General features: G+C 34.6%; 1 protein-coding gene across 6 annotated transcripts; it reads right to left on the bottom strand.

Annotated features, from left to right (window-relative positions):
• Positions 1–28,291: 28,291 nt before the first annotated feature.
• LOC143226138 (uncharacterized) lies at positions 28,292–69,009 on the bottom strand. 6 transcript variants are annotated; one of them, XM_076456709.1, is made up of 3 exons: positions 68,867–69,009; positions 41,814–41,958; positions 28,292–30,424 (listed from the first exon to the last, which is right to left on the bottom strand). In XM_076456709.1, exon 3 carries the CDS (start codon positions 29,984–29,986, stop codon positions 29,075–29,077), a length of 912 nt encoding a protein of 303 aa, XP_076312824.1. In that variant the 5' UTR covers positions 29,987–30,424; positions 41,814–41,958; positions 68,867–69,009; the 3' UTR covers positions 28,292–29,074. The 6 variants fall into 6 exon arrangements, with proteins under 6 accessions (XP_076312824.1, XP_076312826.1, XP_076312825.1 ...); XM_076456711.1 differs by lacking the exon at positions 68,867–69,009 and adding an exon at positions 51,936–52,069; XM_076456710.1 differs by lacking the exon at positions 68,867–69,009 and adding an exon at positions 50,642–50,725.
• Positions 69,010–72,089: the final 3,080 nt, after the last annotated feature.

Genomic DNA, 72,089 nt, shown 5'->3' with positions numbered 1-72,089 from the left:
CCCCTTGCACAAATATCTGAATAAATTAACTGTGACATTCTAAGTGTCATTACACTAATACGTATGTGTGTGGCCTAAACTATTCCTTAAAGTGTTTCGTGTTTGCATTTATGACAAAACTACTAAGTCTATTTATCGACGATCCCTAATTTTGAGCTACTGGACAGAGGATATCAGTCAGTCAGCAGCGCCCTTACACCCACTAACACTCTTATAATGCATCCTAAACCTAGAGCTCTACTATAGGGCCAAACAATGCACTTTCTATGAATACATTAAATAAACTAATTAACACTCTGAAGTTTCATTCTTTTTGAAATCCCTAGAAATGAAAAGATAAAATTTCCGTAACTTCTGTAATATTTAATGAACAAACAAAACTTGACTGATCTCCCAACCCTCTGAAAAATTAACAATTAATTTTATTTTAATAAACAGGTATAATCCACGAAACTTTTTTTTTTTTTTTTTTTTTTGTTTATGGTACCGTCTAACAATTAGCATTGTTCTGTTTTTATCAGTATCAGCACTTTTGTACAATTGAAAAAAAATGCTTCTAATTGCTTAATTTGCATAAGAACAGAGGGCATATAAATAGTTATTCGACCAATGAGGCTCAACAGACTGCTACTCAGTACATCTGCACTTTTCACGAGTAAAAACTAAATAAAATTCGAATTCACATTCTATATTATCTTTACCCCCAAAAAATGTTATATCATGTACGAAAGACACCGCGTGTCAAATGTCTGCTGTTTCCAAATTGCTTATTCCTTCATATTCAAGATTCGTCATCCTATACTTACAAGCCTTAGTATTCAAGCCTCCACCGCTGACTTTATCATTTCACAGGCCTTCCACGGCCAACCAACCCAAGATAAAACACAATAAAAAACGAAAGAAATTGTCGCTTGATTCATATCAGCATTATTGTACGATTCTTCTCCCCGGTTCCCTTACACTTGAGGTCATTCACGGTTTTATGCCACTTTGAATTTCATTTTATGACGGCCAGAAGATAGAGAACAAGCTAAATGATCCGTACGACTCGGTAATAACATTAAGGGTGACGACCAGCAGTTTCACCTCCTATGTTTAGTCACGGATATGAAGTTATGATTTATCCGTCTATGTTATCACCTTTCATATGTACATAAACACGGGACAACATTAGAATGAGTAATACTTACTTCTTAAATCCGCGAAACGTAGAATACTTTTTTTTTTCTCTAATGTTAACTGAGAAAATTATCAAACACGTATTTCTTTGTGATTTTTTTTTTTTATATATATGATGTTTTGTTTATTTGAAGTTAAGCTCAAAGCTAAACAACGAGCCATCCTTTGTACCCGCCACAGTTATCGAAACCTCGATTTTAGCGTTGTAAGTCCGCAGACTGCTGTGCCACTGGGAGGGAAAACGTTTTTATATGAATATTCAGATATTGATTTACTGGCGTTGCAATAAAGAAACAGCGTCATCGTTTAGACAGCTTTGTTAAAATAAAACCCCCATCCACAATCGGATTCCATAGTAGCTGAAAAAAAATCAATACTTCATGTTTTAAAGCAATACACTTTGTTTTTTTCAGTTATTGGATGATTGATGAAAACATAAAACGAACTGAGTTATCAAGAAAATTCTGATTTGTGCAAATAAAATAATTTTAAATAATTAAAAAGGACGAAACTGTTCAAAATATTTATTTCGTTTGCATAAGATCAGTACAAAGTAGTTATAACTTACAAGAAATGGAACGGACCTAGATGTTAACGTGGTGGTCTGTATTTTGAATGGTCCAAGACTCGAGACGTGATGCACTTGAACACGTTCTGCTCTTTCATTAGTGGCAATAAATTGTGTTATTCGGTTCAAAGAACCGTGGGAAGCCCTATAACGGCAAGTACTGTTAGCTGCCCATCCTATGTTCAGTATTTCAAGAGTAAAAACGGTTATTCTTGAACCATAGAGGTCTCTGACGTAGCTGTTTAACCTAAGTTCACACAAGGTGCTGTCCAGGTTAAAAAATCAATTTCCATTTTCTACAGTTCACAAAATCATAGGAAATGTTCATTCAAAACATCCTAAAAATAAAGGAAAAAATTTACAATGAATAAAAACAGCACCGTCGATATAAAGTTAGATTATTCTTTACTTGTCTACATGAAATACTGTACAATAAGCACATTCATAACAAGAAGAAAAATATCGCATTTCCTTAGATCCTTTAAAGAGATACGTTTTTACAGCTCACGTATACAGACATTTGAAGTTTAAACTCTACAGTAAAGCAACGTTTCTATAAGTATTTACAAATATCAATCAGTTCTATACATTGAAATATATAGCAAGCACTAGCAGTTGGAAGAAAGGTTTGTTCCAGTTACTCTGTTAGAATAATTTTCAAACGTTTGCGGTCAAAGCAAGTTAATCATATAGAATAAAACTTAAGAACTTTTACTAATTCTTGTATTGATCATTTTTAATTAGTGGAAATACTGTTAAAAATTGTTATTCTTATATTGTTGAGAGTTTTTTGACCGATCATTTTCCAATTGTTTTATGTATAGACATTTTATCGGATCTACAACATGTCTCAAATGTTCAAAAGATTAAGTTTAATGAATTGAGTTCTTGTTTGAATTTTTCAGATTGGTCCTGTGTTATGAATTGTTCTGATGTTAATGTTGCTTATGATAATTTTGCTGAAGTGTTAACTGATTGTATTCAAAGTTGTACTACTACTGTTTCTGTGTCACGAAAGTTTAGAAAAATTAAGCCATGGATTACCAGTGAATTGGTTTTGTTAATGATTAAAAGAGATAAGTTAAAAAAGAAAGTACATCAATTTCCTGATGATATTTATCTAAAGATTAGATTTAAGTGTTTAAGGAATTATGTTGTTAGCTTGACCCGTAAGACTAAATGGACTTATTATCATAACCTGTTTAAGAATGCTAAAACTATTAAACAGAATTGGAATATTGTTAACTCTATTATTGATGGAAAAAAAAAATAAGAAATTTTGTAATTTTGGTACTACTGATTTATCTGATTTGAATTATTTTTTTGTTAATGTTGCTAAATCTACTTGCTCCAATCCTAAATTTTGTTCTCAGGGCATGCCTCCTGCTCCTTCTTCTTCTTGTTACCTATATCCTGTTACTGTATCTGAAACTATGAATAATATTTTCTCCTTATCAAATTCAGCTTCTAATGGTGTAGATGGTGTTTCGGTTAAGATTTTGAAAGCTAATGCTAATCTTTTTTGCACCAATTTTGACTTTTTTTAATTAATTTATCTTTTACTCAAGGGAAGTTTCCTAATGCTTTAAAGTTATCATTGGTCATTCCTATTTATAAATCTGGTAATATTTCTGATTTTACGAATTATAGACCTATTTCCTTATTAATACATTTCTCTAAACTATTTGAAAAATCTATGAAGATTAGAATTTTATCATTTCTTGATAGACATTCAGTTTTGTCTCCTTCTCAATTTGGCTTTCGGCCTGGGCTTGGAACGGAGGTTGCTGTTGCTAAACTTGTGGGAAGTATTACAGAAGCTTTGGATTCTGATCTTCATCCAATTGCTGTTTTTCTTGACTTAGCCAAAGCTTTTGATTCTGTTAATCATAAAATATTGTTAAATAAATTATCTTATTATGGTTTTAGAGGCATTGTTTTTGATTGGTTTTTTTCTTACTTTCACAATAGAAAGCAATCAGTTTGTATCCATAATAATTATAGTGATTGGCTTACAATTAATGTTGGAGTACCACAAGGTTCTGTTCTGGGCCCTTTATTATTTCTCATTTATATAAATGATATTCTTTACCAACAGTTTTTGGAGATATCCAAGCCTATGCCGATGATATTGCTGTTGTTTATAGTAAGCCAAATCTAATTAATGAAGCCATTATTTCTAGTGATCTTAATAAAATTAAAAATTGGCTTTTCTGTAATGACTTATCCTTAAATATATCTAAATCTTTTCTTCTTCAGTTTAACCTTTATGGTGTCATTCCAGCTTTTCCTTCTATTTTTATCATTCTAGTGATTGTTATACTTACCCTAATTGTAAGTGTCCCAAATTGACTCAAGTTTCCTCTGTTAAATATTTAGGAATTATTTTAGATCGAAAATTAAATTGGCAATTTCATATTAATTCTTTAGTTAATAAATTAAAATATAGTTCTATGCTAATTTTTGAACTTAGTCATTGTGCTCCTTATCATATTTTGTTAAGTGTATATTATGCTCTCTTTCAATCTTTCTTACAATATTGTATTTCAATTTGGGGTGGCACATATAAGACTTTTTTAATTCCTATTCACAAGTTGCAAAAAAGTGTTTTCTCTCTTATTTTTACTCATAGGCTTGATACCGATTTCAGTAAATTTAACTCCCTCTTTCATATGATAAACTTTATTTATATTTTTTAGCTTTATCTACATTGCATGTTTCTTTTAATAGGCCTTTTAAAGTCACTTCATATTTTACACGACTTCAATCTTTTTCCAATTAATGTACCCACACCACGTAAAACAGTTACACTTCATCAATATCTTTATTTGGCACCTCGTATTCATAATTTTATTCCTTATAGTATAAGATCTTCTATTAATCGTGTTAATCAAAAGAAATACTTAAAACAATGGATCTTAAATACTGATGATAATATTCTGGGAACTTTATATTGATTTTGTAAGTTTTGATTTTACATTATTATGTGTTTAACCATCACAGGACGAGTTAACTCTTTGTTGATGGTTTTATATTGATATTTGATTTTTTGTGTCTAATTTATTGCTTAATAAATTTATTATTATTATTATATTATTTATTATTTATAAGTGGTGTAGCTATCTTTATACGATGGACAAGTTAATCATATAGAATAAAACTTAAGAAGTGGTGTAGCTATCTTTATACGATGGACAAGTTATAAGCGTGTAATGCCGTAAAATAATTCATGTAAAATTTAAAATTAAAATGATTAGAATCCATCGATTCATCACAAGAGTATCTTTTATCTTCTCAAAATTCTCGACCTGATGTTGATTATAATAATACACGGACTTCTTGACCTGACAATAACGACAGATTTAAATCCTGTTTTTAGTCAGCCCTTTCTCACGATCACGACATCGTTAAAGAACTTGTTGTTCTTGTAGGGTCAATATGACATAGTATAAAGTAGAGACAGAGGGTCGGAACAGGTGACATTTGTTTGTTTCTTTAATCTCCCGCTGGTTTCTCACAGTCTAGCTTTAGAAGCAGCACACGAAGTCATGTGACTGTCTTTTTTGTTCTTTAAGCCAATTAGTAATCGACCTGCTACAGGTTATACAAGTATGTCACTTGAGTGTATCTTCTTTGTCAGCTTGTAACAAGCTGGTTTTTAAAACAACAATACAACACTACACAAATTACTTTATCCTTTCTTTATCATGATGGACACCAGTAATAATTTCAGAGATTTAAGAATTAACAAAATAAGTGTTTGCTGTCAATCTTGATCAAAATGTTTATCAGTGTTTAATTCCAATGAACTAAAACTAACTTTTTTATTCTATTTGACAAGAAACCTCTAATTTAGCCTGACGTTCATCAAAGGCCAGCTTAACTAACTTGTTATCCAGAGCATTTGCATCTTTAAAAGTTGCTGTTTTCTCTTCTCTACACAATTTTTGTAGATCAACATGAGTTTTTCAGGAAAACCTCTATGCAGTATCGTCTTATTAAACAAACGTGAGCCCACTTGTAGAAGACGCTAGGCCTTCATGGTTTGTTTGTTTTTCAACAACTTACTCAACTTCTTTAATATATTTATTTTTATTTAATATTCTGAGCTTATACAACATGATAGCGTAACTTTTGACTTAACTCTCTAACCAACAGATCGCTTTCCTTCTTAAACGTTGTTTCTAATCAACCAAAGCAATGAAATGTTCATATCAAATGCTCCTGATGATATCATAAGGAAGTATTCAAACCAGAATCTCACCCTTCCCCCTACAGAAAAACTAATAAAATCACTACAACGTGATATAAATAATATGAAAACGATACAAGTAGCATGGAAACACACAGTAAAATATGTAGTTGTTTATTTTAAAATTAGAGCTAGAGTTTTAGGTTTCAATGATATATCTATTTCGGCTCAAGCGCAGCCTTTACGATAGACGTATCGAAAAACGTAACGAAGGTTCGAGATGAAAAATTGTTAAAAATACTTCATATTTTCAGTTATGGATTTGTTATAAAAACAAGAGTAAATCCATTTATTCTTAATAGCAGCTCACGCTGCCAACTATTATTTCTTACCCTCTAGTATACAATTAAAAATTACGAACCGTTATGACTGAACTAGTGAGAAGGAGTCTCAGACGTGGCTCTTTAGCAACATGTATGTATAAGATGTCTTACCGATGAATCTCAGTCCTAAAAATCTCAACTACGTAAAGGATGACACATGAAGTGAAAAACTAAAAACGTAATTTTTCGGTAATTAGCACAATAAAACAGCCATAATAAATACTCTTATATATGCCACGTCTTTTAGACATTGATAAATGGTATCTAACGGTTTAAGCATTATGATCTCTGATGACGAGATTAGTCTGTCACACATTTGAAAGGATGTGGGTAATTTTGTATAAGACGACACTTTACCTTTAACTGCGCTTTTCTTTTTATTTGCTGCTTCTACCAATTAGTTTCAGACCGGTCTCAGCTCAGCATTTAACAATAAAGAAGTTTCGAAAGGAAAAAAAAGAAAAAGACAATTTTTACCTTTTTTTGTATCTTTGTTCTATGTGAATATCTTAATAACACAAAGCCTGTAAATGAGCTACTGAATTTATAAATCTCGCATATTTAAAGTAAAACAGAAAAAAAGAAAGAAACATATGGAAGAAAAACAAATGCTAGGCTTAGCTGCTTGACCTTCCAAAGATTTCGTGTATGTGTACGTTGTGTAGTTTAGAAGCAAACATTGAAGCACAGCATGTCTGGCAAAATAATCACAGAAATAAATCTGACAGAATGAAAAAAGACACATCGGGCGATGTGTAAACATGGATCGCTAAAGTTAGGGGAAAGCCCAGTAAGCCCTAAAACTATGAATTTTATTCCCTGCTCATCAAGTTCTACCAGTGCGGATTAGCTCACCTTACGCATGCACTTTAAGGCCATTCCAGTAAACCTTTTTTACTGACAGCTGTCATTTCACGGATGTAAAAGTCATCATTCTTCTCATGATAGTCACGTGACTTACAAGGTTCTTCTAGTATTACGCAGTCATTTCCTTTCTGTTTGTTAAACTTCATTTTTCCGTCTTTTTTTAGAGTGTTTGGAAAAGTATATTAAAGAGAAAAAAACGTCTGATGCAGTTAAAGTTAAGTCCTTTAAGTTTCTATTTTTATTGTCGATTTGTAAATCACACCTAAATTTTACCAAACTTATATTTTTCTTGAGCAGCTCCTTCAAAGACGTGGTAGTATTCTGTAATTACTCACTGAATATCGTATGAGTAAATTCCAAAATAAAAATGCAGCTTTAACATATTCAAACTTTGAAAATAATAAACTACAAGTTTCGACCAAAAGACTCTCAATGTATTCACTAGTTTTACACCCGTACAGTTTTATTTTCAACAGTCTGTTTGTACCAACAAAACTGTAACATCTTAAATATGAATATTTATAAGTTGATTATCAGCAAATGTTTATTGACACATATACAAGCTTGGTGGAGGTTAATGGTACGGAACTGCATCATTCAAAGTTTATTGACAAGGAACTAAGACGAATGATGTCTTTATTGACATGAGACACCACTTGACGTTTTATTGACATGAAATCAATCACATAAATTCTAATTAATAGAGAGCCACGCCGTATAATATTTTACTGACATAGAACCATGAAATACAAAATGTTATGTGTGAGAGCCACGTTATAAGAAGCTCTAATAAGAAGTCTTTGGAATGTTTCAGAAATCTTTGCACAGCTAATTAAACTTGTGAACAATATCAGCATAATACTATTTTGGTGTTAACATCAAATCCAGAAGTTCAAGAACTGTTATAGCCCGTGGAAGCTATCGACGTTTGCTTGTTACCTAATTTTAGACAAACCTGTACAAAGGGCTAATTGTGCACCTTAGTTCGTAATTCCGTTTCTTTTATCTCATTGAGTAGTGGTAGCTAACCGTCACTCTTACAGCACACGCCCGGAATGGCTGGGTGGTAAGGGCACTCCACTCGCAATTTGAGGGTCGTGGGTTCGATCCCCACACCAAACATGCTCGCCCTTTCACCCGTGAGGACGTTATAATGTGACGGTGAATCCCACTATTCGTTGGTAAAGGAGTAGCCCAAGAGTTGGAGGTGGATGGTGATGACTAGCTGCATTCCCTCTAGTTTTACACTGCTAATTAAGGGATGATTATCGCAGATAGACCTCGTGCAGCTTTGCGTGAAATTGAAAAACAAACTTATAGTACATACTATAAATGTAAAGCGCGTTTTTGCAGCAGTGAGCTGAGAACCATGAACTCTCGGATTCACAGTCCGAGCATCCTAACTACTACGTCACTCCCGGTCACTTTTGATCGAAAATCAAAATATTGACAATATTTCGGGTCTTTCTTGATAAATTAGCGAAGGCCCAAAGATCATATTTTCTATCTGGGTTAATCTCTGAGAATGTTAATAAAACTCGTTGGTTTGTCTCTCGTTTACATCGCGTGGAGCTAAAATACTAGACATAAAAGTAAAGCAAACACTTATCTTTGTGTGTCCTGGGGATAGTGTCGCTTGTTAGCAGTTTCAACTTTAAGATTTCGTTCTGTCACGAACACTTTTACGGTTCAGTGCGCACTGTTGACAAGCAAGGTTATGTGGCTGCACTTTTAACATGAACGTTCATCTAGACAGGTCGTTACTGTTAAAAAAAATGAATGATATCAGTCAGTAGTTTTATCATTAGGAACTATAAAATAATGAGCAGTGATGTACACATGTATATATATATAGATATTATTGAAATTCGTTGTAGAAGAAACTACTACGTTGTGAATAATTACAAATAGTATCGTACTCGTATAAGTTTAATTTTACATTGTTACTTCCTTAAACTAGGCCCGGTATGGCCAGATGGTTAAGGCACTCGACTCATAACCCAAGATTCGAGGGTTCGAATCCCTTTCACACCAAACATGCTCACCCTTTCAGCCGTGGGGGCGTTGTAATGTGACGGCCAATCTCATTATTCGTTGGTAAAAGAATAGCCCAAGAGGTGGCGGTGGGTGGTGATGACTAGCTGCCTTACCTCTAGTTTTACACTGCTAAATTAAGAACGGCTTGTGTAGCTTTGCGCGAAATTCCAAACAAACCAAACACTTCCTAAAAATATAATGACCAAATGTAACGTTTCATGAATTTTAAGAAATATGTATGTGTATATACGATGAGTGCACTTGAATTGACAGCAAACGTCTATTCTAAAATATATAGGATAACATTTCAAAAACCTTCTCCTTCCTCTCCCGTAGAGCAGCGGTATGTCTGCGGATTTATAACGAAAAATGTGGGTTTCGATACCAATAACGGGCAGCGCATAGATAGTCCATTATAGAGCTTTGTGCTTAATTACAAACAACAATTCTAAAGGCTTTCAAACAATTTATCAAAGAAAACGTATGCATATCATACGACGGATGTGTCAGATAAATGGGAATATATTTAAAATAGTTACATTATAATTTGATATCAAATATCATGGCGGAACTTTATTCCTAGGTTCCATTGTTCACGCCTCATTATCGCAACAAGAAAATCGCACTGTTATATCATGAGAGAGCCGGTCAAAACCTATTGGTCGAATATAATAGCCCATAAACTGGAAGCAGGTGGTGATGACCGGCTGCTTTTGGTCTAGTTTATCACTTCAAAATTAAGTTGGGCTAGCGCAGACATCTCTCGAGTAGCTTTGTGCAAAATATAACAGGCAATCAAATATTATGGATCACGTATTATCTTACGTCTTTATTAAATCATTTTTATTTCTAAATATTTGTTTTTTACACTAATTCAAGGCAGAAGTTCAATGTAAAAGTAGTATCATGGTTAAATATGCAACTTAATTAGGATTTTTGGTTGTTACAAAATTCTCGCGCAAACCTATACAAAATTACGAGCTATGAACTCATGGCTGTCTTAATTCTGAGCTGATAGACTAAAAACAAAACAGCCAGAAAACAGTACCCCCAGGTCCATTGGGGGGGGAACAGTGGTAAGTATTCCAATTTACAATGCTAAAATCAAGAGTTCGATTCCCCTCGGTGGACAAATAGCTTGATGTGGCTTTGCTATAAGAAAAACACACGCACACATACAGCACTCACAGCCAATTACTGGGTTGTTATTGTTAAACTGAGTATGATATTGGGATTTCTTAGTCACTACTATATCGCACTCACGGCTCGAAATTGCGGAGCATGTTTTCGGGGCAACGAAACAAAAACCACGACTAATCGAATTTATGGTTCAGGCATCCTAGCACCATGCCACGCTCAATCCATCTTAAAAGAAATAACAAAAATAACGCTGTACCATCGCTGTTCGGAAATCCCAAAGGTTTGCTTAACAGAACTGATTTCCATATACATTTAGTTGTTGTTAATTATTTCGATGTACCAGTTTTATCATTCTTAAAGTCACGAGATCTGATTGTTGCAGTCTTGTTAATTAAATCCCATACTGTCGGACGAAAACCTTTAAAGACATCAAAAACCACTGGTAATTTAGCATCTGTATTATCTTCTACATAAAAACAAGTTGTTTTTTTTTTACGGCCCTACAATCGATTTTGAATTTCAAATGATATCTATAAACTACACCAGGGTTCATAGCTTCCCTTTAATTAAGAACCCCCTGACGAGAACTGTTCCCCGTTTCTGTGGGAATTTGTGAAATGAGAACGAATAATGAGACTGCACAATTAATTTATCTGTAAAATGGTGAGAAAAAGATGTATTTGGATATATATAATGATACTCCAGAGTTATTGCTTTCGGTAATAGTGAGCTGCATAATAACATGACACTATTATCTACTGATTTATCTTTCTTTTTTTCTCAACCATGGAGATTATCATGTAGACACCTCAACTTCTTCGTTGTGTTCCAGATTTAAGATCGGAATTTTTTTCTATAGCTGATTTATCGAAATTGTGGTTTACTGTTAAGTATTAGATTTATTTCAGAAAAAAACAAAACAAAAACTATAGACAAAACATAGACCGATGATAACAAAACATCCGCAAAAACTCGGAGTAAATTAGATAATGGTTTTTAATTAGAGTGCCAAAACTACCTTAAGCCTCGTTCTTCTTGTAGTTTAATTCAGCCACACAATGGAAATTGTGTTTTATATTGCAGTTTTCTCGTACCTGAAAGCATTAAATATGTCTGAATTTACCAGTTCTCGACACCATAAAATTTTTAAAAAAAAACAAGACGTAAAAAAGAATCCGAGGTCATCAAATGTAAATGATGAGACAAACAAAGGTTTCGTGATTTTCGTGCATGTAATTTTAACATAGGTTTTTACATATATTTAGCAGACCTTGAGGCACAGGGGGCGTTTGGCACAACTGTACAGCAGTGCCACCTATCACGCCTTCATTGCACTTTCTATGTACACATGTAACTATGGAATGTCGAGTTATTCCGTCTTCATACGTTATAATAACGGGTGTGTTTGTGTATGTGAAAAACACCCTCATTACACACAAGTTTGTCAATGAAACTTCCAGTCGGTAGGTGGAAATCCTGGTTCCGCCACTATAGGTTACACTGCTCATTTTTTTCATTTCTATATTTGTTTCACTGTGCCTTTCATTATCATGACCCCGCTTGTCCTTTACATATAAATAAGAAACCTCACTGATGAAAGTAAGAGTTTATTTTGTTTTTAAAATTTTCACGCAACACTACACAAGTGATACCTGTGCATAGCTGTCCCTTCTATAAAACAGATTGACCAAACGGAAGGAAGACAGTTAGTATCACGCACCGTCAATCATTTGACTATTCTTATTTGGCTGTCACTCTTATAGCGCACCCACGGCCCCAGAAAGAGAAGTGTGCTTCTTCGACAATGGGACGCAAGCCACGAATCCCAGGATTAATATTCCAAACATGTTATTCACTAGGCCACGTCTTAAGCAAAAGATAAACACGATGAATCGTTAATTGTTTGGAATAAAAAAGAAAAATAGAAAACAATTCTATCCTCGCTATTAAGAATCACTCTTCACCATCACATTACCAACGTTACCATATTTGAGCACTCTGATCCAGATTCTTCTCTTTGAGTGTGTTTTCTCATAACAAAGCCAAATCGAGCTATCTATTTACTGTATTCACCGAGGGGGATTGAGCCTCTAATTTTAACATTTAAGATGGAATACTTACCGCTGTCCCATCGAGAGACTACAAATTCTTGAGCTCGTTTAAATGTTTTCGGAAATTGTTCATTTTTAATCGCAGTAGTTGTTAAAACAGGAAAATTAACATAACCAATTATTATTCTCTGCCCAAAAATTTCAAACCAAATTCGGGAGCTATCTTTATGGCTGCATATAACGAAGCTTTGTTTGGTTGATTTGTTTTGAATTTCGGTACACTATGGCTATCTTCGCTAGCCATCCCTAATTTAGCAATGAAATTTTAGAGGAAAAATAGCTAGTCGTCATCATCTCTTGGGCTACTCTCTTACTAACGAATAGTGGGATTAACCGTAGAGTAATAACACCCTCACGACTGAAGAAGCGAGTATATTTGTTAGGACGGGGATTCGAATCCATTACCCGCACGCAGATTTCGAGTGAAGCGCCCAAACCAACTGTCCATGTTAGGTCACGCGACGATGCATCCACGTAACATCCATGTTCCAGAAAAACAAAGCAGGTTATTCATAATTTTGACAAAGGATTGTATTGTGAGAAACATGAACTAATATTTTTATGAAAAAAATCTCTTTCAAAATAAGTATAGTTATTCAAATAAATATATAAACGCTGAAATTAATATCTAGTTGCAATTAATGTTAGCATTAATTTGCATGTTATTAATATGTATTTTACTTCAGACACGTCTGGTAAACATCTGTTTCGGGAATTGTTTATCGGACGAAAATGTCGTTGTTTAAGCTTGTATCAGTCGTCTCATATTTTACCTCTTTTTGTATAATTAACATTCACACATGTAACAAAAACATAAGTGGTGCTAATATCTGGCTACAATTCATCATAACGATGGAGCTTTATATTTATTACAAGAGTCTTGTACAGAAAGCACCTGTTGGACAAAACAACCTGCACAGTAATTTAACAGTATTTCAGTCTATTTCATGATGTCTTTTAAGCTTTCACTTCGCCATAGACAAAGTAGCATCGAGGCTACTTTCAATTTACGCTAACTTTGTCTTTCAGGTGCCATAATTGTTTGTTTTATCTTGTGCCATGACAAGATATCGTAATTCAAGATAAACCAGTCCATATACGTGTATGTGATATTTCCGGTGTATATGCAAGATTTCGCCCTTGTTGCTGTGTTTTATGAAACATACTCATTTAACAAGTTCAACAACGCCTGTTTAAAAAGCTAACACAGGATGGGTGTACTTCAAAGTATACAAATATCCATATCGAACACACCCGAAATAACAATTGTACATGATAAAATCTCGTTATGGCAAAACGTACTAGGTTTTATACAAAGTTCTTGTTACTTAAACTTTGTCATATCGAACACACCCGAGATAACAATTGTGCATGATAAAATCTGGTTATGGAAAAACGTACTAGGTTCTATAAAGTGTTCTTGTTACTTAAACTTTGTCATATCGAACACACCCGAGATAACAATTGTGCATGATAAAATCTGGTTATGGAAAAACGTACTAGGTTCTATATAAAGTGTTCTTGTTACTTAAACTTTTCATATCGAACACACCCGAGATAACAATTGTGCATGATAAAATCTGGTTATGGAAAAACGTACTAGGTTCTATAAAGTGTTCTTGTTACTTAAACTTTTCATATCGAACACACCCGATACACGATAAAATCTGGTTATGGAAAAACGTACTAGGTTCTATACAAAGTGTTCGTGTTACTTATACTTATCAACTTAGTATGGCATTGTGTAGTTCGAACAGTGGGTTTACAATGTTCTGTAACGGTAAGTTTAAAGAAATGAGCAATTGCTGTATTTTTTTGTGAATGAATGGAACATAGTTTTTGCTAAGTTTTTATTTCCATTGTTAATTTCGTATAGAGTACAGAGTTACAAAACAAGCTAGCTGTGCTATCCTTACCAACGGTATCGAAACCCGATTTTTAGAATTAAAGCCTCGATAAACCACTGTCCTATTGTGGAGCTGTTGATTTCACCTTTGAGTACATTATTTAAAGTTCTGTGTGTTTTAAACCTTTTTATAACATTGTTTGATTAGTGAAACTGACAGATATTCTTTGATAGATTGTTTAGGAAGAGCTTAAGTGTTAGGAGTCGTTCTTCTACTTTTCAGTTTTTATAAATATAAACACCAGTAGAACTCAATAATCGTGAAACATAATCTTAGTAAAGTATTCAGTTAAGACAACATAATCCTTCCCGTTGTACTGTACTAACTTTTATTGTTAACACCAAAGACACACAACCGACCGTCTGTGCTTCTTCCACCGCGATTATCGAAACCCGATTTGTCTACCGTCGTAAACCCTCAGACTTACTGCTGCGATGCCCGGGGTAGGGAGCAGAAAGCATAGTACTAACACCATAGATGTGTTGAGCAGGATAATAACAAAGTAGTTGTCATGGTAACATAAATACTGGTGTGTCCTAAGGGTTTAGTATTCATTATTTAGTAGCATCATAGTTACCGAAAGATATTTCTGAAAGATCATTGTTATAAGACTAGCTAGAACCAGGATTCGTTTGTCTTGTAATCTACTTGAAAAAAGTTCTATGAACTTAACGTTTCTTATCTTTTGAACTAGTATAGCGGGTCAAATAGGTCAGAAATTATTGATTTCATCTGAGCGCACCATAGACATTTTTTTTTGTTGTTTCTGTTACCTCAATAATTATTTGTTCAGTTGGCTACTTTCTATGTTCTTCATTGTTCGCTTCAAACGAACGCCTTGAAGCAGTATGTTAATCCTATTTCAACATTGCCCCCAGGGAACCATTCTTGAATGAAACTTTTTTGATTCGTATGAACCTCTAGGTTGTACATTGTTCATGTCAGTAGGCACCCAAGCCTGTGTGGGGGGGGGACTCACTTTTATTGCAGTTGGAGAATATTGATGCCCTCTGGTGGAGTAAATATAAGTATACGTTTCAAACAAATGGGTACATTTTTTACACATTCGCCGATTAGTTGTGGCTACTGTAGAGCCAAGCACATAAATCACAAATATATTTATATATATACTTTTCTATTGAACATAGCTGCTATGTTGACAACTTAAAAGCGTTCAATTGTTCCACGTGAAATGGATCTTGTTAAGAAACAAAAATATATTCTTTTCAACTTCTTTGTGTTCATTTCTTAGCCTTATATTTATTGCAGTGCAGTCCTTAAACATATTCACAACACTTATTACCTCTTTCTATTACGTCGTCTTTTATTTCACCCCAGGCGTCTAGAACGTCACATGCAGGAATAAAACCTTCAGGTGTCGTTGGCTTTGGATAGAGTTCATCACCAGTAATGATATACAGCCACATGTTGGTGAACTTCCAGCTCTGAGAAGAATTTAATCAGGGTTTATTTATTTGTTATCAAGCAAGAAGTCGAATTAACACAATAGACCCTCCGTGCACTCTCAGCCGCGTGTATCGAAGCCTGAGTTGTAATGTTATAAGCAGTCAGAATTATTGCATCACCTTTAATTAAGAAGGAAGAACGCAATTCTTCATATCTTTATTTTTGTCTTCAAAAACAAATAACTAACATTATGTACAGCAAATTTTAAAAGTAAGTAGCCAAAAAAGAACCTTAAAATTTCAGTCTTCTCAGAAATAAAGAGAGGTTTTTATATTATGTGTTACTTAAATTTGTCCAAAGCTTCACGAGGGCTGTCTGTGCTAGTTGCCCCTAATTTAGTGGTGTAAGACTAGATAGAAGGCAACTATTATCTCCACCCATTGCCAATTCTTGGGCTACTCTTTTACCAATGAATAGTGGGATTGTCACATTATAACGCCTCTATGGCTGATAGACCGAGCATGTATGGTATGACATGGATTCAAACCCGCGACCTTAAGATTGCGCGTCAAGCGCCATAATTAGCTGGCCATGAGATTTACATGCAAAGCTGTTAAAAGTCCATATATATACCATAATTTTGAACTGATAGAGTAGAGATAAGGTAACTGGTCAACAATATCAACTCTTGGGCTACTTTTGTCTGAGCAAATATTGAACCTTGACCGGCATTCTTATATTGTACACACTGCCTAAAGTGCGGAGTAAGTTTCTGTGGCAAAAGGTCACGAATCATGTAACATCGGAATCATACTCTGGATATGTTAATTATTTGGCCCAAGACAAAAGAAAATATTTTTTTATTGTGACACATTGGAAAAATTATATAGAAATGTTTCTTATTACAATTCTGTAATCAATTTCTGAAATATTCCATACTTATAACTTAATCGATTTTAGATAAACTCGTTTATAAAAAAAAAAAATAAAAAAAAAATCAGTTGTGCAGAACATCTGACAACAATTTGGGCTCTTCATATGTTTGTTTTGAAGTGAAAAACTGTAGTATGGAGCATTTATGCTATTTACAGCAAGAATCGATCCCTGGACGTTAGCGTTACAACACTAACGTTTACTTATAAACCATTACATGATTAGAAAGCTGTAAATCTTGGTATCTTTAGCATTCCGTTAAAGATGATAAAGTATGACGTCATAACAGTTTTATACGAAAACTCAGTAAGAGATCGAAATGATTTCGTCCATTTTCTCTAAAAGACTTGCTAAGACATTGTCTGTTATCGCCATGAGTTTGATTTTGCTTTGGTCTTAGCTAAGTAAGCATGGCCTTAATTGCAACAACATTAATGAATGTTTTTTCTGAGTGGAACTGTATGTCAGTTTCAGCAACAAAAACTCTCAATGTTGAAGTCAAACTGCATATCTGGATAATATAATATATAGGATTTAAAAACTTTAGGAATATTTTACTTAAAATATACAAATTGAAACAGAACGTCTCTATACTAAAAAATGTCAGAATGTAACTTTCAATTATGTTTTATCATCAACTGCTATTTCTTTCCTCTTAGCTGTTAGTAAAGAAGTCAGAAATACAAATTCTCTCAGCTAAACGTTATATTCAGCATAAGGTTAAGGTGCCCTTTGTTAAATTGGAAGAGGGAATGACGATTTTTCCTTTTCGATATTTTTACAATGGAGTATATTGTGGTTCTGGCTAAGATAATTTTATTTTTCGAATAGGATGGTTGGCCTACGGAATAGGTCGCCTTTGTAGAGGCAGTAAATTTTAGTGAGTTAAAAAGAAAAGCTTGACAGATATATGAATAATAAGGGTTGGCTTTAACTGTTGTTGTTTTTCATTTGGTTTAGAGAATGGGACAGCTGAGATCAACCAACAGGTCCCTTATATACATTATAAATAAGTTTGCTTATTAGTTAAATATTCTTAACTCTTATCTGATAACTTGAAAGCTAGGATAAGCTTATTGCCTTGAGTTACTGACAATATTACCTGAAACTCAAAGAGCAATAAATATTCAATTTTGAGTGGAGAAAATTTCTTTGATGTTTATATTTTTAATTGAAGAGTAACTATAAAATCAAAGTAAGCAAAATATTAATTAGTGAAAATAAATACTGAGACACTAAATTGGGACTACAGCTGGTTGTTTGTGCTTTTAGATGTTGTTTGGGAATTACCACATTTCATCACCTCCCCCGTCAAACACACACTTGCTTAGATATATCTGAATACAGTTTAGAATCACTAATCAATATTTGGTAAAACAACTCAGACAATCTGTACGTCATAATACTGAAGAATATTTTGGTCATGAATAAGTATCGTTGTTGAATATTATTGAGTATATACCAATGTTGAAATCAAAGCGATTTTAAAATGGCATTATTATACAGATCGCTGATGCATGTTAAAAGGACAATAGATCAATGGAATTCTCTAGGAGGGTTTGCGTAAGACGAAATAATTTGTTTGCTAACAGCATGAATATCCAAATATTTAGCGAATAGGAAACTTAGTTGATATCTCACGTGATTTCATTCCCTCAAGCAACAATGATTTAACATAACAATGCAGTAAATTTATTCTATTATTGCTAAAGTAAAAATAATAATTACATGAACTCGTCCTTTTTTTTAAACCCTCTGGTGCTTAAACCGAGGAACCAAACAGATAGATGACTGTAAAACCACAAGAGAGCAACAATAACGAGCTAATATATGTCTGGCTGACTAATTCGCAATAATTTAGTTCACGCTGTTTGTGTTCTATGCATTTATGCAGTTCGAAATTTTCATTTACAGAACTTAAAAATATTAACGAAACGACCATGATCGGCCCACGGTGACTGTATGTTAGGTTTGCTATTAAGCACAAAGCTATACAAAGGGCTATCTGTGTTCTGCCCACCAAGGGTGTCGAAACGTTGTCTCTTGCAGCATAAGTCCGCAGATATACCCCTGTGCCACCAACGGTGGGAGAGCAACCTTACAGAATTCTATCTCTTGTATTTGTGTGAGAGACACTCAAATGTAATACGTATATAACACTAACTATATGATCGCTAATAAGAATATTATATATTTTGCTTTTAAAAATTTATCATGGTTTTAAATAAGTAGGCCCGGAATAGCCAGGTATGTTAAGGCGTTCGACTCGTAATCTGATTATCGCGGGTTCGAATCTCCATCGCACCAAACATGCTCGCCCTTTCAGCCGTGGGGACGTTATAATGTGACGGTCAGTCCCACTATTCATTGATAAAAGAGTAATCCAAGAGTTGGCGGTGGGTGGTGATGACTAGCTACCTTCCCTCTAGTCTTACACTGCTAAATTAAGTACAGCTAGCACAGATAGGCCTCGTGTAGCATTACGTGAAATTCAAAAATAAAACTTGGTTATTTCATCATCAACACACTGATGTTTCACAATACGAAAACAACAATCGTTTAATGTTGAATCATATGTTCGAAATAAGATTCATAATTTTAATAATCGATTATTTATTTGGTAAGGTGCAAATATTGAATGTCTGCGTTGTGCCTATCGCAGGAATCAAACGCTAATTCTTAGCGTTACAAGATCTTAAGCTGGGCCAACCAGGGGTTGTTTATTTGAAATACAAAGGTAAAGAACAGTATAAATTAACCTATACTTTGTTTTTAATAGCAGGATAGTTTTAATCATACAATAATACCTCACAAATAATACACTAGAAAGCACAGACCATTGAAGTAAGTGTTGTTTTGTTTGGTTTTTCGTGTTCGTTAATTAAAGTTAATAATACATTAATTTTAACTGTCATGTTTTTATTTAACTGTAACTAGACAACAACGGCTATTCTCTCATTAAAGATGACAACTTTTATTTGCTGTTTCTCGTTTGGTTGATGAAAGGCCTCCACTTTGGCTTTTTCGTTTCTAACTAAGGCTCTCAACACATTCTTCATTTTTCCGGTGAACTACACTTTCAAAAATACTCAGATAAAACAACTTTCAATACTCACTTTATCCATTTAAACAGAGGTTAAAACTGTTCGAGGTGTCCGCAGTCTATTATATATGTATTTTATGTGTCTCTTAGTTTAATTCCCAATAAAATATTGATGTTTCTCAGCGAAACATTTGTGTTCATTTTTTGTTACAAGTCGTGTGAGATTTATACTTTCCAACCAAACTACTTAAAATGTCAGGTTTTAATATTAAAACTCCCTGTGCTGTCCAGCCTACTTAAAATTACCAGAGACTTAGTTACGGGGAGCAATTTCGGTGCAACAACCAAAAAGTTGTTTCTAAAGAGTATAAGTCTATAAACTTTCTGTGATTTTTGTACTATCGAAAATATTAAGTCCAAGACGGTAGTTATTTCCAAGACAACGAAGATTTTACGTTGGAGTGGAGGAAACTGATTTTGGAACCAGGTTATAACTGGAAGATTTGTAATGAGTTTAGGGTACGTCTTCTTCTGGATGTAGACTTCTCACCACTAATTTTTGAGAATTTGGTTTGATTTGAATTTCGCGCAAAGCTATTTGTGGACTTTTAGCACTATTCGTTCTTAATTTAGCTGTAATATACAAGAGAGAAGGCAGCTAGTGAACATCACACACCGCCAACTGTAGAATTACTTCTTTACCAATGAAAGTACGATTAACTGTTATATTGTAACGTACTCATTGTTGGAAGGGCGACCATGTTCGGTGAAGGGGATTTCAACCGAGGATCCGCAAATTGCGAGTCAAACATCCTAGCTACCAGCCCATATCAGGCTCATCTGTAAGTGATTAAAGAAATTTTGATGGAACAGGTAGTGAGTGACAGATGAGCTGGACAGCCCGATATTGAATGGAAATTGTTTGTTTGTTTGTTTGTTTTGGGAACTTTGCACAAAGCTGTTCAAAAGCTACTTGCGTTAGTCATCCATAATTTTAGAAGCGATAGATTAGAAAGAAAGAAGCTAGTCAACACCATTTACCGCCAACTCTTGGATTACTCTTTTATTAATGAAAAATAAGATTGACTGTAATATTTTAATGCTTCCACAACTGAAACCGTGAGTATGTTCGATAAAAGGATTCGAATTCACGGCCTGCAAACTACAAACTAATTACCATAACCACTAAGCCGTGTCAGGCTGACCCTGAGTGTGTAGCAAGAAGAGCCAAGTATTTGATTGCATTGGTATGTCTACTACTGGTTGATTGAGAAACCAAATGACTGCCTCCGTATTCCTTTACCATCCAGTGATGGCAGTGTCAAGCACATTTTCCTAAGAAATGTCTAAAGTACTATAAAGGGAGGTCTGAACCATTTCTTAAAATCTTCCAGGTAGTAATTACTTTTGTGATTGAACTCAAGGATGGGTAATGCAATGTATGAGGTTGAGTTTGAATGATTGAACAATTAATGTTACTGAACATTCAGACAAGGTAAACAAAAGAACTGCAGCAGACATCGTTATTAGTAGAAATATATGGTTTTACAGATATTAACATAACTGTATGATCACAGTAACTTTACATTCTTACAGATTGTGCTTTGAGCCTGAGGGTGTGTCTGGTTCGACTGAAGTTTGATTAGTTGGAAACAAGAAGAGAAACTGCTTATATCATTTTACACAACAAGAAGAAAACATATTTTATGGACAATAGCCAAGCAACAACATGAAGATAAATAAACAAAGAAATCGTTTCCACTATTCTGACTAGTTTGAAAAGATGGGGCTTGAATAGAATCTGGCTATCACAGGCAAATATTAACATGCTTTCGTCCAAAAGTCAATTCACTTTGGTAGGTACTCTGAGCAAAGCCATCACTTCAACAGTTAATGCTAAATTTTGTTGTGGTAATGAAGTTAGATTTAAAACAACGGGAAAAGATCAAGACTGTAAATTGCCAAACAAGATTACTGTCTCTAATTTTGGTTTGGTTATTCGTATCTTGATAATAGACCTGCTACGGAAGTTGGTCAAGCAGAATGACCCATAGTACAGATAAACTGCATGTTTATTTTGTACAACCATTCATTGTCAGCTACGCAGAATTCAGAAACAATGAAATACATGAGCATATGTTTAAAAGAAAGATACAATACCTCAAAATATCTTATCGTTATTTTTGATTTACTACAAATGAAGTTTAATCGGTTGCCACCATCTGCTGCAATAATGAAGCCGAGGTTTAAGGCACATTGTTATTTGTCCAAAAATCAAGCTGCAGCTACACAAGCAGTTGTTTATCTGAATTAAAGGTTTGTTTCAAATATGTTTTGCAACTATGTACTTAATAGTTACACGTATTACTAGTGAAAAAAGGATCTGAGAATAGACATAAAGCTGATATTACATCAGCTACACTACATTTATTTGCACAAGAATTGTTGGCTAAATATTTGGTATCAATGATAAAATATTTATTATTGCGTAGGAAATTTCAATGTAAGAAATGAACATAAACTCAATAGACTAGTGGCTGTTAAAATTTGCTGATTTGCTTAAATAAGCTGGGTGAATAAGCTACCATAATAGTATGCTTTGGAGAATTAAAAAAAAAATGGTATTCAAGCTGGTGTTTGAAACTGAAGTCAATAAAATGTATTTATATAAGATTTTTCATCCATGTTATTGACTAAGACAGAGCGTCTCCTGATCCTATAATGATCTTACCTGTAACTAAAATGTAAATCTACAGATTTCCCGGCTTTACTCTCTTCTATCAATGTTTTGTGGGTAACGTCTCCAAGATGTCCACACTCTTGTCTGCTTTCATTAAAGTCGATGTCATTGCTTTGTTGGAGCCCTAGTGCTAGCATATCCCAAGCAAGGTTTCTATTCATCTCAGATACAGACGATTAGTGGAATTGAAAAAAGAATTGTCATATGTACAGAATATTATGAAAAATGTAATTGCGTATAAAAGTTGTACTCAGAAGATTAATGAACATAGATACTGTTGACACTGAAAGAATTGCTTGCATTTATGTTACTTATCAGACATCTCTGCTACTATTTGTATGGTAGGAGATTCACTGAAGGTCAATTATAAAGGTCAATAACGAGGAAAATATTATCAAATTAGAAGATTGCAGAAACACATTTTTGTTTCACAGAATTGCAAGAGCACAACTTTCCTGTATCAAATTATCTAGGAGGCAAAATAATAACAAATATGAATAGTCTAACTGTTAATGTTCAGCTTCTGCAAATTACGCAGCCATAAAAGTAATTGTAGTGGTAAACCATACAGGTAGTGATTAATTTTAATAGTTTATGGTTTCCATATATAACAACTGAAGAGGTCATATCCAGAATGGGTAGTGTCCTTTGTAAAGTAAAGTAATCTATTGCATCCTAGTCATAGCTACACAGCTACACACACTTGAAGTTCAATCTGTGATGGGATTAGTGGTCCAAAGGTGTATAACATGGAATACATTTTGGAATTTACATGATGCATAAACAGAATACACCATGTTTATCTTACATTACAGCCAACAAAAAAGGGAAATTTTCAGGTTATCTTGTCATTAAGATAGTGAGATACTGTGTGAACTCCGTATACTTCTTAAAAGAAAACTCAGACAAAGAGTTCTAGTTTCTTCATTGCTGAAAATAACTTTGAAAATTTCAAGTCCTATCTCAGAGATTGATTATGATAATTGATATGTGCTGGCCATTACTAACTGCTTCATCAAGTCTGATAAAGTTTGCCTCTTGGTTAGAACTTCACAGTGGTTATCTGAACATTGGAATGTCCAATCTGAAGAACTCGACGTGGATTATGAACTAAACTTTAACAGTCAGTTGCTTTTAGAGCTAAGTAGAGATTTATGTGAAGTGAAGATGCAAAGACCATTATATTATTCTGAGTCTAATGACTTGGTTAAAAAGATTATATACGAATACACAATAAGTATATGTTTGTACAATTTGTAAATTACGTCTAAAATAACTGGGATGAGATTCTTCCATACATCATAATGGTGTACTGGGCAACAAATCAAAGTCGACTGGCTGTTCACTAAACATACTAGCGTCCTAATAAGTATTTGAGTTCACTGGGATGCCCAAAAAGTCCATTAACTTATTATCACTCAACCCATAATATATACGTTTCACATTTGTAGGCTATTTTCAGTCCATGTTAAATAAGTATACGGCTTTAAGACATGATAAAAGGCCTTTTATACGTATTCATTCATTTACAGGGTATTCATAGAAAATTATTAAGAAAAACTTTGTTATCTTTAGAAAACATATAATGTAATCTAGAAGCATTCAATAAAGTTTCCATAGTCCGAAACACAGTTTAAAGTAGTCCACTCACTTTGTGCAGATAGTATGCCTCGTGACAAGCATAAAGACGATTCTTCCAGTTGCTGCACAATCTGAAACTTCACCCCATACACAAGGGATTTCATATAAACCTTCTTTTCTACGCACCAAAGTTGTGTTTATTTGTTTTAGAATTTCGCGCAAAAATACACGAGGGTTACCTGCGCTAGCTGTCCCTAATTTAGCAGTGTAAGACTAGAAAGGAAGGCAGCTAATCATCACCCCCTACCGCCAACTCTTGGGCTACTCTTTTACTAACGAATAGTGGGATTGATCGTCACATTATAACTCCCCCACGGCTAAAAGGTCGAGCATGTTTGGTGTGAGGGTGATTCGAACCCGCGACACTCAGATTATGAGTCGAGTGCCTTAACCACCTAGCCATGCTGGGCCATCGCACTAAAGTGATGTTAACTGATTCTTCTAATGTGACGACAAGGCTGATATTTTAACTTATTTTGCATCTGTGAGAAGCTTAGTAGAATTCGATGCATATATATTTCAAGCCATACATACCACACATATTTAAACTTTTGCTCGGACAGAAATACTAAAGATTTTGATAAATGTTTGTACCTATAATCAAAAAAAGATTTGTATGGCAGATCGCTTCTGGGTCATCACGTGTTTCAAATATTGATATGTTGAATATACATATGTATAGCGAAAGTAATTTTCGGACACTGAATAAATAAATGTTTGATAGTAGTAATGAAGTGTACAAAGATAAAACAATTATGACTTCTTTCACACAATTGGAAAAATTAGCTGGAACCTGAATTATTTAATGTAGAATGGGATTTTCTAGTGATTTAAATCTAAATCATCATGAATAATCTGGTTTTATGTTGGTTTAGGTGATGCTGCTCATATAGCTTCTGAAACAAAGGAAACTAGCATAATGAACTCATTGTTTTTCAAAATTAGGAATGGGTGTTTCCAGTTCGTTGAAATACAAATATTTGTAAACTGTCAGTTTTTATGAACCTTTTATATCTGATTACAGAAAAAAAATGTGTTTATAATAATGACCTCTTTAATGCTACCTAGTGATAAGCTCAGTTTACCATATCTTTAAAAATTCGGGGGTTAACAAAATGTTATTATTTTTAGTATTTCTGTCCGAGTTAAAGTTTAAATATGTGTGGTATGTATGGCTTAAAATATATATGCACCGTGTTCTACTAAGCTTCTCACATATGCAAAATAAGTTAAAATATCGGTCTTGTACTATTGCCTCTAACCTACCAAAGGATCATAATACAACACTCGTACAGTGCATTGTAATTCTGCTTGCCCAATGTTTTAGATATCATACTAGTTACTGTCAATAGATGATATCTGTCGGAGACCGGCAAGCAGGAATAGTAATCTTTTCTTATGAAGTTTTAGTTGATCAGTACTAAGGAACATTTACTTCGACACAAGGTACGTTCTTGTGTCTTATGTTATATTTTCTAATGCACAAAATTTATGACAGGGTTCAATTCTTCAGTCAAAACCATGAAGGTCACAAAGATAACTTCGAAAGACTTTGGGATTTGCGAGATTAAAAGAAAATGTGGGGCACTCAACACTTCCAAATGTACCATCAATCAGTTAACCTAATTTCTATTGCATGAATACCATTCAACTAAAATTAAATTGTGAAGCATAGGTGGTTTTATATATATATACAGAGGCCTGCGCCCTAGTCCACTCGGAAAAGGATCACAGTTCCAGTTACCGTTATGACTAATGAAGTACATACGCTAAAGGAACTCTAAAAAAAAATAGAACAGAGATTTCAGCAGTTCAAAATACTTCTGAAAAAAGTGGGTAAGAAGTCTTCAGAATGTTGCTGTCCTTCCTGTAAAAATATTTTTTCATGCTTCTGACTGAATAAAAGTCAAACTGGGACAATAGCTTCAAACCTATCTTTTACTATAAAAGGCTTTCTATTAAACTTTCTGGTTATCTGCATTTTTCAACTGAGAATGAAAGTGACCTAGAAACAAGGAAACTATTATGACCCCAGGGAAGACAAACTAGCAAACTCCTGGATATTACAAAATTTTGTATAATATTGACGTAGAAAGATTTTCTGATCTCCCGAAAGGGTTGACTACATTAAATTAAAATGATTTTAAATATACAAATCAGTGAGTCAAATGACTACCACAGCCAGTATATAAACTCACGATGGACTACCATATATTGACGTTACGCCACCGAAAATTGATTGCTTTTGGTAATGACAAGTACCAACCTTTTAGGCCCGGCATGGCCAAGTGTGTTAAGGCGTTCGACTATAATGTAACGGTCAATCCCACTATTCGTTGGTAAAAGAGTAGCCCAAGAATTGGCGGTAGGTGATGACTAGCTACCTTCCCTCTAGTCTTATATTACTAAATTAGGGACGGCTAGCGCAGATAGCCCTCAAGTAGCTTTGCGCGAAACTAAAAACAAACAAACAAACCTTTTACAATGCGAAATTCTCATAAACTCAGAACAAAAAGGTGTGTTCATATCAGTGATTCACTATTTCCGCAATAGTATTTAATAGTATTGTAACACAAAGGAGTGTAAATCAACTTGAGACACGTAACACAAATCATACCCCAACTGTGGTAAGCAAAGTGTGACATCTTGTAATAGGCGAGAATCTTCGAACTCAAAAATCGTCCACGTATCCCAGACAATAGTACATAATATAATAACGAAAAATTAAATCTGGTAAATCAAGTCACGTGTACATAAACTGTTTCCACGGTATCATTTCAACTGTTGCATACCTCAAGCAGCAAGAAAACAAAATGGGTATTCCTACTATTTGATATGAAAACATATTAATCAGTTTCTTGGACGTAATCCATGTGAGTTTCAGACTTTTTAAATGAGTGCTGGTCAAGTCAGATGTAGTTAATATTTTGCTTAGAAATTCTTGCGGATCTCCAGTTTTACAGTATTTTGTATTCCTGCTCACCTGATACTACCAGATGAATGAAACACCAAAATAAATTACATTATAATCTTATATGATATGTAAACCGACTTACCAGTATTCGACGTGTTTAGCAAATAATGTGCTAATTCATTGTCATTACATTCTAAATTGTTCTCACACGTGATGAGGTCTATAATCACTAGTGGAATTGTACATATCCTGACTCTTACCATCAGTTTAAATTAACAAGTAAACTTTTTTAAAGGAATTTGAACTCTTAACCTGGAAAACACCTTATGTGACACACTGACTACAAATCAGGACATATAAATCTAGGGTTCAGATATAGCCATCTCTTATTATGAACTACTCATCAAAGGGAAGGAAACACCTGCCGCCACAAGGGCTTTAACCGGCCCTTTAAACTGAATACTAAGAGTATATAGCATGTTTTGTTTAATAGCATCATGGTTCAAATCCTAGCCCTTTTGATCAGGTATCTCATCACCGTAACCAGTAAGTAGGCCATGGCCTAACTTATTAATGTATAATTGCAATAAATTTAAACATAACTGTCATTTAATAAATAAAACACTTTTAACTATCAACAATGACAAATTATTTGAAATGTAGTTCGAAACCTTTCTTTTTTCGGATGGTAGAGTCCTGTCAAACATTGGCTCATTAAATGTCATGACTTCTTTTAAACTTAAAAAACACTGACGAAAACTTTTAAAACATTAAAAGCCATTTTAAAACTCAGTTTATACATTAGTTTCAATGTCATGATTTCCTGCTTATTCAACTCTTGTTAATACTCTATTTCTTTCTGTTTGTTCTTACCTTGTTTTATCATTCAATCAAATATTCGATATCACTCAGTTAGTTCACAAAATAATGTTAATAATGTAATTATGTAAATCACGCCTTGTAATTCCCCACATCTAAAAACCAAAACTGTGTATAATGGTATGAGACAAAAACAATGTTTGTAAAATACAATACGTTACGAATTTGGAAATCAAAATTTTACCAAGAACTTTTCGATTGAAGCATGCTCTAGATTTGCCGTAAAACGTGTCTTCTGCATGTGACGTAGGCAAATCACATTTGTGCTTTAATAACCATTAGAAACCAGCATTCACAATAACAATGGTGTTATAATTACAGTTAGTTTTATTACCCATAAACTACAGTAAATAATTGTTTTCATTTTATTTGTTTTGATGGTGAGCTGTACAATATATATAAATACACAATAAAAGTGTTTCCAATTTTTTTCACATCTTTTAATCTTTTCCAACAAAGGAAAGCCACCTTTTCAAAAAATACAATAACAACAAGGGAATGAATTTCAAAATCATGTTGCTAGTGATTTAGGTTTTGATTCCGGTAATTCTATTATTACGAGTTGCTGGGGCGGAAAAGCCACTGTTGTCTCATATAATGCTAAGATCCATAAGGGGCCAGTTACTATATGCACATTCAATGTTCTGTAGTAATTCGAAATTAAATATTTATTTGGATCCATGTAGTTCACTATCTGATCTTCCCTCAGTTGCAAGCTTTAAGGGTTGTTTTATTGACAACCACTACGTTGAAGTTCCTACAGACTAAAGATGTACCGCAGTCTTGTATAGCAGTGCTTACAACACTATATTCAATTAAAAGAACTGCATATTTACAATAGTAGCATGACGTCACATAGTCTGTGCCACACCCTTCCATGTAAGATAGAGTGCTTTCAACTTATCGACCTGTTTCGGTTTAAAGAAAAATGGTAAGTATATAAAAATATTACTTTCTTTCTTTCTTTCTCTAGTAAAATTGTTTATGTATGTATTATACACAATAACATTATTACCAGATTTGATCTACTTTTTTCTCCACATCAGTGAAAAATTAACCGATTCATATATTAACAAAAGCATTTGATTGAAGTCGTAGGCGTGATTAGTTAACTCCCATAAACTTAGTTTGTCCTATAAAAAAGATTCATCACTTAACTGCATGCTATCACCTTCCGAGTCCAAGCTTTCATTCGTTAAACCATGTAGGGAGTGTCCCATCTCTGCAAGAGAACCTGCTTCAGAAGAACCGTCAGGAGAAAGTTCGTCGTTGCCCGTTTTACGGAGAACTTCTGCAAGAGCAGATATATAGTTGATGGCCAACCGCAACGTAGTAATTTTAGTTAGTTTTGCGTTTTCTGTTTTATTTTCAACAGGAAAAGCAGGTACAGCGTTACGCAACTTTTCAAAGGCCTCGTTAATTTCTTTCATTCTAGATCGTTCGCGCTCATTGGCAGTTTTCCTGCGGTATTTACTCAGTGGAGGGGGTTTCTGTTTCGGAACACGTTTCTTCTTCGTCTGTCGTCTAATCTCTGTTTCAATACGATTTCGAATCGACCTTGGTCGCAGGTTATATTCCAAACAAGGTAACTCAACACTTGCGTAGCTGGAACTATCACCTGATGACGAGCAAGATTTTCTATTTTCAACTTCACTTTTATTGCTTGTAGTCAAATGAGATTTCAATGTAGATGGCGCACATCGTTCGTCAGTTGTATCTTCTAGTGGTGAAGCGTTGAATGCAACAACGTTCTTCTCATCAGTATCACGCGAAAACACTGTTGTACTTACAGCATCTATGTGATTCTCAAATATAGATGGAGTCGTTGTAAATGGAAACAGGTGATCTTGGACAGGTGTCATTGAAACAGCATCTGCGGGGGGGTCTCCCTTGACTATTGTTGTCTGGAAGGAACTGTTTCTTCCACCTTGTTCATGTTGATCCTGTTCAGTACAGGAACGTTGTGTAAACTCTTCTGTTGACGAGCAGAGTCCCAACAACGAATCAATGGATTCGAAGTCAAAATCTATCATATGGAGAGCCATGTTTTGTTAACAGCACTTAAACTACCAAGAAATGAAACTGAAAGAAACAGAATATTGCATTTGTATACTGCTCAGAACAAATTGCTATCTGAAAACTTGTGTTAAATTTCCAACTAATCTAATGAGGGCAGTCAATAGTTCATCTTTGAAAGAGATACTGGTTTACCGATCCTCTAAGACTCGCTCAACTAAAAGCGAAACAATCACTTTACAGACTACTATCACAACACAGTTTCCGACAGTAACAAAGGGTGAGATTCAGTCTCTTCCCAACTTGATGGACCTCCGGACAGCAGATGATGTAGGAGATTACGAGCGACACAGGAAACTACTACTACTTTTTTCCTGGTTGAAGAATTAAAGGAGGATTGCTTGTCTGGAGCTGAGGTAACTTCTCTCCTATAAATTATGTGGTCTCCACTATAGCAGAGCGTGTCTCTATTGGAAAATAATTCAAAGTGTTATAAATATACCGTTGTTGAAAGTGTTTTCAGTGCATCATTTTTTACTACACACATTCTTGTAATAAATAATAACCAGAGAGTGGTTTCAACGTAAATTCTCAAATGGTCCCTAATTGGCACTACTGCTTTGACTGAGACAGATAAGATAGAAGAATGTGTCCCACTTGTGCAATCGTTCTACAATAAATGAACAAAGATCTACAGTTCCTGATATTTTATAATTAACAATTTCAGGTAGAATTAAATGATATTCATCGATAAAAATGAAGAACTTTAAAGCTGTATCGGAAAAAATAAAGCAATGTTTGTTGTAATTAAAAAATCGCACAAGAAATATGAACACAAAAGTAAAAACACTTTAAAAACTGATACTAATACTTCATAAAATAGACGACAATGGTTAGCATACTTGTATATAAAGCAGCAATAAATTATACATTTAACACTCACGTGTAGATCAACTTCGCTCTTTATCATGACAATTAATTTATGAAAATTAAGCTATTCGATTCCATATTCCAATTTGATATTTTCTTGATAATCACAGCTGTCAAACCAAACGTCAATGACTAAAATAAAGCTGAATAGTTAAAACAGGTAGTTCTAATAAAAAACACTTCACTAAAGCTGCCCAGGTTAGGCCTGGCATGGCCAGGTGGTTAAGGCACTCGATTCGTAATCTGAGAGTCACGGGTTCGAATCCCCACCACACCAAACATTCTCGCCCTTTTAGCCGTGGGGACATTATAAAGTGACGGTCAATCCCAGTATTCATTGGTAAAAGAGTAGCCTAAGAGTTGGTGGTGGGTGGTGATGACTAACTGCCCTCCCTGTAGTCTTACACTGCTAAATTATGGATGGCAAGCGCACATAGCCCTCGTGTAGCTTTGCTCGAAATTCAAAAACAAACAATTAAAATCAAGAATAAAAGTTGTATATTTTTAGCTCACCTTGAAAACAAATTATCTGGAACTTTTATTTTGGGAGCATAGATATATGTATAATCTTTGGTTTTATCAAGAAAAGTATGAAACGTTATTTTAAGTCACTGTTTTTACAGCTATCATTTAATTAGCTTATTCAAAATTTACACTGTACTCTTTTTCACAACTGTAAATAAAATGAAATTCAGTTTTAGAATAACTGTATGCATTAAATCAGCGGTCCCCAACATTTTCCTCTTCGCTGAACCCTCACGTAATAATAGTTTTCGCACCGAACCCCTTTTAACCAGTAATAAATTTTGTAAAATAACTTTTGAACGTGTTGAATTTATTGAAAACAAAAAATTTCTGCAACGCATGGCATTTAACACGTTTACATTGAAACCTGAATCTATAAAATGGTTCTTATTTCCTTTCGTAAATATTCTAATACTTTAGAAGGAAATTAAATTACGATAAGAACTGTAGACTGGGAAAGTGAAAAAGACGCCATTGTTAAATTTACCGATTGTGAAATGCTGGATCACATCAAGATAAACTAGCTACCCTAACCTACGTACAACCACATATCCATATCATACATTCATTTTCCTAATACTCCATGCTAGTAAACCGGGTTCTTCACCAACTCTTAGCTTTAAATAAAATTCTTACAAGTGAAGTTTTTATGCTGCTTATTTAAATTACTTTTTGCTGGAACTTTTGGTGGTTCTTGTCCAGTCTATGTGGTCAGTCCGGTTGTGGAACAAAAGGTGTCTTGCGCAGTGACTTGGGACAAATAAAATATTTATCTAAAATAATTAATATAATATACCTATGGCTTGAAATCTCTGGTGAACACGTTAAAACGAATGTGTTATGTGTGGACAAAACATCCACAGCCAAACACGATTTATATCTTGAATAATTATTTAAATTTCCAATGCTGGCTTCCAATGTTTTGTCAGCTTTCCGAGTTTCAACACCATAACAATTAATTAAAATTAAACAAACAACTTGGATAACGTTTTTTTTTTTTTCAATTACAGTTAACCACAATCCAATCTAATGGTTAGCCTAACCGGACTGTGAATCTGAAGGTCCATTTTTCGCAACCAGTTGCCTCAAAAACACGGTCTACACTTTGGACAAGATCCTACTTTTTAATCAAACAAGAGTAATCCAAGAGTTAACGGTGGGTGTCGTTTAATAGCTGCCTATCTTCTTGACTATCCGTTAAAAACAAGGAACAACTGTATGTACAGATAGACCTTGTGCAATTTTGCTTTAAAACATTTAAATCAAGCAAACAATACTTTCAATTAAAATAAAAATTATCAATAAATACAGACACTTTTGTTTGTTATTTATCTGAAATTAAGCACAAAACTACACAATAGGTTATCTGTACTTTGCCCACCATGGATATCATAACCCTGTTTCTAGAGTTTAAAACTCGCAGACACACAGTTGTGCCAATGGGGAGGCCAAAATACACCCAGTCGCAAAGCTTAAATATTTATTTGAAAAACAATATTGATCAAATGTTTAATCTATTTTAGCCACCATACGATAGTTCTTTCTTCTTCTACATACCAAAATACTTTTCCCGGTACATTCCAAGATGGATAAACATCTGGTTTCACAAAAACATTTAATAACTGTCATCTGTCTTCAATTATCAAAGTATGTCCATCTCATACACTTTTATACTTTTCTAACTCATGATATTAGGTTGTTAAATATACCTATTTTATTTCACCTATCAGTTTGTTAATAACTTTCTAAACTATTGGTTCGGAATTGTAAAATGGAACACAGCCTAACGTTTCTGCGGGTGAGAAAGAGTTCCGGGATAAATTTAATAAAGATCTAATGTGTGATCATTATTATTACCACTACAGCATTAATCTCGCATAATGCTACTGTTCACTTGTTCTCGTTCGTTTTGGCCATTCTTTATTACTATATTTATACCTTGGAGACATCAATTACCAATCTCTAAAGGGGATTGACTTTTTGGAGACTAAACTTAAATCTGCCTCCTGGCGGTGGATTCTATTGAACGTAATATAATAATGTAAAGTGGATGACTATCTTAAGAGTGCGTGCCTTTCTTGTAATGTTAAAAAACGTTAGAGCTCTACCTAACGTTCCTGTTCTTCCTAGTCAGATTGTGTGTGTATAGTGTAGCCTGGTTATTGAGGAGTAAAGTGCTAGGCCTAAGGTACGAAGTATTATTACTTACAAAACAACTTGTAAATGATCTTCGATACTTCGGTGCCAACATCACGCACACCACAAACATTTATTAAGAACAAATATAGGTTATAGCTCAGGCGGCGGCTTAGATTTATGTCAAATCAACTTTTTATGGATTTCAGCGCTGCCAATCAGTTTTAACGAGCACCCTATATCCCTCCAGGGGGTGCGAAGTTGATAAGAGTGTGCTAGTGATTTTTTTTTTTTTCTTTTGTAATTTGATTTCCTACATCAGTGAAACTAGTCATTAAAATAAAAATATTTCACTATTGCCACATGTTCTAGAGTAGACTCGTGAAAACGGTATTGCATAAAAACTGAATAATTTTGTACGACAAATAAGTCAGACCCAAAAATATTGGCAGCCCTAATGCCATGGCGATTAATAATATATTATACAAAGTATGTCTGCTCGTGGCAATAGCTCTGGGTTATTACATAATCTTTTTTTTCAGCTTACGTCTCACTTTTCACAGCTGTCACACAATATTTAATTATTTTAGATGATAATTTTCAATAGAATAGAATATTATCATTAAAAAAGTGTTACCTTTATGAAAGAGTACAGCATTAATACGTTACACACAGCTTAACAGTATATTACTTGAATAAAATAATTCCTATTTAACAAATAATAATGATCGCAAATAGAGTTGTTCATTTTGCTGCACCCGGCATGGCCAGGTGGTTAGGGCGCTCGACTTGTAATCCGAAGGTCGCGGGTTCGAATCCCCGTCACACCAAATTATACTCGCTCTTTCAGCCGTGGGGGCGTTATAATGTGACGGTCAATCCCAGTATTCATTGGTAAAAGAGTTGCTCAAAAATTGGCGGTGGGTGGTGATGACTAGCTGCCTTCCCTCTGGTCTTACACTGAAAAATTAGGGACGGCTAGTGCAGATAAGCCTCGTATAGCTTTGCGTGAAAAATTCAAAACAAACAAACAAAATGGTTTTGCTGACAAAACTACTAATTAACGTTCGCAACAAGTATTTCACGATTAAAGAACGTGCACAATAAAAATCATAGCAGGAAGAAGTCTTCTTTAACACTGAACATAATGGAATTATCGTCACTACATGAATATCCCAAATAATATATACTTTTAAAAACAGCTAAGACAAGACATAGCCATTGGGCAGTTGCTAACATCGATTAAAAAGTACCTGCGTAGCAGATATTACCTTAAAGAAACGAATTTGAGGGAAGAAGCGTCTCAAAAACAAGGGATGTTATTTTATTACTTTTCTGTAATTTATTTCAAATGCTTAGAATTAAAAAAGAGTAAATAGGTGTTCGTAGTTTTATTCCATTTAATAAAGTTACTTTCCACTTATACTTTAAAATTACTAATCTAATGTAATGTATACAACAATAACGTGAAAGTAATTCGAATACAAATATTAACATCAGAAATATAAAGTTTCGTTTGCAGCACTGCAGAAAACTACTGAAGCGTTTCGTTCATCATACGAGCTTGGCATGGCCTGGTGGTTAAGGCATTCGACTTGCAATCTTCGGGTTCGAATCCTGTTACCAAACACGCTTGCTCTTTCAGCCATCTGGGCATAAGGTTACGGTTAATTCCACTTTCGTTTATAAAAGAGCAGCCCAAGAGTGTGCGATAGGTGGTATTCACCATCTGCCTCAGCTCTAGCCTCTTGTTTATAAATTAAGGATGGTTAGTCTGATAGCTCTAGAGTACTTTAGCGCGAAATTCAAACAAACAAACAAGAAACTTATCATGATTGAAAAAACTGTTTGTTTGTTTGTTTATGTGATCAAATAAAGAGAGAAATTAAAATTACACTAAATGCTACTAGCATTGTACTCAAGGTTTGGTTTGAATTTCGCGCAAAACTACTAGAGGGCTATCTGCGCTAGCTATCCCTAATTTTGCAGTGTAAGACTAGAGGGAAGGCAGCTAGTCATCACCAGCCACCGCCAACCCTTGGGCTACTTTTTACCAACGAATAGTGAGATTGACCGTCACATTATAACGCCCTCACGGCTGAAAGGGCGAGCATGTGTGACGGGGATTCGAACCCACGACCCTCAGATTACGAGTCGAGAGTCTTAATCACCTGGCCATGCCGGGCCTGTACTCAAGACAACGGCCCTGAAAAGGCTAACAAGATCAACTAGTGTTATGTGACTGGAATACCACCAGTACCACTTGTTTGTTTTTATCAATTGCTAAAGAAGAGGTCAAAAATGTACCTGACCCTCCCAGGTCCTCAACGACCTAAAACCCGGTTTCGAATATACGGCGAACGAAGATCGTGTTTCAGTTTTACCGAGTTAGCAACTGTAACAACTATGTAACCTTGCACTGAAGAAACTTAGACAACTACGCGTTTTACCTATAGAATTGTTATACGTATATTTGTTCTCTCACTCTGAATCGTTGCATGAAGAGCATCCGGTTGACCTTGATGGGCTCTTCATAAATATATTTCCACCAATATTTGAGGCCAAGACCAGCGTTGGACTGTCTAATTTGCACATACGAAAGTTTGGAGTATGTTGAACGATATGTGATTCTAACTTTATATCTATCAATTCGCAGTTCGACAAGTTAACCATTTGGCCACGCCCAACCCAGTAATACGTATAGTATACTAATGTAGCAACATACGTTTCAATCACTACTAAGTAGCTACAATCTTTCTTGATTTACTTATGTGAAAGTGAAAAATATCTCCAATAACAAGCACATGCCAACTTCTAGTTATTTTTTAATCAAAGAAAACAAGTTCCGTATGATAAAAATAATAATTCATACAACATTATATAGATTATTTCTAAATTTGTTTTGTTTCTTTGCTTAAACATATAACTGCACCATGAAGTATTTGCTCTCCATGTGTCCATAACTGGAACCGAACCCTAAATTTTAACATCATAAGCCCCCAGGCTCTCCGCTGAGCCGCTAAGGAACAGTTAATTTGCAATGTTAAGGTAAACCAAATTATAGATTAATATCCGTTTTTTGGTAATAGCACATTACTAATAATATCAAAACACTCTCCAGTATTTGAAAGTTCGGCAACTTGTCTTTAACAATTCTTTGTTCCTTTTTTATTTTTTAAACATTTAGACCGCTAAAAGTAAGTAAATCAACGTGACGTTCCTATTAAAATTAAATTGAAAAACATGTAAATAATTGTATCCAAACAACCAAAGGTTCATAAATTGGGCATGTAATTTCAAATTTAACTTTGTCGGTGCTTATGTTTTTCTTTATTGTTATTATCAGCTGGGTTCAATTTATTTTTTCTTTCAAATTTCTAGTGTCATTACACGCGATAGTAATTCAAATTTCACGTTGTTGATTTAATTATACGTCAAAAAGAAAATCTTTACGAGGTTACAGTTCGAAGTTCTTTCTTGTAATATTGTGAATACATCATTGACTATCCATATTAATATCCGAAAGCACGTGAACAACAAAACCATCACAAAATAAATATTATATCGTTAAAAAAAATTCACTTTTTGTGTCCCATAATTACATTTCAACGTTTATTTAGTAATCAAATAATGGTATAGGATAATTTATTTTTCCGTGAATGATACAAATGATATTCCAACTGTTCTTTTTGTTTAAAAACAAACAAAAATCTGCCTTCAATATTGTTGCCTTTGTTATTTTAAAGGGAGAAAATAATAGTATATGTAATTTCAATAATTTATTTCTGTAAATCCACCATTTGTAATTCTTGGATTTTAACCCAAATAGCAAATGAACTGGAGTGGAGTAGGGTGAGATTAAACTTTAAAGACGCTAACACATGCGTTTCATTTGATGAAGTTTACCTACTGTAAATAGTCATACAGTTAAAATCATCAAAGATACCGTTGTTAAAATTGGCATGATATTCTCATGTTAACACTCCCTAGAAACTTTATTAGTTCACACGGCATGCGTTCGCGTCAGTAGACCAATAACTACTTAAACTATTTCGAATTTGAGTACCTATATTTCAATTTTAGTGTTTTGTATTGTTTAAAATAAGAAAGGCTGGTTGCTATGGAAATACGAAAACGTTAAAGTGTTAAAATTAGGACAACTGCAATTTTATTTTTGTTTATAATCACCTGCATTAAAACCTGGACAATAAGGGGGCAGTACATAAACACCAATATCTTCCATAAATAATACCCTCGTAAACACTGTTCAAAGTGGTGTGTCAGAGTAACATGACGAACGTCACGATTTAATCTGCTAAATAATAGCATTGAATCACTTTTTTACTACAAGAGAAACATGCATATAATTATAAATGCCGTGTATCAGCTAAACTAGGACTCGTGTAATGTTAACGATCTTATTAAGTGTTTAATTTTTTCATATGCATTACAGATAATGTACCGAAACAGAGATCACCCAAACCATGAGTAAAGGTGCGAACAATACTCAGTTATTAACTCACTTCTGGCACAGCAAGCAGTGCCTATGTAATGGTTTCTATCAGTGGAATGATGTGTAATTTGCATATTCCCCAATGACACACACACACACGTTTACACGCAATTGATATTTCTTAGCGCTCGTGTCTTTGTTAATAGAATAAGAGGTCGTATCATTCCTTAAACGATAAAATATGCTTATTCAACTTCTACGTAACTTTGAAAGGGGCGGAACCTTATCACTGCGTGAGAAGAGGGTTCGGGCTAAATATACGTGAGGAACAGAGAAAACTGTGTCGAAATCAGATACGTCTTTCTGCGTTAGTAAAGAATACTCGCAAAAACCAAAGATATTAGCCATTTATTACACCGCTGACCAGAAGCACAAATTAAAAAATATTCTATCAAATACGCTGCAAAATGCACATTTTTCTCTTATTCTACACCACACATTACGTATTCATTAAAATTGCTCATATAATTTCTGTAATCTTAAACCATACCTTTCATATATATATACACACACACACACACACACACACATATGAAAATCACCCAGTGATTTGTTTTTAACCAACAAGCATAAAATATCTATATTTGTATACGATTTGTTTTGAATTTCGTACAAAGCTACACAATGGTTATCTGCACTAACCGTCCCTAATTTAATAGTGTAAGACTAAAGGGAATGCATCACCACCCGCTGCCAACTCTTGGGCTACTCTTTTACCAACGAACAGTGGGATTGAGCATCACATTACAACGCCGCCACGGCTGAAAGGATGAGCATGTTTGGTGTGACGGGGATTCGAACATGCGACCCTCGGATTACGAGTCGGGTGCCTTAAGAACCTGGCCATGCCGGTCCTATTGTATAGAAAATGAGACGAAGAGAAACATCGTCACCAATGCCTCTTATCCCCTTTTATACACAGGCTTAAAACTAAAACTATTTAAATCTATTAATGAACAACATTTTATGGAATGTTTCTCTTTACTCTGCATAAATACCAATAAACATTTTCTTCTCAATTGATGAATAAGACAGGTACGACCTCTAGCAAGCATGTATATTTCATAAGATGAATTTGGTACGCAAAGTTCCTGCAGTTCTTTGAAATATCATTCACAGAATTGTCGTTGTTTGTTGTTCATATTACTCCGACTAAGCACATCGCGTGTTTGTTCGTTAGTTTGAAGTAACAAACCAAACGACGTGTTAAAAATATGAAATAAATTTCAAGAGCGGTATAATTAATCTGTATGTGTTTAATTTGTCAATATTTTAAACACCGACTTTGACAGTATTCTTAAAATGGCTCAAAATTGTGCATTAGTATGATTAATAGCCGTATTTAGCATACACCGAAAACTGACGAAAGAAAAAGCCAAGTTATTTTTCACTCATTTTATGGACAGCAAATACTACATACCTTAACACAGAAATATTACACAAACATTAATTTGAAGCTTTATAAAGAGGAAAAGCTTGTCTATGTTTCCTTCCTCAAAGTTTCTGATAACAGAATAATTCTTTTAACTTTTCAAGCATAAATTGAGTAATAGGAGTAATATTAAGCTATTTAAACACAAAGGAGTAATACGAGTAATTATTAGGCCTTTTATAGATTAAAGAATAATAGGAGTAATTATTCTAAGTTTTCAAGCATAAAATGAGCAATACTTAAAACCGGTAAACGTAAATAAGTAATGTGTAACTCTTCTTTTAACTTTTAAGCATAAAGTGAAAAATAGGAGTAATTATTAATATTTTAAAACAAAGGAGTAATACTATTACTTTGAAACTTATAACACATAAAGTAAATTAAACATTTTTTTTTAAAATATCTTAGACATGAATAAAACTAGTCTAACAGTAATTCATACTTTCAAAATAGAGAGCTATATGCCTCTTTTCACAAAACGTTTAAATATAGAATTGGAAAGTTGACTTCCTTTAAAATTTATATAGCAAGACCTACCACTAAGAATTGTCAAATAAAATATTTTGAATAAAATGAAGAGTTGTAAAAATAAACTTTCATGAGATAGAAACACAAGACTACATAAAATATAAATTAAAATAAGACAGACTTCTGTTTTATTTCTAAGCGCAGAAATGCACAATGGGCTGTTGCATTGGGTCCACCGTAACGATAGAAACCCAAATTTTACGTTATAATACGTCTATCTTAGATTAAGACAGTATGAAAATACTGAGGGCGTATAACAAGATAATCGGTATTTTGGAAAGAAAGTTTTTGGCAGGTCGTTAAACGTTACGATATCAGTGTTATCAATAATATTTGTTAAAACCCATGAAATATTAAAACACGAGATAAAATGTTAATTTGAAACTACTGAAATCGGAAACGTAAGACTATTAATTTAAAACATCAGAATAAATATAACATAAATATGTGAAGTAAAGTGTATAAATCTTTCAAAATACACCATCGAAGCTGGTGTACTATACAGTTTTTGATGTCTGAAATTTTCAAATAAAATATTAAAAAAGGAGATTTTTACATATCACCTCCATCGAGTTGATAGTACACGTAATAGATTTCCACGCTTAATTTTTATACTTACCTTTCTTAAGAAAGTCGGTCTAGAAAGAACTGGCAAAAAAAAATCAATCAACGATTTTAACGTACTGCTCATCCAGTACCTCTGTGTTACGTCTAACTAGCTAGCGCCACCATTTGCTCCAGAAACAAGACACCAAAATCTTTAAAACCTGTCTGCAGCTTGGGTGCCCTCTTCGAAACAGCAACCAATCATTTTCTGATTATTATCAACGTCATCATACTGTATGACGTTTACTTGTCAGCTGACGATATTTTCACCTACTTTCCAAATACACTCATTAATTGTATCTTTTTGTCTTCCAAGCGATTTTAGCTTTAAAATGGCAGACCTGACCAGTAGGAGATATAAACAACATTACTAATGCTCGGGACGATAATAGTGTACGTTAGATGTTAGTATATACATGTACGCATAGATCCCGTACACAAAGAAAAAGTATATTATTTTGTTGGTATAGCAAATGCAATACTCTGTAAACTATGGTTTCTGTTGTGTAATTATTTACAAAGTCCACCTTAAAAAGTATACTAATATTAATGCATTAAAATATTATAGTTTGAAAGATCTTACTTTATAGTTTTAATATCAGTGTTGGTGTTCATATTTCTTATGAAATATACTTCGACTAATTTAGCATGTATGTTTAAAAGGTATTATTTTTATTTTATTAATTAACGTATAAAAACAAAACCTGTAAAAGCTACCAGTTTGTGTGGTGTTTTATCACTTGTTTCAGATGAAACGTCATACCTGTTGACTACACTCAAGGAATCACTAGGACTATATCATTTCGTAATTGTAGAGATAACGCCTTATGTTTTATTGTAATCCAGAGAACCGGTTATTTTAACCCAAGATTTTGAAATATGCCAAAATTCATCCAATCCTAGATTCCGAAGTTTGCACGGATTATTTAAATTTGAAACAAATTGCGTCTTCATTTACGTCCTTCGGAATGGCATGTCTTATAAAGTTTAAGTGTTGGCAAATTATATCTACTGTGCTTATTAGTAATTATACGTTAAACAACTACAGGTATAACGTACAAATATAATAATACATTTAAATTGAGCAAGAGATTCAAGTGATAAATTCAACAATAACCCTAAAAACTAATTATCTACTTGAAAAAAAGCAAAACACAAAAAGATATACACTTTACGTTTTATTTACCATTTATGGTCTATTCGTCTGGAACTTTTGCGATGACTAACTATTCAAAAACGAGAAACTTCATCTAGGCAGTCTCCTAATAGGTGTGCCTCGTGAACTGACCACAAACTCGCAGTACTGGATATCACTCTGGTGAGAAAACGCCCTGTATAAGAGGACAGAATGTTAGGAAAAAAAATTAGCGATTCGTGGGAGGTATCGGAGAATTGAGGTCTATTCCAGTCTTCCCTACATATGAGTTTGCATGTATGAAGTCACCTGCTTCACCTGGCCTCCAGGGCTAACCTTTAACCTCAACGCAGATCATTGGTTAAGTTGCCGCACAATTTGTACATACACTTCCTTGCGCTCGTGCTCTCTCTTCTTTCGTCCCAAGTGTTCTGATTGCTGGCCTGCTATACCTGCCCATTTGTAGGGTTGGGATTAGCTAGTCTGATGCTCTAGGGCGGATCAGAAAAAGCGACCCACGCCATCATTACTTTCATGTTCTTCCTCACACCCGCCAAATCTCTTGAATCCCCTGCTTAGCCCTCTATTTTTTAAGACTGTGACCTTTGAAACAAGATCATGAAATGAAAGAGAGCGTTTATATTTTCCCTCTAATATTAAGTATATTGCCTCTACGTGCATGTATACTATATGCCGTTAAATTATATGATAACTGGTTGGTATTGTTAGTTTCTTAAAGCGCAATTTACCATAAGGCCAATTATAACAAATACCAATAGGTGGCCTCTCGGATATATTACCCGACAACTAGCCGAAAATATTCCGTAAATCAAAAAAATGTCAGGTAATATTTTTAAGAGACCACCTGGTGATACAAAGTGGCAAATATAGTGTTTTTACCTTCAAAAATAACATTTTGTAACTTGCAATAATTCAGTCTGTACATGTTTGTCATAAGTGAATGTGTAGTCACGGGAATTATGCCTAAATACGTTTCGACCCACAGCTAAATCCACATACCAGTTCTGTTATTTAAAACGACGATCTTTACTCTTTCCTTTTCCAATTTAAAAGATAAAACCACATACGTTTTCTTAACATCAAGAAATAGAAATCAGTGTTCAGTGATTTGTTTCTGATTCTACCTGAAGTTGAGAAACGCATCAGTAAACTACCCATATAAAAATATCAGAAAAAAAAGTATTATGTTTCTTACGTTTTGTTTATCTGTTTTAGAGCAAAACTACATTGTGCTATGACCACCGCGGGGAATCAAGAGTTATACGTTCCCTAGTGGGACATTACGTTTTGAAACAGACACCTCATAACGGACGCATAAACCTATTTAAAATGTATTTTATGGGGCTTGTGAAATTGTACGAGGTTTTTTTTTCTTTTCGTCTCATGAGTGTTTATTGCAATTTATACTAGTTTTAAAAATGGTTCCCGGTAAGACACCAGTAAGTCTTCGGATTTCCAACACTAAAATCAGAGGTTCGATTCCCTGTAATAGACACAGCAGCTAGCTTAAAGTGGCTTTACTGTAAGTAAGTACACACACACACACACAGACTTCAAAAATCGGTATGAAGAACAACTATTCTCCGGTTAATTGTTGTGGTATGAAATATTTTACAAACAAACTGTTTTTAAACAAATGGAAAAGTTCGCTACTTAAATTGTGCAAGTTGCGAATATGGATGAAATCTTATCTCTGGACTTAAACACTTATTTTATTATCTTCTGAAAGAAATGAATGAAACACGAACACATGAAAGGTTTTACCGCTGTGAATCGTAATTTACATTTTTTACACTTTCTAAGGATTACACCCTGTATTAACATACACAAGTTTAATAAAACAGGTACTTCAGTGCATGAATGTAACACTTTCAAACTTTCTGCTTTAAAAGTCACAAGGCGTACGACCTTCGACCTTAGGTGTGTAATTCACTTTTAGCGCCAAGCTCAAGTCCTTCTAGTGAATACGTAATACATTTTGTGTAATATGGGTGGTTACATTTAATACTTGGTATAAACTGTCTGTCAACAGGTAAAATTTGTGTAGCGTTTACAAAAAGTTTGTTCGTTTGTTATTAAGCACAACACCACACATTTGGTAGTCTTTGTTGTGCTTATCACGAGTATCGAAACCCAACTTTAAAGGTTATAAGTTTTCCGACTCACAGCTGAACTTGACTAAGTGTTTCGCTAGCAGTTAAAATGAATCACAACATTGGAAAACCTCTGTAGTTTTAACAAACACAGATGGTTAACTCTTCTAATGCCCAATCCGGTGGTGTTTTATGTACATACACGTTAATTCCATCCAAGCCTAATTGTTAGGACAACTTAATTTTCAATTTTTCGGGTCGTGGGTTCGAATCCCGTTACCAAACAAATTCGTTCCTTCAGTAGCGAGAACTTTTTAACTTGATGGCTAATCTCACCGTTCGTTGGTAAAGAGTAGCCTAAAAGTTGGCGGTGGGTAGTGTTGAGTAGCTGTCTTCCCTCTAGTCTCTTACTTCTAAGTTAGAAACCGCTGGCACGGATAGCTCTCAAGTAGCTTTGCGCGAAATTCGAAAAATAAAATTTCATACATCGTATACTTCTACAGCAGGTGTATAATTCTTTTAATTAAAATTATTAAAGCAAGTGCCATGTTTATTAAACACCGCGAAAAGTTGCTTATGGTCTCGAACTTTTCTTAAGTCTCCCAAAACAAAACATTTTGTGTCAGTGGCAGTTTTAATATCACACCCGTTTTTGTTTCCTTGTTCATGTTTGACAATTTCCTAAACATCATTAACACGTATCTTGATGTACGCGACTTTCAACTTAAGGATATTAAAACGTAATTATTTTCTTTACGAATTTCGAAACCAGCTTTAATATGCTTCAAAATAATATCGATTTTACTCAGCAATAAACGACAAAAATGGGTATCATGGTATCCATTCGAACAAAATTAATATTCCTCACATTTCGCAATACCCTAAACCGAAGGAAAACTAAGAGTCAAGTAGGAATATTTCTGTGATAATTACAAATTAGAATTATTAAATTCTATAACCAATATAAATACATGGAGCCGTGACTTGAATGAACGCAGGAATCCTTAGCTAGTAACATCACTGGTTTGTGATGGTCTTGTTACGAAACGATAAGTTTGATTTGTTTTGAATTTGGCGTAAAGCTACACGTGGGCTATCTGTGCTAGCCATCCCTAATTTAGCAGTGTAAGACTATAGGGAAGGCAGCTAGTCATCACCACCCACCGCCAACTCTTGGGCTACTCTTTTACTAACGAATAGTGTGATTCGCCGTCACATTATAACGCCATCACGGCTGAAATGGCGAGCATGTTTGGTGTGACGGTGATTCAAACCCGTGACCCCCTAATTAATTACGAGTCGAATGCCTTAACCACCTGGCCATACCGGGTCCGAAACGGTAAGCAGCAAGCCAGTTGACAATAGTAGTTGTTTCCCCTTAACTTTTAGAATGAGATCTCGAATCCCAGGGATGGTATTTATAATGATTGTTGAGATATTATTTAGCTAAAACACAATGCGATAAACTTATGACAATCATATTCTGGGATTATAAAACCATTGAATCGATCAGTTTAATTACTAACACGGCATACAGTGCAGACTACAACTTTTGAACAAATTTTCCACTTTCCATTACCACTAAAGTAAGAAATATTAATATCCATCCACTACATGAATATATGTATCAAATACAAAGGGGTCGTCTACTTGTCCTCATTCTTGACAGTATTTAGGCAGGCTATTAATTCCTGACCCTCTGAACATTTATGCAGCATATTATCAGACACTCGGTCGACTCTGAAGACTGTGATGACTTCGAGTGGAAAGTTGAAGTGAATTAACCTTTAGGCCTGTGTTAGTATATCTAAGCGGTTCCAACATCAACCTTTACTGGCTCTTTCCTCATATCACGTCAAGGCTTCTTCACGGTCTTCTCATAACTATGTGAAAGAAATAATTTTTAAACTTAACTGGCAGCCAGTCTGCAATGTTCTTAAAGTTTATCCGCATGCTTCTCGTGCCGTAAATCTTTTTAACAAACAGCTAGGCTTAACGGGGTCGAAGCCATACACCTGCAGAGCCACGGACCGTCGCAGATTCGTAAAATTTACACATTATATATGGACGCCAGAATAAGGAATTTCAAGCCATATAATATACATAAAAGAAACACACGAGACAAGGGTGACCCCTGCTTAGTAGGTTCCTTAGCTACGTCGACTGCAGATAAAGCCATAAATACTATAAGCCGTCTACACCAAGGAACGTAAAACAACCAGCTTGACGTGTGGTTCAGGCCTTCCACACTTTGGTGCTGCTGCTTCAGCAATTGAAGGACAGTATTCCAAGGGCGACTAGTAGTTTATTAGAGAAACGAAGACTGAATGACGCTTAACAAACAATATATGCACCAGTTTATTAAAATATGAAGAACGTATGAAACACAAAATGGGCCTAGCTGATTTCACAGTAATATGTTAAACGCTTTTTCGAGTCTCACGTTCTCTACGGATGTTTCAAGGCTGATTTTCTATATTCAAAACAAACACGTAATCTAATATCTATATACACGCATCTAAATTACTTTTACCAACTGTAACTTAAAAGCACTCACCATTTTGTTCTGCCCCTATTTTGCTTCCAATATATTTATTTTCCTGGTTGTGTATAGCCCCCCCCCCCCAGTGGCTCAACGGTATGTGTGCGGACTTACAACGCTAAAAACCGGGTTTCACTACCCGTGTTGGGCAGAGCGCAGATAGCCCATTGTGTAGCCTTGTGCTTAATTCAAAACAACAACAACTCGTTGTCTATATGATTTTGACTGATATAAAGCCAAATATAGTTATAACGTTATTCCATTACTCTTGCGGATTCTTTTGGATTATCTGCTAAAAATAATGAAATATAAAGTCCATGTAACAATAATATATTAATTTATATTTCCTTTAACATTGGCTACTGCTGCGTTCATCTATAGGCCTAACTTCAAATACAAACATTTCAATAAAAACTGTAACTACCGTAGGCCTAATTCATTAATAACACTAAACATAAATTTACTTGATTTATAATAAATATTTAATAACTTGCTGATTAGCTCACAGAAGCATTAATTCATTTAGTTGATCAACATATACTCCATGATCAAACACTCAAAATTCTTACGCGATCATTTGGTTATTGTATTTATAAGGAAATCTCACTTCTACCAAATGAACTTTCCGGATTCTATGACTGCTGTCAAGAAAGTTCTCGATCTTAACGCCAAATATTCCCGAGCAAACATTGGAATTATAGCTTACAACAGTATATGCAAATTATTTTGTGAATCACTTATAACCCTTCAGTTCCATCCTACACAACGCACGTAAGTTAGGTTAATAATAAATTTCTTGTATTTGTTATTTCTTTTATTTTACTTCTATTTTTTATTTACTGTTGAAAAAAAAAGGTATTCTTAAGGTTGAAAAGTTATACGTTGTATGGTAAACGTCAAAGTGAAGAATGAGGGATCTTTGAACGACATTTTAATTCTTTAATCATTTCAGTAGGCTTGCAACTGTGGTTTTAAAATTGAGAACTATTAGGGGTGGTGATAGATTTTTCTCGAGGACAGGGTCGAAATAGGCTGGACAAAAAGTTAAAATATTTCTTAATATTTGTTTCACAAGTGTATGTAATAGTGTTAAATATTTTTAGCGTTACTTGTTTGTTTGTTGGTTGATTTATTGAATTTCGCACAAAGCTACTCACGGTTTTTGTTTGTTTTAGCGCAAAACAACATAACAGTATATCTGCATTCTGTCCACCAGGAGGAATCAAACCCCAAATATTGGCGCTGTAGCTACTCAGAAGATATCTTCCTTAGACGCACTAACTTTCAAGTAACAAATCGAAAGGAAGACAACTAGTCAACACCACTTGCAGCCAGTTTTTGGGACACTTTTATTCAACATATAGTGAGATTAAACGCCACATTATGACGTTCATACGACTGAAAGGGAAAATATGTTCGGCGAATAGTTCAGATGCTGCGATTCACAAATTACGAGTCGAGCACACCAGGTCTTTGTATGTAAAATGACAAAAGCATCGATTTCACTGAAAACTAGAGTTTCGTTTGTCAGAAAGGAATTGTGTTTTTCTCATAGCAAAGCCACATGGGCTATCTGCCGAGTCCACCAAGGGGAATCGAACCCCATGATTTTAGCGTTGTAAATCCGTAGACTTATTGCTGTACCAATGGGTAACCTATTAGAAATGAATGATAAAGGATAAATCATTTATTTTGACACCAATGACTGATTTTAGTTACAATAAAGTTTGTATAGTGATAACAAAAATTTTGAAAATTCTTTGTAGAAAGCGTAAATTTAGTTTTTTCTGTTAACAGAACAAAAATGTTTACGGAGTTTGCTACTATATTTTTTTCATGTATTCTGACAACTATGTCCAAGTTCTTGACGTTTTGTACAACGTACACTGCAAGTAAGTATGTTTTATTCCTCGTTTTTAAAATTCATAATGGTATATCCTTGAAAAAAAATAGATAGCCTTCTAGTAGCTTTGTGCGAAATTCAAAAACAAACAAATCCTTGAAAATAAAACATGAAAAATACTGTTGTTTACGAATGTTTTCCGTTTCAGTACACAAATGCTTACTGAACGTTTGATTTGTTTATTTGTTTGTCATTTTGCGCTAAGTTACTCGAAGCCTTCTGTGTTTGCTGAATGTAAATAACAAATTAAACAGTTTGATTTTACTAGTCTAAAATATAAATTTTATTGTTTAATTTGTATTTAATCTCATAGCTACAGAAGAGGCAGTATGCACTGTGTCCATTTCTAATATCTAAACCCTATGTTCAGAGTTATTCGCCTTCAAGCTTACTATTAATACACCAGTAGATATTTATTTTACACGCTTTTAATTACAAAAATTAGATATATTTGTGACAATTAGTGTCAGCTAACTCTGAAACTTATCGTTAGGGTTTACTTACAAGATAACGAAACAACTTCGGTATGGCTTGAAATCTAGACATACAACTCAACGATAGGAGAGTTTTCTTACGACATTTTCATGAATATCAAATTATCATTATTATTAATAGTTCAATACTCAACAACATATTCATAGCGTAAATAAAGAAGTAGATTTATTGATCCATTTTACTTAATTCATTCGGCACAGTCCTTACCTTTACAAAATCTCAAAAACTTCTGATAATCAAACAAAATTGATGTAGTTTTGTAAGCGCCATCTATCTGTTGGTATATAAAATATGCGATGTACTTCTTGTCAGTATTACAGGATATACAAAAGGTGTTAGTTGTTTATGAAAATTCACACAAAACTACTCAAGAGATACCTGGTCACTTGTTTCAAAGTAATAAACTAAAGGGTGGCAGTTATACCATACGACCCATAGCCAACTCTTTGGGTATTCTTCAACAACGAATAATGTGATTGACTGTCATTTTACAGCGCCCCCACAAATGAAAGATCTAGCATGTTTGATACTTGTTTTAAACAGAATACTGCGTCCCGGCATAGCCAGGTGGGTTAAGGCGTTCGACTCGCAAGCTGAGGGTCGCGGGTTCGAATCCCCGTCGCACCAAACATGCTCGCCCTTTCAACGTTATAATGTGCGGTCAAACTCATTATTCTTTAGTACAAAAGTAGCCCAAGAGTTGGTGAAGGGTGGTGATGACTAGCCGCCTTCCCTCTAGTCTTATACTGTTAAATTAGAGATGGCTAGCGCAGATAGGCCTTGATTCGCTTTGCGCGAAAAACAAACAAACAGACAGGGTACTGCATCATGCTTTAAACTACTCAAGCCGAAAAGCTGGACAATATGGAAGTCCATAGTTCACAACCGTTATCCCACTTTAAAGAAAAAAAATCGCTTTCTGCACTTTGAGGAACTATAAAAAAATTAGGGTAAAATTCCACTATTCAGTTTGACAATAATACCTTAAGAGGTTGCGGAGTATGAAATTGGCTAGCTGTTATATCACTTCAAAATTAGAAACGAGTAGCTTTGCGACAAAAATTGAAAAAAAAAACAAAAACATTTACTCTATCATAAATTAACTAATGCACGATTATGAAATATCGTTCCAATGGCCTTCCTCACAATTTAGCCAAGTCAGCTGTAAATTTTGCGCTTTACCTTTTCAGTTTGACGCCAATACAGTCTTAACATTCGTACTGGGGACATTGCGCAAGCTAAGACATGATTACAAGTGTTCCACCGACCTCTCTCTTTCAATTACACTCGCTGCACAATTAGAATCACGATCATTCTTCTAGATTAAACCATGTTCTACAGTCCTTGTTGCCGAGAGAAGGACATTTTAAATAATATTCTACTCATATCTTTCAACAGTCATGGGCCCATCAATTCCCAATAAATCTCAAACACCACTGATTCCCCCGACCTCCCAACCAGTGCTTCAAATTAGTTGTATGATAATCGGAAAACTATTATGCCCTCAACCATTTAATAAATTACTCTTGTTAAATAATTTGAATTTATGTAAAAGCACGTTCCTCTAGCTTTGGTCAGCCCATTATTTGAAGCCTGATGCTCATTTGTGCTCCTTCGGTTTATTCACTTTTGCAGAGAGGCCTCTAATATGGACCTTACTGTTCCAGATGGAACATTCGCACGTATACTTACAGCCGAGCAACTAGATAAATTGTTGTATATCATATAAGAACCATACCAAAAGTTACGTTGAATTATTATTTAAAATTTTTACTTTCTTCATCGACAACTTCTGTTATCTGTTTAGAATTTCTAAACTACTTACACCCCCTGCACATTAAAATTTTCTTCCATTTGTTTAAAGAGAACCAAAACTTTCAACACGTGTGTAGCCTAAAAGACACTCATTCATCACCATATTACTGATAGGAATAGCATCATTGTATGTACTTTTATTGGCATTATGTTGGGCTGCCACTGTCTGATAGGTTGGAAGACAGCCAATCAAAATATAAACTATCAGCACGTGACTGTACTCTGGTGCAGTTCAATTTCAAAAATAGAGAAGTCATTGCATTCACACTTCCTATAACAATTTCCAGTTTTCTGTATGTGTTAGAAAGTTACGAATTAAAGCAATTTTTAGATTTAAAGGTAATTTAAAAACTAGCTTTATTTTCACCATCTTGGTCATTCTTTTGTGAGACATTTTAAGGATAATGTAATTAGGAATTATTTAATACTTATAAATATGTACTTACCAGACATCTAAGCTTTAAAAAAGCACTTTTACCAAACATCGCCACCCACCACTACAGTTACTATTTTCCCACTTTTTATATCAGAAAGTTTCCTTGGAAAAGCATCAAGCACTCATAGCGTACTCTGCATGCACAATAACTAGAGATGTATTAATATAAAAGAATTATTTAAAATGTTAATTTTTAAGAGCACCTCTGTGTAGTCTTCAGGTATGATCCTGTGATTCGATCATGAAGCATTACTAGTTAAATAACGGGTATAAAGTATTGGCAAAATGGCCTAACCTCTTGCCTGTAGAGGAAAGGGTTTACAAAGAAAGGAAATATTAAAAAAGACGTAACATTTTAATTACATAGATTGCTAAAATTGGATTTTCCTGTTAAATTCATCCGTAAATCACAACATTTAATGCAAAATCTCATGATTTTAAATACGATTAATTATTAATGTGCTGGGCAGATAAAATTAGTCGTGGATCGACTGCAGCCCGCAATCTGCCCGCCAAACAGACAACCTGGCTTGTACATCTGGACTAACTTGCGTAAAAAAATTCTATTTATTTATTTTTCCAACTGTTTCGATCTTCTGAAAACAATAATATTCAGGTGAAAATATGCAATTCTTGTCAAGATACTTTTGCAGTTCATAACTTAGTTACTAAAACCAAACTAGTATTTATAATATTGTTAAACATCCAGGAAAGAAAAACAAAAAAGAGAGGGAAAATGTTACATAGACATTTCACTCTCTATTCGGAATTTTCGTTAACAAAATACTCTGAACTTAATTTTACGACCTCGGCATCACTAAAGCCGAGCTGTAATTAAGCTGAAAAGTGTTATTTCTCGCACACTTACACTGGATCATACACTACCCTCCAGAAATAACCTTCTGACATCCCGTCTACACAATAAACATAGAAGTCCCAGGCAGCCCAATGACCCGGACGCCTGGTGGCGAAAACGGTAATCCCCAAGCAAAAAGAAACAAAAAACATCGTTCGGCTTTATAATAAACCCCTCATTAATCTGTCGCTTTTGCTTCTCTTTTTATCCTCTCTTATCTATCGCTCTTATGTCTTTAGATACTCGGGCGGCTAACCCATTGCGTAGAGGGAGTGTAGGGAATTTTGAACGCTATGAATACCAAATGAAACCTAATTTCTTAAGTTTGACCTCAGATTTTACGTTTTGTAAATTAAAGTACATATTCCTTCGAAAAAATGGTATGTCATGTAGGACAACCTATTATGTGACTTTCGTAATTGAAATATATATCGTAATTTATGTTTTGAACAGATGTTAAACTTGCGTAATTAAAAAAATGAGTACGAAACAGTCAAACTTTGTAACAAGAAAGTGCCCTGGTGGGTTACTATAAGTTTGTTTGTTTGTTTTTTGGATTTCGCACAAAGCTACGCGAGGGCTATCTAAGCTAACCGTCCCTAATTTAGCAGTGTAAGACTAGAGGGAAAGCAGCTAGTCACCACCACCCTTCGCCAACTCTTGGGCTACTTTTGTACTAAAGAATAGTGGGATTGACCGTAACATTATAACGCTCCCACGGCTGAAAGAGCGAGCATGTTTGGTGCGACGGGGATTCGAACCCGCGACCCTCAGCTTGCGAGTCGAACGCCTTAACCCACATGGTCATGCCGGGCCCTACTATAAGGTTATAGAAATACAATAATAAAATACGGAGTTCAGTTCCCTGCGGTGGAAATAGCACAATTACGTCACTGTGTGTTCTTCTTTCCCCTGGTGGGATAGCAGTACGTTTGGATTTACAACGGTAAAATCAGGTGTTCGATTCCTCTCGGTGAACACAACAAATAGCCCGATGTAGCTTTGCTATAAGATTGTTGTTGTTGTTGTTTGTTATTAAACACAGAGCAACACAAAAGGCTATCTGTGCTCTGTCCACCATAGGTATCGAAACCCAGTTTATAGCAGTGCAAATAGGTAGACATACTACTGTGTCACTGGGGGGCTTACTATAAGAAAACACAAACACAGTGTAGCCTTGCACCAAAAACATTTATCAAGAAAAACAAAATAACTAATGACTTACTGGGCTTGATACAACCTTAAGATACAGACGAGTGATGACAAGTTCTCATAAAAAAAAACATCATAATGATCATAACCATATTATGAAGAGATAATCTCTCTTATTCCATCTCCGTTTGTTTCTTCTAGGTATCCTCGAACTATTTCAATCCTTTGGAGCTTCAGAATATCTGTTTGGTTCAGTATATTTGTAAAAACCTACACCAACTGTCATCCCGAATTTCTAACCGATTGACTAGAGCAGCGGTTCTCAATCTGTGGTTCGACAGCTCCCTGCAGGTGGTATGTTAAAAGTTGCATGATTACAAAAAATAAGCAGCAGTATAGTGTATACATCCTCTTATGGTGTAAAAAATAAGTAAAAATAAGATGCTGTTCTTGAATAAAAAAAGATTTAGAACCATTGGACGAGAGGAAAGGCAGCTAGTCAACAACACCCACTGCCCTCTCTTTCGTTTCTCTCACATGACAGAATAATAGGTTTTGACCACTCTTTGGCATACCTACAGCCTCAAAGTGAAAAATGTGTTTTTGTGGCAACGGGATAAGAGCCAAAAATCATTGGATTCAAAATCCGAGCACACCAACCTCTTATCTACAAAACTGTAGTGAAAGTGTTTAAAGCATGAATGCTGTAATTACAGCTATTTTACTACATCTTGTAATAGTAACTTCCATCTCTCGAACCAACTAGTTCCCACATACAAAAACTAGTGTGAAGATTTTTATATACATTATTTACAGGAATTGTCAATGTATATCTGTTGGAAATTAATTGTTGTTTTTGTGTTGCAATTTTTTTTTCAACTCCCACGACTACGATTGAAAGGGGCCATCCTCACTCACATCTTAAGTGACCTGGTTTGGTCAGGTGGTTAAGGCATTCGTTTCGTAATCTGAGGGTTGCGGGTTCGAATCCTCCTCAAACCAAACATCCTCACCCTTTCAGTTGTGGGGTTATTATAAGGTGACGGTCAATCCTACTATTCGTTGGTGAAAGAAGAACCTAAGAGTTGACTCGCGCAGATAGCCCTCGTGTAGCTTTACGTGAAATTCACAAAACAAGCAAACACATCTCAGGTTAGTATTTCAGAATAAAAACTCAAATTACTACATTTTTACTCTCTCGCAAAAAAAAAAAAATACTTAACAGGTCTTATCTCTTAATCTTAGGATGACCACTAGCTGGTTGCACTTTTCATTTGTCTGTGATAAGTTAGTTTTTGTATCACCCAAGAATAAGATCCTTCCTGGAAAACTGGGTAGCAATTTGTCTATAGTATTCTTTTTTTTTTTTTTTATGTTCCCCAGAGCTAACTAACAAAAACTGGTAACAAGATGCCTTATAACAATTAAAACTAACTTGTGTATGTAAATCGTAAATTTAATTGTATTGATATCTCTAACTCATTGAATGTAATTTTCATCATTTTTAATCATAATATCAGTTTAACTCCAGTTTTTTAACCTATTCTTAGTATATAAAAATATCTATATCAATTTACTTTTCTAGATAAGCATAAATATGTAAAATATTAAATAATGTAAGATGAATTCTGAATTTCGAAAATAGCGATCTGGATTTGAATCTGTGCTATATTTCGAAATATTCTCCCGACTTTACGTGCATTATATTAAACCTGGTTAGGCCGGGTGGTTAGGGCACCCGATTCGTAATCTGATGATCGTGGATTTGAATCTCCATCAGACAAAAGTTGCTCACCCTTTCAGAAGTGAGGGGTTTATAATGTGACGGTAAATCCCACTATTCGTTGGTATAAGAATATCCCAAGAATTGGCGGTAGGTTGTAATGACTAGCTGCCTTCTCTCTAGTCTTACACGGCTACATTAGAGAGGGCTAGCGCAGATAGCCCTTGTGTAGTTTTGAGCGAGTTTCAAAAAGCAAACAAAACATTATATTATTGCAATTAATCCCTTAGTGTATATGGCAGATGTTGAGGTGCTCTGGTCACTAGTTCAGAATTAGGGACGAGGGCATATAAGTTCAGTAGCTTTGTAATACATACAAGTTGCAAATACAAACTAAGTTGAATTTTCACTTACCTAGCTTAACATGTCTGTATTTGTAACCTATATTTTATGACCAAGAAATTGGCATGTGCTGGTAGTTAGGGCACTCATCTCGCCCTTTGCGAGTTATGAGATCGAATCCTTCCAGCGAACATGATTGTCCTACCAGATGAGGAGGCGTTTTAATGTAACGGTCAATTCCACTATTAGTTGGCAGAAGAGAGCCTAAGAGACGGTGGTGAGTGGCGTTGGCTAGTTGCCTTCCCTCTAGGCTATCGCTTCAGAGTAACAGACGGATAGCGCAGATAGCCTTTGAGTAGTTTTACATGAAATTTAAAAAAAACATTTATATAAGCATGCAGAAGTAAGTTGCTTTACTATATTTGCGGCTGTCAGATTTGGTTTGGAATTCGCGCAAACCTACATGAGGCCGGGCTATCTGCACTCGCCGTTCCTAATTGAAAAGTAAAGAACTAGAGGGAAAGCAGCAAGTCATCACCACTCACAACCAGCTCTTGGCCTACTCTTTTAGTAACGAATAGTGGGATTGATCGTAACATTACAAAGCGCTCACGGCTCAAAGAGCAAGCATATTTGGTAGGATAGGGACTTAAATCCGCGGCCCTCAAATTGTGAGTCGAGCGCCCTAACCACCTGAATGTGCCGGGCCGGCTGACAGGTTGAAATTTCAAGAAAGAAAGAATGACAAAACAAACTGTTCTAAAGAAAATGGATCCATTAATCACTTCTGTATCAACTTAAACAGAATATTTTGATTTTCGTTTTAATCGCAAGTTAATTTTCACATGATATTATCCCATAGTTAAATAATGGAAGCTTTACAAAATGTACTTTCAGCGAGTTACATCTTCCTTTGCACTTGCAGTTCATTTAAACATTATGTAGGAACTAACTTGAGGTTATTGTTCTAGCCTCTTTGGTAATACACGTTTATGAATTTCCAACAAGTTGTATTACTTCTTTTCCATCTAAAATATAACGCCTAAGTTAATTACTTTTCCAGTAAATGATATACATAAGTCTATGTACGGAATTAGTTCAGGTTTTGTAATTGTCGCAGAGCATTTAAATAATTATTTTCATGGTTTAACGTTCAAGTTTGCTTCATTGCTTACGTGCTATGTTATTGTGATCACGACTAAAAAACGTTTACTTATAATATAAAACTAATATTTTGTCTGGTAGACAGGGAATACCTTTATGGAATTATTGTGCGTTTCGTAAACATTCACTGTTTGTTATTTATACTTATAAAAGAGCTAAATTAATATCTTTCAGTAATTTTTGCCAAATGGACGATTTTTAGTTACAAAACCATTACCTTTGTTTTTAGAATTCAATTTAAATAGTTAGCACGGACTGAATATATAGATACTAATTTGAAAGTAAATAAGGTGTAATACGCCAAAAGACGTCTTATCAACATCGTTAGCTATTTTTTGTTTATAATTTACAAGAAAGTTAGGATTTCGCATTAATTTTTGTCTGGAATTACACGATTGTAATAAACCGTAAGTAGATCAATATGCAAAAATTAACAGAAAATGTATTTCCTTCTCTGTTTTTCCCAAGTGGCACAACGGTATATCTGTGGACTTACATAACAACCCTAGAATACAGGTTTCGATACCCATGGTAGACAGAACATAGATAGCCTATTGTGTTGCTTTGTGCTTAGCTTCACACATACAAACCTACTCTCTCTTTTTTGTCTTCATTAGAGCACGTGTTACATTGTATATTTAAAAATTCGCAAACGTAATTATTGTAAAACCCGAAATCAAAAAGACGTTGAAATGTATGGTATGATTATGAATGGTTCATATATGTATATGTGTGTGTGTGTGTCACCTAGTTATATATGTTACTGCTTTCTCTAGTTATATCACAACCAAACTTATAAAACAAATCGTAAATTTAATGACGTAACTGAGCGAGGACCAAGAAGGGCCGAGTCTTCCTAACAGAATTTTCATCACCCCCTAGCAGTTTCTCCAATGTCCTTTCTTTCGTTAAGATAAATAACTTAAATAATTAATTTAAAAATAATTATTTTTATTGCTATCCTTTAATTATATAGACTAGTAAGATTTGATGTCATGTATGATTTTTAATTGGACACATTCCCCCAATGGGACAACGGTAAGTCTACAGGTTTAAACGCTAAAATCAGGGTTCGATTCCCTTCGGTGGACACAGCAGATAACTCGATATGGATTTGCTGTGCGAAAATCACACGCAAACTCAATTGGAAATGCAAACTTCTTGTCCTGCTTTCACTTCATTCAGAAGAGGAATGCTATTAAATAGTTCTTTAAGAAATCTGAAGAGAACTCTCATACTTGGATAATGTAAGTTTATTAATTGTAATTATATTTAGTGCTTGACGCAAATAAGTTGTATATTTGTTGAAACTCTAGAGCGTGTTTTTTTAACCTATGCTTCTCGGAGGCCTTGGGCTCCGTGAGGAAATTTTATTATGTTAATAAGTAGGTTACATTTTGGACTATTTGCCTATCTAAGTGAAATAAATGTTACAGTGCAGGATACCAGATTAAAATGGAAGTGCTTCAACGCAAGCTAAAACTTTGAGGTGAATGTATATTTATGGAAGAACTTAATTGTTTCGAAAATCTCAGCGATTTTTTTTAGTTATGAATGAAGTTTCCTTAAGTGAAGATGCAAAGGTTTCAGTCTTGCGGCACATATCTGATTTGTGTGCAACTACTGGGGAGTACTTCCCTCCTCATTTAGAAAAATTACTGTGGATTCAAAATCCCTTTGTTGACTCTGCAAATACCAACGATTTGCCTTTGAAAGAGAAAGAACAGCTTATAGAAATTTCAACTGATTATACCCTAAAAACAAAATTTCAGCTTGAAGAAAGTACACAATTTTGGATTCAAATGGCCATGAAATACCCTGAAATAAGTAACAGAGCTTTGAAAATTTTGATGTGTTTTCCAACAACATATCTTTGTGAGCAAACATTTTCACTGTATACAGCTACAAAGACCAAATTTAGAAGCAAGCTAAATATCGAAGATGATTTGCGCTTACAGGTAACAACCATAAATCCAAATATTGAACTACTTTGTGAACAAAAGCAAGCCTATCCGAACCTCCAATAAATAAGTACACTGTACTTTTACTGATACAAATTTTGCAAGCACAAATATTTGAACAAGTAAGTAAAAGTAAAAAGTTTTCTTTAAATATTGATATTTTTAATAAATTTATATTTTAAAAGCTTGAAGTAAACTTTATCTGAGGCTCGTGACCGATTGTTTCTATTTTTAGTGTATATTATTTTTTTAATTAAGGCTCCGGAATGTTTTTCTTTCTGATGTGAAACTCCAAAGGTCTAAAATGTTTGTGAACCCCTGGGTCTAGAGTATAAAGGACAAATGACTTGTGAACTTGTAACACTAATGCTTTATCCAAGTTTAGTTAATAATAGTACTAAGATTTGAAAATTTCCTGTTAAAGTGAAAAAAATTAATAAGGCTCAAACAACTGAACATTTCCTTAGGTGTTGTCGTTAAGTGATAGTAACTTCAAACAAATGAAATTATTTTTATGAAATAAAAATTATAATTTCAAACAACTAAATATATATGTAGGTATTTTTCTTAAATAATAATTATAACTTCGAACAAGTGAAAATAATAAAAATAACTTCAAATCCCCTAGATATTGTTGTTAATTATTAATAATTACTTAAGTATTGAATGTTGTTCTGCATTTGTTTTCTTCGGGAAAAATAATGCATGAGTGACAAAATTCCTACGCATTATGTACGGCAGGTTGTGAACTGAATACTAGGATATTATGGTGTTATTAAAGAAAACTTATAGAACAGATACCGAATGAGAACAAATTTATTCAACGTTCTTAGATAAAACTATTTTGATGTTGAGGTGGATAAATGTCTGAACAAACACAGTGATAGAAAAGTTAAACAGGGTAATTACTGTTTAAGTCTTCTCGTAAACAAACTATTATTGTGAAATCGGAGAGAAGAGGGAGGAACAATGAAACATGTCCACCTATACCACATGTAAAATTACAGTTCTTCAAGTGAAACTACAAGACCACCAACAAAGGAAATAACAATCGCTGAGGATGGTTAATATCGTGTGTTGAAGCACTGACATTTTAAGGTAATTATATGCTTTCCATATGAGATGATACGTCACGTGATACGCTTTCTTTTTTTTTTCAACTTTTACGTAAGTTTCTACGACCAGTTATGTGTTCTTAAACGCAGACGTGTAAATTGCATACATAAAGTCCAAGTTAAACACAGAAAACGTTCTCTTTCTCTGAACTGTTTTGTTTGTGAGTGTGTTTATTTAGATGTTGTACAGTTTGATTGTGAACTTTTCACAAGCGAAATGTTAATTTTCCATGCAGGTGAGACATTTTTCCATGGAAATCCATAGTTCATGGGAGGGTAGCTGTACTTGTTAAAACACACCTTCAGAAGATTTGGGCTTTGAAGCTTTTTTCATTATATAGCCCTATGGGTATACACTTGTTCTTATTGGTAATCATTATGTTGTAAGGTGCTATTAATAAATCCTTTAACCTCGGCTAGAGGGCGTACTTTAGTGAAGCGGCTAAGTTAATATTCAATTTCAGTGCACTTAATATAACCTGGAACCGACTTTAGTTCATACATCTTAACCCTAGTCACGTATGAAGCGCTCAGGTTTGTAGACGGATGTGTTTGTAACTACCTATGAAGGATGTCCTATAAAGTACGTCACACTCATAGATAATAGAACACCTAACTAAACTTTAAAACTATATCGTTTCCAGTATCCGAAACAAAGATGTTGTGATACTGAAAAGACACATGCTTCTGCGAGTTTTCTGAGTAATCGTGTGTGTATCAAGCCTGAAAATCTACTCCTTCTACGACATACTATTACACATTTTTAATATTTTTGATAATACATTCACATTTGTCTTTAAATAATAATCCAAACTTTAGTTAAAATGTTGCTTGACTTTAAAAGCTCAGGGGTTGCCTATGCTAGAAATTAAGGAGCTCATCAAATTTGTTGAAGGACATCAAGTTGGTGCATCTAGTTTGGTATAGTTATCATGATTTGTTTGCTTTGAATTTCGCGCAAGCCGTCTCTAATTTAGCAATGTAAGCTAGAGGAAAGGCAGCTAGTCATCACCACCCACCGCCAACTAGTGGGTTACTCTTTTACTAACGAATAGTGGGATTGACCATAACATTATAAAGCCCACGCGGTTGAAAGGGTGAGCATTTTTGGTGTGGCAGGGATTCGAACCCGCAACCTTCATATTACAAGTCGAGTGCCTTAACTACTTCGCCATGCCGAGCCAAAGTAATTATAGTATCTTTTATGCAAGTTCATTGTAATTTGTTTGCCTTGCATTTGAAATTTTTGGTACTTGTTTTTAACCTGGTACGTTCTTTACGCATATATTACTATTAACTACAAATCGAGTAAGTGGATTTAGCATATTTTACGACACACTATTCCATATTTAAAATAAGACCAAAGTTGTACATTTTCAACAGAATACTTTCTTGACTTATTCACTTGTTAATGTCTGCTTCCCAGAACCTTATTCAACGAAGTTGTAAAGTATTTCAAAATGAGCCATTGAGTTAATAATTTTTAAATTGTCAACAATTTATACAACACAATGACTTTATTACTGGTAACGTTTTTATTACAGTAGTAAAATATTTGTAGTTTTTGTGGGATAATTAATGAAAAATATTAGGTGTGTGTATGTTTTCTTGTAGTAAAGCCACATTGGGCTATCTGCTGAGTCCAGGGAGAAAAACATTAGGAAGCATATAGTTTAATTATTTTTTATTTTTAATATTTCGGGCTACCACTGTCAGTTCGGTGGGCTCAGCAGACAGTCCGATGTGGCTTGGTATCAGAAAACACACACACTGTCAGTTTGAGCCTGGCTTTGGCTTCCTGGTTTCGTGATTCACCTCCATCCCCACCTGTTATCGCTGGAAGAAACAAATCACGCTTTGCACTTTGGAGCTTTGGGTGCGATATAAAAGTGATGGTCAAATCTCACTATTCGATTACAGTAGCCCACTAATTGGAAGTAGTTGGTGTTGAATAACTTCCTTTCATCTGGTCTATCACTTCAAAATGAGGGACTGTTACCAGAAACGTCACTCGAGTAGATTTACAAAAAGTCAACAAACGAGACTAACAGTTTTTAAACCAACAACACGAAACAACATCGGATAAAAAATTCATCGATGTCTAGGCTAACTTATTAGAGTTGATATACTAGTAGGTTTCGTTGATCATGCTAAGACACAGGCTGTTATTATGTAATTGAAAATTTATTATGTTACAAGTTATATCACCATCAAAGGGAACTAGGTTCTAAACTTAACAGTCTCAAACACTAACAGTGCATTCAGAATGTAAAAAATTGTACTAAATAAGAAGTTTAAAAATAAGTTTCGAAAGTTTTATGAATTGTAGACAAGTTTTGGAAAGTTTCTTTATTTAGATTAATGATGAAGTAGACAAGTGAAAAACTGTGTTGTTGATTAAAGTATACCATGGATGCTAACCATGAACCCTCGGAATTACCAGTCTGGGTACGTATCTACTATTCCAAAACCGTATCTCACTCAACAAAAAGAACATACTAAGAACATTGGATGAACTCATAAATTTTGGCCAGGAACATAGTTAAAATTGATTGTTTGAAAATCCTATAATGCAGCATTAAACTTCTAAAGATCTTTTCAATGGTGGGCCGGTCATGGCCAGGTGGTTAAGGCGCTCGACTCGTAATCTGTTCAGACGACTGGCGCAAAGGCACATAAAATTGTCTACCCACAGTCGTTCTTAATTTTGAAATGTTACACCAGAAGAGAAACATCTAATCAACAACACGTACTGCTAACTCATGGATTACTCTTATAGTGTTTATCCTTGGTCCCAGAGTGCAGAGCGAATAACTGGACGCTAACCATAAATCCTCGGAATTACCAGTCCGGGTACGTATCTACTAACTAACGACCGTATCTCACTCAAAAAAGAGAACATACTAACAACATTGAATGAACTCATCAATTTTTGGCATAAAGCATATAGAAAACCCTGGATGTAATTAGTAAAATTAATCGCAATATAGAAAGATTTGTTTTTCTTTACTTTTTATGTGTTATTCTTGCAAGCCTCAATTTTGATGTTTTAATATAGTTATATGCTAGAGAGAGCAGCTAACGTATTAATAACGATAGGTTTTGAAAGTTTATAAAAATAGTCCTAGAATGTTTATGACTGTTAATGACGGAAAAATGTGAAATATCCAGAAGGGAAGATAGATATTAATTACGAAAATCAGTAAAGCATTGCGTCAACTTTCAATTCGTTCACTGATTGAGAAGCTAGTGAAATATTCATGTCAGTGATAGTTATCATGTATGTTCAGTTACTTAATTCACTAATCGTGAAAGTACATAAATAACATTATTTTTACCTTAGTCGTAGTACGAGTAAATTTTTGTTAAAAGTGAAAACATTATTTACTTAAGCCTACAACTGTTTACAAATGCTAGTATCTTGTAGAAAACGCTAAGGAAGAAATAACTAATTGGTTATCTTTATGTGGTATGGAATTCACTTTATTTTCATGAAATTATTTATTGTTCTTGGATAAAATTGTTTTGTTATTGAAAGTGGATAAACATCTGACCGAACATTCCAAAGTGATTGAAACATTGAGCATCGTACTTACTGTTTTTGTCTTCTCCTAAACAAACTATTATTTTGAAGTCGAAAAGAAATATGAGAAAAAGCAAATCATGCCCATCTAGTTTCAGAATTGAGATTATTCTGTTGAAAGTTAAATAGAATATATGATAAGCTTGAACTTTCGAGAGACCCACATTAAGTAAATATAGAAGATTTATCACAATTAATAAAACAATCAAACGAAAATCAAGAAAAATAAAGAGACTGAAAATGAAAAGAACAAGATAGTATTTTAACGGAACTTAAAAGAAAGATGGGAAATTAAAAAAATTAAGAAGAAAAATAGATCTGATTAAAAATACGACTTTTGAACAATTGGAGAAGTGCAGAGGGATTACAACAATAACATTGCAAAAGTACAGCAGTACATCAACAAAGTCGGTAAAGACTGTAATGACAAAAGTGAAGGTGTACATACTCGTACATAAAGAGCTCACTGAAGAAGAAAAGAACAATAACAGAAGAGAACATTTGGAAAACTAAATGGTGAGTGCAAAGATTAAACCAACCATTCTTCTTTCTACAACTGCCCGAGGACTCTAAACTTAAAACACCATAAACTACAAAATATGGAATATTCTTTACCCATTATTACAATTGCTATATCATCTATTCTTCAGTTGATGACAAATCTAGAATCCATTAAAGTTGCAGGTAAATTATTAGAGGCGCCATCTCGAAGTTACAAGAATATTAGATCCTCTAGTGTTGAAACATCAACTCCTCCTATCGAAGGTCTGGAAGAAATGAAAGAAATAATCAGATAACTAGTTACAGAGTGGAGGAAGTAAACCACAAGAAAACGTAAATCTTAAGATAACTTGAAAGGGCGTGTTGCAACAAACTGAAGATTAAACCTTATAAGGCAGGGGTTCCCAACCTTTTGGCACTCGCGACATGAAATAAAATTAATGTTATCCCAAGCTACTTCTAACAAGGCTACGCGACTCCCCTGTCAAGGGTTCGCGACCCCCTTGGGGGTCGCGACCCACCGGTTGGGAACCCCTGTTCTAAGGAATAACAACTCCTCTTAAAGGATACTAGAAAGAAGGAAATGTTATAATTGTGGAAAAGTTATTACACATGGAATTGTAAGGAATCAACAGTTGTCATTAAACCTAGAATACTATACCCAAAGGATGACTCGTTGCTCGACCAGATCATAGGAACAACAAAAATTTAACCAGACATAAAAATCAGGAACTAGTTTGATTTATAGGACAAAACTCAGCTGGAAATACTTTAACTATCTCAAATAATATGAGAAGCTCATTATATATGAGGAAGTTTTACATAAGTCCATAGGCTTATTAATGGAAATAAAAACTTGTAGTATGTTATCGACAATCGTTGGTCCTACAGTCAATGTTCACTCTAATTTTTCCAATATATATGCAGAATGAATTTTTCCATGTGCACCAGTATCAATGTAATGTGCGGACATGTACTATCAGTTGTTGTTGTTTTTTTAATGCAGGTGGAAGTATTTTTATACCATCTACTCAATTGGATCATTAGGTCCCTTAGCAGCGCTACCAGTTGGTTATTTGGGCTTTAGACCTATCAACTGCTAGGATCATTAATGCTGTCAACGTGTTAAGCCTCACAACTTCTATTGAAGATGTACGTGGCACTTGATTGATTGTTGTGCGGTCGCGCAGCGTAGAAGAAATACTAGGTATAATTACAACAGTTTGGCCCAACTTAATAATAAAAGAGGAAAAACTACCTCCAGGAATTAAGAAGATGTAAACATCAGGTGGAGATACAGTTTCAGTAAATGGGAAAATGGAAGTTACCCGTATTATAGGATGGCCTCTCTATACTTCATAATTTATAGGTTATTAAAATCTAAGAAGTCTGCATACTGGTAACGGATTCCATGCAGAGACATGGAATGCGAAACTAGACTAGCTTTAGTTTTTTCGTAGTCAATAATCAGAAAATCGCTCTGCGCTACATGGCAATTGTTACACCAGAGACTGAATTTCAAGTGACAATAGGGAGAATGGTCATAATATCACCAAGAAGTAAAAAAAAAAAATACAAATAGCAGGATTAACTAGCGATAAACGTACGTCTAGTGACAAGGGTATAGTGGAACTAAATATTCTAGTATATCCTGATAGCTAAAATAGTTCTCGTGAACCTAAAGAATAAAGACGTCCTACCCGACTTGTCTTGCAAAACATTTAAATCAGTTTTTAATAAAATGAAGAGTTGGTATGATGTTCATATTTATAAAACTGGATTTTATCAAGGGGACATGGTATGGCTGGACAGTTCTTATCACAAGAAAGGATGGACTCTCGAAGTTACGTAAGCTCATATGTTGAACTGGAAAGATTCAATGATGTGGTTTAGGATAGATATTCAGAAAGACAGAATGTCCGAAGGTCACACAGTTTAGTTACGTTAGGAATATTTTCAGCAAGGGAATGACCAACTGGATAACGTCAGAAAAGAATTTTCTTGCATAAAGCCCAGAGCTCCTGTTGACCACCTACCTATGAAAAAAAAGTGACAGGAGAATCAGTGGCAAAAGGGGAAAAAGAAGGCAACCCAATCTGTATTTCATGAGTCTCAGGAAAGAAAACCACAAAAAAGACTCGGTTAATGAACAAATTAGTGTACAGTTTTATTTGTATGTGAGGACTGATCAAGGGATTCACAATCTAGGAAGGTTGCAGTGCTTTTTGACTAAAGTGTTTCACATTAGTTATTACACAGAGCTGTTGTAAACTAAATTTTCAGTGTTTTAATTCATCTATGTGCTAGGGGTAATACCAACATTGTGACAACACTATATTTAGAAAACTTATAAAAATAATTTTATCATAGTTAGAATGTTCGTGAATGTTAATGACTGAAAAACCTTTATAAAATATCTAGAAACAAGAGTACATTCTATACACGAGAATCAGTTAAGCATTGAGCCATTTTGCAATTGTTCAGTGAGTGAGAAGCTAGTGAAATATTCACAGCAGTGTTGGTTATTGCTTACATTTAGTTAGTCAATCGATTAACCGTTGACTGGTACATATAGGTCCATTTGTATGTTTGTCGTAGTACCATCACAAGGTAAATTTCTCTTGAAAGTAGCAATGTTATTTCGTGGACTTAGGCCTACAACTACGTCCAAATAATATTAATCTCTAATAAACGTTAAGGAAGAAATAGACTAATTTGTTATCGTTACTTGGATTGAACTTACATTACTTTCACCTGCATAGAAATGATAGAAAATGTTTCAAAATTATTATAGGAATCATGTAACAAACAAAGTAATGTACTTATAAGCAATTTGGAACATAAATAGTTTACAAAATGTGTTTTCAAATATGTACTTTAGTTAAATGTAATTTCTAATTTAAGTTAACTAGGTTTAAAAGTAACATACATATACTAGCCGACGTATCCGTTCTATGTAAGGAGGCACAGGGGACACTGGAGAGTGACAGTCCTAGGTCTCTACAGGTAATCCTAAGGGTTCGTGCTATGTTTGGGTAAAAATCTAGAGAAAAGAAAAGTAGACAAGGAGAAAGGTTTTCGAAGAGTGACTTAGTGAGTTTGAACAAAGTGTTGAACACTATATCACTTTCTTTGGTATTCCGAGAATGCCTTCGAAATTTGACAGAGATTAATACGATAAAACAAGGGTGCCTTAAGGGCAAATTCCAAGTTTTCTTGAGATAGATCTAAATGGTAGGCATGACAGGTAGACAGACTATTTTGCTTTGTATTTATAGATACCAATAGCATACCCATTCGACACACGAAGAAGACATAGGTTCTTCTGGAGTGGCATGGGTGAAAGAATTGATCAGGGTCCTAAGGGTATGTGCTAGATCTAGTGATAAACAATAAAGTGACTCGTTAGGTATACGAGAACACACACACACAAACGTTGTCAAATAATGATTTAATTATAAGATCAATACTGTCACTTGAAACTATTTTGTATTCTATCAAGATGGAGTGTCAGAAATAATGATGAGTGTTTGGAATTTATAACTAAAGTTATCAACAGTCATAGCATTTTTCTTTCAGTTTGTTTTTACCGTCTAGTTATCTATTTAATAATCATTAATAGCCAACCTGCGCAAAATTCATCAACTTTATAATAACTGTGAATATTTTCGTTGTATTTATTTTCTCCTTCTGTTTGAAAAAGATTCAGGAGACTTATATAATTTAAATAAAAATCTATCGTATAATTGATAATTCCAAATATAAATAAATAAAATGAAATAAACAAAACCACTTAAAATCTTGAACATATATTTTGTTTTTCTGTATGTATTTTTCTTATACTAAAGCCAGAGTTGACTATTTACTTGGTTTATCAAGGAGAATCGAACTCCCCTGATTGTAGCGTTAGAAATCCGTACACTTACCACTATACCAGCAGGGAATATCTTCTTTCTCTGAATAACCAAACGTACAGAATATTTCAGCGAGTTCGATGACATAAAAGTCAAATTTATTTATTATGCCATTCTAGAATGAAATATTATATCAAATCTGATAGCTGTCCTTGTTCTATATATATATATATATATAATATTAAAGTTGAAGTTCTGTAAACATTTTCTTAATTTCACAAGCATAGATTTCATTTGTGTTAAATATATTTTAGCAAGGTAGTAATTCTGTTCGTGGATTTCTTAATAATAAATTATTATATTCTTTAAACTCATAGAAGAATGCTTAAACCATACTTATTAATAAAATACAACTACTGCTTGTCATAGACCAAATATTATTGCAAGTATGGCATTGTGCTTATCTTGCTTGTTTTGCCATAATTTAATTCTAAGCTAATCAACAGATGGCGCTAAAATAACTTTTATCTTTCTCCTCCTTTAAAATTTTAAATAGTATTTACAACTATAATGACCTTATTTGTTTCTTTGTTATTGAGCACAAAGCTACACAATAGGCTATCTTTTCTGTGTCCACCATGAGTACCAAAACTCAATTTTTAGCGTTTCAAGCCATCTGGACTTGCCGCTGAACCACTGGAGAGCAATTTAATGAGTTATATATACATTTTGTATTTTCACTTACAATGCCACATTAGAAATATATAGACACATAAATACTGCAAGAAGGTTTAATGATAAATTTCCTAAGACGGCATAATACTACCCGTGGCCTGGATACTCAACTGCTATTGTACAAAGCATGTTCTTGAGTAGGATTGTACAGGTGCCCAGCAGAGTTGGAAGAACCAGAGGTAGGGGAGTTAGTTTATAAATTCAACGTTGTCATTCGCGCGTCCGCATTTTATATCATGTATATTTTAGGAGGTTTTACATTTGAGGTGTACAAGTGCTACAGTTCCTAGAGGTTTTACTCACTATTTCCCATATAATTACGATTACAGGCATCGCATGCATTTTTTCCCATCACCTCCAAGTAACATTTCCTTCCTCCGTTATGTCTGCCGTAATAATTCTCCACTTGATGCGGGCTACAATGTGTTGTACAATCTTTAAAAGTAACTAATGAATATACAGACAAAGATGTTATACAAGTTGATATCTGAATATTGAAAAAATTACTCTAAGATGTTGATATCAACAGTACTAAAAAGACACGCACCCATAGGTTTACTGATCACAAACGGTACTAGGTCCTGTGGAATACATTAAAATGTACTTCACAGACAGATTCCTGCTTTTAGACTATTATTTGATAAGGGTGTTGTTATCATTTTAAATATTTACAGCAAATCATAAAAAAATTCCAGAGTTTTGGGCCTCAAACCAAGCAAAACGTTACCGAACGTGTTTTCAAGGTTATGTACAGTTTGCATATCTTAGTCTTTACAAAGTATTCACATTTATAAAGAAATCTTTGTTACTAACCGTTCACATATGGCCTCATTAGACGCAGTAAAGTCATCCAAAATCGTTAAAAATATAGCTTCCAATCCTGTTTTTGAAGTTGTCAAGTGAGCGTTATGATACTCTGACATCATTTTCAGTAAACGCCTGAATGCCTTTTATACATTGTTTGGTTTTGTTTGTTTGAAATTAAGCACGAAGCTATATAGTGAACTATCTGTGCTTTGCACATCACGGCTATCGAAACATGGTTTAAACTGGTATTAGTCCGCGGGCATACCGTTTTGCTGTTGAGGGGTGTGTTGAATGGCATCATGTACAGAAAGTAACTTGTGACTGATTAGTTCAACTATTTCAGGTATCGATTTTTCCATATTTCGAGTAGCTCATAATCTTTCCACGCTCGGATTTGCTTAACTAGAAGTGTTTTAGAACCTTGCATACGTATGATGCTACTAACTTACTTATCTATCGTATAGATATGTATATTTAATTGTTAGGTAGATCATAAGGTTTAAATGGAGTATTCGGACGTTTCCAGCGGGACAGTACATTTATCACTACACTTTGTACATATAAATATTAGCTTCTGCTAGGTTTTTGTCAAATAGCATAAAAAAAAGGTGTGGAACGAGGGGCGTAGATCCTGGGGGATGGAGGTATACATCCCCTCTTCATTTTAGGTGGGGGGTATGGTGCATACAATCATCTTCCCCTACAGTTTGGTCTGTTGAATTGTTTTACTGCATCATAGGCCTACAAATTGTGTGTTTGTTCTTGTGATTCTCGTGTTCTTACCAATTGAATTACATAATTAGGCCTAGATGTAGGCTTTTTTCAGTAGCCGAAATGTACATCTTTAATATAGGCGTGCTTCTAAGTTTTTCGATTTAAGCGATAGTTCGTAAGTGTTAGTCAGTAGGCCTAAGTATACATGCAAGGCTTGCAAGCACTATCACAGAATCTATCTACATCTTATACGTAGTGTAAGATTAAGTAAAATTTTCATCATAACAGATTGAACAGAGGATGAAATTCGAAAATATTACTCCCAAGCGTAAACTCCTGTGATCTAGATCTGGCAGGCCATTTGTAGCTTGTAGCTGCATCAATCTTATGTGTATATTGTGCAGTTTTCCTGCGCCATTTGTTCTTCTGCATGTCTATCCGGTTTTATTGTCGAACGCCTTACTCTCCTTAGCTGCCGAAGCGCTGACCATAGTGTACGTTTAGTGTACAGTTAACAACAGGTTCGGGTCGCTCGGATCCAGACGCGCCCTACATCACCCCCCTCCACTCCCTTTAGTCTTAGCCTCGATTTTACAACAGGGCTGATTAATCCGTGAAATTTCAGATTATTACCACCATGTAATAAAGTGCTGGTGCTTTATGGTAAAAGAACAATATATTATCTTATCATGGATAGTAAAAATATTGTATTTTCTTGTATAATTAGAACACAAAAGGAGCCATTTCAACGGCCTGAAGCCTCTACTCGAATCATATTGCTAGTTTTTGTTTAGGTGTTTTTATTTAATAGACGTGCTTATAGACATTATATCACAACGTGTTTGTCTTTTGATGAGCTTTAACAGGAATATAATATATTTGTGATTGTTTAAGTATTTTTCGAGAAACATGCAATTACTTGTGTTGTAACTAGCACACATTATTGTCCCAGCGATGGCCAGGCGGTCAGTCGGCTCGGTAGTCACTGTGAGGTTCGCGCGTTCAACTTAAATACATTGTACAGCTCAGTCCTACTTCCATTTTGTTCTATCTTCGTTCGTTGTGCGTCAGAGTTTTTCAATAAATATTGTATTTTAGCCTGTTGAGTAATCTGAGACACAGATTCCAATTATGACAAGCAAGCGTCTGAAACTTTCCGATATCAGACAATTCTGCAAGCCAGTTACTAGTACTACAAGTGACAATGCAGATGCAGATAATACAACAACCTCAAACAAAGGAATAGAAACTTGTCATACAGATAAAATACCACGTTCATCAGAAGACGAGTCTGAAAATGTTTGTGCGACTATTGCACGTCATGAGCCACCAGATAGTTGTGAAACAAGTTTGAGCAGTAATGAAAAATCTGACACTCCACAGATACAGTGTGGAAAGCCATATCATCTAGATGCACAACTAATACCACGATGGAAAGCAAAATCTCAAAATATCAACTTCCAGGGCAAGTAGTTTGATGAGTTCCCATGGTTGCACTTCGACAATCAGACTCAAAAAGTCATATGTTTTCATTGTGCCAAGGCGGAAAATAGAGGCCTTTTTACAGGGAAATTGGAGAGGCCAGTGGAGTATACCTTCATATCCACCGGTTTTTGCAACTGAAAAAAGGCAAAACAGAAATTCAACGAACACCAATCCTCCTCTCAGCACAGATTCTCTATATCTCCAGAAGGTTCACTTGATGTAACTCCAGTGACTGTCCAGCTACATGATGGAAAAAAGAAGCAGCAGGAAGAATGCAAAAGAAGTCTAGCCAAAATATTCAGAAGTTTACGTTTCTTACTGCGTCAAGGTTTAGCATTACGTGGACATTCTGATACTGAGAGGAACTTCCTGCAGTTAATGAAGCTCCTGAAAGAGGGAGATTCTGAGTTGACGGCCTACTTGTCAAAGAAAACCACATTCACATCACCCCAGGCTCAGAATGAAATAATGGAGATGTTCAGCCATCAAATACTGAGGAACATAACACACGAAGTGCAGCAAAGTAAAATCTTTGCATTAATGGTTGATAGCACTCAAGATGTTACAGGTGCCGAACAGGAAGCAATATGTGTACGATACGTAGATAAGAACCTTGACGTCCATGAGACATTTCTTGGTTTGTACAGTGTTTCCAATACAACTGGTGAAACAATATCCTCGACTATACTTGATGTACTGATTAGACTCAATTTACCACTGTCAGGATTAAGAGCACAGACTTATGATGGAGCCGCTAACGTGAATGATGCGTACAGTGGATGCCAGGCAAAAATAAAAGAGAAGCAATCGTCAGCTTTGTTTTTTCACTGCGGAGCACGCAAGGCTAATTTAATAATGCAACATGCAGTTGAAGCTTGTGAATGTGTTCGAGATTCTATTCAGTGGGTACATGAACTTGGTGTCTTGCTTCAGAGGTCAAACCAATACAAGACAATCTTTGAAAATATTGTATCGTCAAACAGCCACAATGGTTCAGTTAAATACATCCACCCACTGTGTCCAACACGCT

Source organism: Tachypleus tridentatus, chromosome 9 (assembly GCF_004210375.1).
Source record: "Tachypleus tridentatus isolate NWPU-2018 chromosome 9, ASM421037v1, whole genome shotgun sequence".
Taxonomy (NCBI): Eukaryota; Metazoa; Arthropoda; class Merostomata; order Xiphosura; family Limulidae; genus Tachypleus; species Tachypleus tridentatus.
The sequence above is the reverse complement of the archived record's forward strand: the minus strand, read 5'-3'. Positions and strand labels throughout refer to the sequence as shown.

Coding starts and splice junctions, on each gene's coding strand:
- LOC143226138 (XM_076456709.1), bottom strand. CDS start 29,986: ATGGCTCTCCATATGATAGATTTTGACTTCGAATCCATTGATTCGTTG.